This window comes from Lutra lutra, chromosome 8 (assembly GCF_902655055.1).
Source record: "Lutra lutra chromosome 8, mLutLut1.2, whole genome shotgun sequence".
Classification (NCBI taxonomy): domain Eukaryota; kingdom Metazoa; phylum Chordata; class Mammalia; order Carnivora; family Mustelidae; genus Lutra; species Lutra lutra.
Window position 1 is genome coordinate 53380045 of NC_062285.1, and position 72089 is coordinate 53452133.

At 35.6% G+C, this 72089-nt stretch overlaps 5 protein-coding genes and 2 pseudogenes across 5 annotated transcripts; 1 reads left to right on the plus strand and 6 right to left on the minus strand.

Moving 5' to 3' along the window:
- Window positions 1-5502: 5502 nt before the first annotated feature.
- On the minus strand, window positions 5503-10231 carry LOC125106892 (olfactory receptor 6C3-like; annotated as a pseudogene).
- Window positions 10232-15552: 5321 nt separating this feature from the next.
- Window positions 15553-15924, plus strand: LOC125106759 (60S ribosomal protein L10a-like). Its single transcript, XM_047741269.1, has one exon. The coding sequence runs from the start codon at window positions 15553-15555 to the stop codon at window positions 15835-15837; it is 285 nt and encodes a 94-aa protein (XP_047597225.1). The 3' UTR covers window positions 15838-15924.
- Window positions 15925-18977: 3053 nt separating this feature from the next.
- LOC125107186 (olfactory receptor 6C3-like) lies at window positions 18978-19916 on the minus strand. Its single transcript, XM_047742001.1, has one exon. It carries the CDS (start codon window positions 19914-19916, stop codon window positions 18978-18980), a length of 939 nt encoding a protein of 312 aa, XP_047597957.1.
- A 6587-nt stretch (window positions 19917-26503) lies between these two features.
- On the minus strand, window positions 26504-27739 carry LOC125106833 (olfactory receptor 6C1-like). The gene has a single exon (XM_047741458.1). The coding sequence runs from the start codon at window positions 27440-27442 to the stop codon at window positions 26504-26506; it is 939 nt and encodes a 312-aa protein (XP_047597414.1). The 5' UTR covers window positions 27443-27739.
- A 10742-nt stretch (window positions 27740-38481) lies between these two features.
- Window positions 38482-43913, minus strand: LOC125106893 (olfactory receptor 6C1-like; annotated as a pseudogene).
- Window positions 43914-47235: 3322 nt separating this feature from the next.
- Window positions 47236-48174, minus strand: LOC125107063 (olfactory receptor 6C3-like). Its single transcript, XM_047741675.1, has one exon. The coding sequence runs from the start codon at window positions 48172-48174 to the stop codon at window positions 47236-47238; it is 939 nt and encodes a 312-aa protein (XP_047597631.1).
- A 15353-nt stretch (window positions 48175-63527) lies between these two features.
- On the minus strand, window positions 63528-64466 carry LOC125107098 (olfactory receptor 6C1). The gene has a single exon (XM_047741792.1). The coding sequence runs from the start codon at window positions 64464-64466 to the stop codon at window positions 63528-63530; it is 939 nt and encodes a 312-aa protein (XP_047597748.1).
- Between the last annotated feature and the right edge of the window lie 7623 nt (window positions 64467-72089).

Sequence of the window (72089 nt, forward strand, 5' to 3'; positions counted from 1 at the left end):
CACGTATATATATATATTTTTTAAGTAAAATACCTATGAGTGTAATTTCAATCTATCATTCAAATTTAGGACTACAATATTTCTGTGAAACTCCTTCTACCATATACATGGATATATATATATATATATATATATATATATATATATATATATATATTAATATGATAAAGATATATATATCTATATCTTTAATTTAAAGTGTTATTTATTTGAGAGAGAGAGCATAGGTGTGGCAGGAGGTAAGGGTGGAGGGAGAAGGAGAAGCAGACTCTCATGCTGAGCAGGAACCTTGGTGCAGGGCTCAATCCCAGGACTCTGGGATCATGACCTGAACTGAAGGCAGATGCATAACCAACTGAACAACCCAGGCACCCCTTTATATATTCTTTATCTCATAATTAGAACCCTGGCTATTGATGGAATTAGAGAAGATTCTAATATTGTATTAATCATCATTTGCTTCTTTTCCTCACGCTGCCCATAGAGCAGCATTAGAATAATAGTGACAGCACTATTCACCATATTATTCCTACCTAGGAACAACTTAAGATTTTTTTAAGCTATTGTTTTTGCTCTTAGATTGAATCCCACTTGGACATACAGTTCAAATATAGCACTTAAGATCTCTTGGAACAATTCCACACCATTTGGTTATCTCACTAACTAAATATATATTTAATATACTTATTCCAGTTCAGTGTAATGGCTTATGCCAGTAGGATACACATTTCTTTCCACTCCTTTAAACAATTTTGACTTGCTTTCTAAGGATTCCTGAGACAGATTCACAGAGCCATTGAAAAGTGAAACTAGAGGGGTGCCTGGGTGGCCCAGTCAGTTGAGCCTCTGACTATTTGCTTTGGTCCAGGTCATGATCTCAGAGTCATTAGATCCAGCCTTGCCTTAGGCTTAGTGCTCAGTGAGGAGTCTGCTTGGGATTCTCTCTATGCCCCCCATTGGCCCTCCCCTCCACTCTCTCTCTCTTTCCCTCTCACAAAAATAAATATATTTTTAAAAAATATTAAATAGAATTGAAATTGAAACATAATATTGAATATTGGCTAAATAAGAAGTCTAGGAAACATCTTCAGAGGTTTTGTTCTTAACACATTGATATCATGGGGTGCCTGGGTGGCTCAGTCGGTTGAATGACTGACCCACTCTTGGTTTTGGCTCAGATCATGATCTCAACATTGTGGGATGGAACCCTGAGTCAGTCTCCATGCCCATCATGGAGTTTGCTTCATATTTTTCCCCCCTCCCTCTCTGTCCCCTCTGTTCTGCCAGCTCACACCCACTCTCTCTCTCTGAAATAAATAAAATCTTCTAAGAAAAGTTGATATCGTACCCTTTTGAAATTTTTACCATCAAGTAAATATAAATGGGGATTAATTAATATCTCTGATAAACTAGTCAATGGCAATTTCTTTGATGTTCCAGGTAAGAAAATAACTCTATTTTTAAAAATACATGAGATTGAAGTCTCAAAGGATGTCCCTTTGACAGTCTGAGAGAGGACCTTTTGACTGGTTCCGCTTCATTTCAAGTATTTTAAAATAAAGAAAACTAAAATAATTCTTTCTGCTGTGCTGGATGGAAGTCTCCCTTAGTAATGCATTAACTTTGATAGTCTGTTTTTTTAATCTTATGTATTTATTCACTTATCCTTTGTTAAAGCCCTTTAAATGTCATTAGAAAAATATATTCAGAGAGTACTCCAAAGAAATTTGCTCTATTGATCATGTTACTGTGTATCTTTTTCCTTTATTAAATTGTTCAGAATGAGTTGTTCACATTCATCCTAATATATTAGAGGAAAGAAAAATAATTTAATTAATGTTATGGGCAATATCTAGCACAGCTTGATAGTAACACTGGAATACACTTCTGGTACTACTCATTCATTTTTGACAAATTAACTAGAGATCATGTGAAATCTCTCCCTGAATGAAACAAAATCTCCACAGTTGACTTCACTGAGTGACTGGAAGAATTATTTTATGGGAATGTCTTTCACTGTTCTTCATAATTATTTTAGATGATCATTTTCCTGGAGAAATCACAATTATTTACATTTATTCATTTCATCAAGGATGAGAAGATCAGTTTTTATAATTCATACAGTTGTGTATAGAAACAAATCAAGGAAAAAAGAAAGCACCAAATTACATTTAATAATATTTTCAGAAATGATAACTCTCATATCTTTAGGGGTTTTTGCTGAATATTAACACATAACCTTATACTTTTAGTTTATTAATTAGCCATCTATAATTTGAACAAGGAAGGAAACTAAATAAATTATTAATAAAATTATGACATTAAAACTTACCATTAACTCATATTTTTTACATTATAGGGTTAGTTTATTTATTACAGAACATATATTTTTTTGTCATTAGAAAGGGATGGATTGGGGTGCCTGGGTGGCTCAATGGGTTAAAGCCTCTGCCTTCCACTGGGATCATGATCCCAGGGGCCTGGGATGGAGCCCTGCATCAGGGCTTTCTGCTCAGCAGGGAGCCTGCTTCTCCCTGTCTCTCAGCCTGCCTCTCTGCCTACTTGTGATCTCTGTCTGTTAAGTAGATGAATAAAATCTTTTAAAAAAGAAAAAAAAGAAAGGCATGGATTAAAAACGAAAAAAGAGCCACTAAGTGGATTTGTGACTTTGGATGTTACTAAAATTTCTTCAGCTTCATTTTTCTTCATTTGACATGGAGTTAAAATGTAAGGAGTGTTTTGAGAATTAGTTCAACTAATATAAGTGAACACTCTATAATTTATGTGACACTAGGATATATAAATAGCTGCCTTATTTATTTTTGTTTTAGTTGGCATTAATTTCAAACTTTGGGAAGGATGCTCATGGTAGCTGTGATTTTCAAAGACAATTTATTTCAGTGGTAATTAGGAGTTTTATTATTTATCTCACTTAGTCCTTAAACACAGTTATGAAAGTTTTCTCTTATTCTGTATTCCCATTGAAGAACTGAGGCTCGTAGAGATGATATACCTTACACAAATTCACATAGCTAGCAAGTGTCAAATATAATCTTGGGCTTCCTGAAATTAAAAAGTCTGTCCTCTTGAACACAATATCCACGGCCTATCTCCAAATTGCAACATACATAGCCATAGTAACTTCCTGTTCTTAACTGAAAATGAATTAATTGATATAGTAAAACAAAATATACTGTCCTGTTTTTATACTTTTTAATATATCCGGTTGCAAATCCTAATTCCAATATACTCCATTTAATTTCATTCAAAGTTGAACTAATGAGTCAATAATAAGGCTTGAGAGACGTTCACTGCCTTCTGTATACCAGGCTTAACTCTGCTTTTCATACAGGTTCACAAACTCAGATTGCCTGTAATAGTAAAATATTGGCAAATCTCATCATTGTCATCTAGGGGAGCAAGCATTTCTGATAGCCTTCCTTTGCCATTGTACAATGATGTTTTCTATCATCAATATTTTTGTCTTGTTCTTCCCACTTTGTCCCAGGAGGAATATACATATTTAACTATAGAGAGTAAAAAAGAGCCAAATACATAAAGGACAAAAAAGAAAAATCAGTAGGTGTGTTAAAACTTTTTGACATGGCTTTTACACAGATTTAACTTGTACAGAGTAGTTAATATTTTATGTGTTCCCTGGCTCAAGGGAAATAATTCAGTGAACCAAAATTGCCAGAAAAGGGGGCACCTGGGTGTCTCAGTGGGTTAATCCTCTGCCTTTGGCTCAGGTCATGATCTCAGGGTCCTGGGATCAAGCCCCGCATCAGGATCTCTACTCAGTAGGGAGCCTGCTTCTCTCCCCTCTCTCCCTGCCTCTCTACCTACTTGTGATGTCTGTCTGTTAAATAAATAAAATCTTTTAAAAATTGCTGGAACTGGAATGTGTACAAACGCTAAAGAATATAAAACATAGTACACATTAGTATTAAAGTTGAAACAGGAACCTTGAAGAGACAGTGTCCAATGAGATAGGAGAAATAAAACCCAACAGCAAGCAACAACAACAAGCACTAAGTGTGAAGTTTGCTTCATTTGACATTACTTTTCAGACAGATTAGCAACCAAATATCTTAATTCCTAATGCAGATCTCTACTGAAGACATCTTTATTCAATGGCATGTTTTTTAAACTGGTGATCTACCACCTTGTACTAAGTCTATTCATTCACTCCAGTATTTTTTTTTTTTTTAGTATTTCATTGTGGTTTTAATTTGCGATTTTTTAAAAATTTTTATTTTTTATAAACATATAATATATTTTTATCCCCAGGGGTATAGGTCTGTGAATCGCCAGGTTTACACACTTCACAGCACTCACCTTAGCACATACCCTCTCTCCATCATTTTTAATCTGACTTCTCATAAGAAGTTTTGGTATCATAATACCACTAATATTTTAGATTTTTTTCTCACTCACACTATTGCTCACCACCAACAACAGTTGAAGAATTTCTTATATTAGTTAATGTTCTAATTTATATGCCAAGTAGAGTAATAGGAGTTAGTGCCATCTCTGACTAGATTATAATAATATAGTCATGTCTAAATGAGATAGTATGAGTGAAAAGCACCAAGAAAATTGTGCAGGTCCTTAGTGAAAGCTATGCAAAATATGAAGGTCTTTAGTGAGTTTCAACTGTGTATTTAATAAAGCAAATAATTTTTTGTCAGTTTGTTTTGTTTTTCAAATCAGGTTATGATACTGGCTGGTATAGCTGAAGACCTCAGGCCAATAGTGCAACTTTTTTGAACATCTATTAACACACTTGTAAAGAAGAGATAATTAGTCTAATTTGCCATATACCTGTGAAGATTAAATATGATGTGGTTTAGGACATATCTAGTTCAGCATAAGGCACAATAATGTTTTCTATAGAACAGATTTTTATGGAATTCCCATCAATTGTCCTTGTGGCATGAGTGTAATGAACTGCCTAACTATTCACCTACTATATATTTAAAAATAATGCAGATAAAGAAGGAGAGTATGTAAAAAATGGCATGTCACATGCCTTAAGCATAACTAGAAAACAGAAGACATATGACCTCAAATCATTTGTATTAATAGAAACACTCAAGCCAACTTGCTGAATTAGAGAATTGGACAGACACTGAAGATAGTGTGCAAAAAATATGGTTGTTACAGATAATTTCATATTTTTTATAACTTTAGGAAAGAAACTGTGATATTAGTATCAAAAAAACTAAGAGTTGATTAAGACAGTGTTTACTCATTCACCATTACAGTATACAACACAATACAATATTTTTATTATTCAGAACAATCAGCAAAATAAGTTATACTTTATAATCATAGGATTTCTATTTGGAACTGTAAATCAGTGAGAAAGTGGAACCTACAGACAGTTTGAAGGAAAGACACAACATGATTATTTTCAGTTTAAAGAAAGCTTCAACAAAGTGCTCAGCCTTGCAAGCATCTCTGAGATGGATATGGGAGGATATTGTAGAAGTTGAAATTTTATTTTTTCTTTGTTGAATCTTCACGATGACATCCATTCATGTTAATATATATTTTCATTTCTTTCTCAACAACACTGTTAAATAAGATTTTGTAAACTTGTTTTACTTGCTGGCTCACCAGGACATAAATAAAAGGCTTCAACGTGGTGGGGGGCAATTGAGGTGTTGAGAATAGCTACTCCTTCAGTCAATGATGCTCTTTTTCTTGCTGAAGGCTTGACATACATGAATATACAGCTCCCATAAGAGACGGAAATGACAATCAAGTAAGAGGAACACGTGGAGAAAGCCTTTTTCCTCTGACTAGCAGATGGGATTCTCAGGATCGTGCTAAGGATGCACAGGTAGGAGAGAATCACTAATGGCAAAGTGGAGAGCAGAGTGACAAAAGCAAAGAAAAAACCAATCATCTCCAAAGCCATGTGTCTGAGCACGAGAGTTGTAAGATGGGTAAATAGTCACAAGAGAAATGATCAATTATATCAGAAGCACAGAAATCTAGCTGGAGGATGAATGTGAGTGGTGGGGAAATGGTAAGAAATCCTCCTAACCAGGACCCAAAGACAAGCAAGGTGCAGATTTTTTTTTTTGCTCTTGATGATGGTGTACTGAAGAAATTTGCAGATGGCAACATAATGATCAAAAGACATGGCAGTGAGAAGGAAAAAATTCAGAAACACCCATGAAGATGAAGAAAAATCGTTGAGCTAAATAATCGTTATAGGAAATGGTCTTGATATTTGTAATGATTGCCCCCCAAAATCTTGAGATAGAGACACTGGTGAATGTAATTTCTAAGAAGGAGAAATTCTGAAGGAAGTAATATATAGAAGTCTTGAGATGACAGTCTATCAAAGTGAGGATGATGATGGTTAGGTTTCCAGTGACACTTAATACATAAACCACAAATAAAAAGATATAGTTGTGGGTCATCTGACATGCCTAAGGGAATGAACTCTGTAATCATTGTATTATTTCTGATGCTGCTTTTTATTTCTTTAAGCAAAATCTACTGTTGAGAAATAAAACAGAAGGAAAGAGTAGAATAGTAAAGGAATTGAATAGTAGAGGAATAGAACAGTAAAGTAATTAAAGATTTAAATATTCATATTTGCTTCTTTTTTTAAAGTTTTTATTTAAATTCCAGTTGGTGGGACGCCTGGGTGGCTCAGTGGGTTAAGCCACTTCCTTTGGCTCAGGTCACGATCTCAGGGTCCTGGGATTGAGTCCTGCATCAGTCTCTCTGCTCAGCGGGGACCCTGCTTCCCCTCTCTCTCTGCCCATCTCTCTGCCTACTTGTGATCTCTCTCTCTTTGTCAAATAATAATAATTTGCTCCAATATACCTTCTGTCCCTCTCTTTCTTTCTTCTTCTTCTGGGATCCCAATTATTCTAATATTGTTTCATCTGATGATATTACTTATCTCTTGATCCCCTCATGATCCAGTAGTTGTTTATCTCTTTTTTTCTCCGCTTCTTTATTCTCCATTATTTGGTCTTGTATACCACTCATTCTCTCTTCTGCCTCATTTATCATAGCAGTTAGAGCCTCCATTTATGATTGCTCCTCATTAGTAGCCTTTTTGATTTTGACTTGGTTAGATTTTAGTTCTTCTATTTCTCCAGAAAGGGATTCTCCAGTATTTTCTATGCTTTCTTCAAGCTCAGCTAGTATCTCTACATCACTTCTGACATCTTACTAATGCCCATAATAATTAGGTCCCTGGCAGTCAGTACTCCCCCTTGTCCTTTTTTTTTTTTTTTTGAGGTGAATTTTTCCGTGATGTCATTTTATCCAAAGAAGAATAGATGAATGAGAACAAGAGAACCAATTGCTAAAAGAGTAACAACAACTCCAGAAAAATATACACTAAACAAACCAGAAGACAGAGGAAACCAGGGGAAAAAGAAAGGGGGAAAAATAGAGTATGATCAAGCTTGAAAATAGAACAGAGACACACAATTAGATTTTGGGTGTATTTTGGTCTGTTAGAAGAAATTGCCTCCCAAAATTTTAAAGAAAGAAAAAAATATATATATATATATATGGGTAAATATGATGAAGGGATGTAATATGACTGTAAAGATGAAAATTGAAAAACATTTTTAAGAAAGAATTGATAAGAAGTTGATTGAGAAAAGAAAGAAAAAAAATTTTTTTAAAAAGGGAGAGAATATGATCAGGCACAACACTAGAATAAAGCCATATACTAGATTTATGGTATATTTTCGTCTGTTAGAGAAATTGTATCCTAAAATTTTAAAGAAAGAAAAACATATACATATATACAAAAAATAAGGCTAAATACAGTGAAGGGATAGACTGTGATGGTAAAAATGAAAATTAAAAAGACTTTAAAAAAGGAATTGATAAGATAAAATGTTGGTTGAAAAAGGAATGAAGAAAAACTCAAAAGAAAAAGAAAAAGAAAAAATGATAATTAAAGAAATTAACTTTTGAAAGACTAAAAACGAGAAAAATTTTAGGTGTACAGTTTATGACATTAAGTACGTTCACATTGTTGTGCAATGATCACCACTATCCATCTCTAGAACTTTTTCATCATCTAAAACTAAAACTCTGTACCCATTAAACAATAACTCTGCATTCTCCCCTGCCTCCCAGCAGAGTTTGGTACCACTGTTCTACTTTCTGTCTGTATGAATTTGGCTATTCTAGATTCTTCTATAAGTAGAATCGTATAATATTTGTTTAAAAAAAAAAGGAATCATGGGACAAAGGCCATGAATTTTATGTGCTGTATTCCTCTAGCACTGGAGTTTTGGAGTTCTCATTGATTGGTAACTTGGTCTTGGCTGGATATTCGTGTTGATCTTCTCTGGGAGGGTCCTGTTGCAGTGATTCACAAATGTGTTTGCCTCAGGCAGAATTGTACCTCCCTTGCCAGTGGCCAGGTTTAGTCATCTGCTCTGGTTTGCTCTTTGTAGCTTTTGTTCCCTGAGAGCTTTCAACATATCTTTGGAGGATGAGAATGAAAATGGCGACCTCCCAATCTCTGGCCCCAGTGGAGCTAAGAACTCAAGGCCCCACTCTTCAGTGAGCCCTCAGAGAAAAGCGGTCAGTCATTCCTGTCTCCCTGGTCTCTGGCCACACTCCTTGCTTACCCGGCCTGTGACCAAGCTTTAGTATCTCTGGCACATGGCCCTGTTTGGAGTTTCCAAACCCAGCAGATTCCTATCATGAGTTCCCATGCCATTCCTCCCTGGGGAGGAAGGGGAGTCTCCTTGAATCTGTTGTTTTCTGGGTCCCCACTTGAAGAATAGTGGCCCTACTGTGCTACAGATCATGGTTTAGGGTAACCCAGAGCTTACAGCCCACTTCTCGGCTCTGTCTTTGCAGCCAGCTTCCCCACTATGATACTTGGGAGCTTTGTCACACTCAGGCACCCCTGGTCTTTCTGTGACCCTGAGGGTCTTGAGACCACACTGTCCCAGTGAGGGTTCCATACACCCCCCTTGCCACCACCCCCACACCCCGACCGCTTAGCCACTGGAGTGATGTCCCTCAGCAGAGTAGGATTCTATAAGTTCTGACTTTGTGCTCTGTTGGCTTGGTGTTTGCAAATTGCCTCACATTCACTTCTCTGCATATCCTACCTTCCAGGAGGTGACTGCTTTTCTCTTCATAGGAATGCTGCTATTCTTTTCCTTGATCTCCTGTTGAGTTTGTAGATGTTCAGAGTGGTTTGATAGCTATATAGATGAATTACTAGGACCAGAAGAAATTTAGGTCTCCTACTCCTCTGCCACCTTGCTCCCAATCAGTTTTATTAATTTTTTTCTTCAAAGAAGGAGCTCCTGGCTTCATTGATATGTTCTATTGATTCTTTTTTTGGGGGGGTTCTTTGTCATTTTTTGGTTCTATGTGATTTTTTGGTTCTATGTCATTTTTTTTCTGCTCTAGAATTTATCATTTCCTTTCTTCTACTGGCATTAGGGCTCATTTGTTCTTTTTCTAGCTTTTTAAAGTATGAATTTAGATTGTTTATTTGAGTTTTTTCTTCCATCATATAGTAGGGCTGTATTGGTGTATACTTTCCTCCTAGAACCACTTTTTCTTTTTCCCAAGGGTTTTGGGCTAATGTGTTATCATTTTCATTTGTTTCCATATATATATGTATAGGAATGTGTATATATATATATACACATTCATATTTCTTCTCTAATTTTCTGGTTGTCCCATTCATTCTTTAGTAGGATGTTCTTTAGCCTCCATTTATTTGCAGTCTTTCCAAATTTGTTTTTGTGGGTGACTACAAGTTTCATAGTGCTCTGGTTGGGCAATATGTGAGGTATTATCTCAGTATTTTTGTGCTTGTTGACGCCCAGTTGTGACCCAGTATGTGATCTATTCTGGAGAATGTTCTCCAGGACATTCTATCCAGGATGGAATATTCTGAATCTATCTGTTAAGTCCATCTGGTCCAGTGTGTCATTCAAAGCCATTGTTTCCCTGTTGATTTCTTGCTGAGACCATCTGGGGTATTAAAGTCCCCTACTATTATTGTATTATTATCAAGGAATTCCTTTATGTTTGTGATTATTTTTTTTATATACTTGGGTGCTCCCAAGTTCAGGGCATAAGTATTTATAATTGTTTGATCTTCTTGGATCGACACCTTTATTATGATATAAGGCCCTTCTTTGTATCTTGTTACAGTCTTTGATTTATCTGATATAAGTATGGCTAGTTTATCTGCTATCATTATGGTTACTCTGGCTTTCTTTTGACATCTGTTTCCATGATAAATGTTTCTCCATCAGCTCACTTTCAATCTGCAGGTGTCTTTAGGTCTCAAATGAATCTCTTGTAGGAAGTTTATAGAGGGGTATTTTTTTTTAATCCATTCAGACACCCTAAGTCTTTTGATTGGAGCATTTAGTCCATTTACATTCAGAGTAATTATTGATATATATGCATTCAGTGCCATTATATTACCTGTAAATTCTTTGTTTCTGGATGTTTTCTCCATTCCTTTCTAGTTTTTGTCACTTTTGGTCTTTCTTTTCCAGTCAAAGAGTCCCCCTTAATATTTCTTTCACAGCTGGTTTTGTCGCCATGACCTCCTTTAATTTATGTTTGTCTGGGAAACACTTTAACTCTCCTTCTATTCTGAATGATAGCCTTGCTGGATTGAATATGCTTGGCTGCAAATTTTCTGCATCGGGTACTTTGAATATACATGCCACTTTCATCTTGCCTGCCAAGTTTCTGTGGAGAGATCTGCTGCTAACCTTATTGGTCTTTGTAGGTTAGGGACTTCTTTTGTTTTACTACTTTCAGGATTTTTTCTTTATCTCTATATTTTGCAAATTTGACTACAGTGTGTCTTGGTGTTGGCCTTCTTTGTTTATTTTAATGACAAATCTCTGCGCCTCCTGAATTTGGAAGTTTGTTTCTTCTCCCAGATTAGGGAAATTTTCAGCTATAATTTCCTCAAATAAACCTTCTGCCCCCTTTTGCCTCTTTTCTTCTGCGACTCCTATGATACAAATGTTATTACCTTTGATGGTATCAGTGAGTTTTCGATTTCATAACCTAAATTTTTCTTTTCCCTCTTGTGCAGCTTCATTATTTTCCATAACTATATATCAGTTTTTCATTTCTCTGCTTCTTCCATCCTTGCAGTCATTACATCCAATGGGTTTCACATCTTAGTTTTTTTTTCATTTTTCATTCAGGGCTGACTAATTTTTAGCTTTTCTATCTCTGTGGTAGGGGCCTCCCGGAGTCTTGTATGCTTTTCTCAAGCACAAGTAATATCTTTATGATTATTCTTTAAATTCTGGATCAGGCATCTTACTTATATCTGTTTCTGTTTGATCCCTGGCCATGACCTTTTCTTGTTCTTTCTTTTGAGATGAATTCCTCCATCTTGGCTTTTTGTCTATGTCTCTGTCTTCTTCTGGGTGTTATGAAAGTTTCTAATGCTTCCTGCTCCTGATATTAACAGATTTATGAAGAAGAGTTCATATAATGCCCATGTCCAGTGCTCCAGGATGTGTCTCTGGTTGTGTGCTGTGTGGACTCTGCTCCTATGTTAAGGCAGCTCTTTTCCTCAGGTCAGTCCTCTGCAGTGTTTCTCCTTGCCTCCAGTGGGAGTGTCTGGACCTTTGCCAGAGTGTGGTTGAGTTTTAACCAAGTGTCTTCTGGTCTGCTTGCCAAAAGTGACCTGAGGCTATTTCCACTAGAGCTGAAGCTTTGCAGAACTCTAGTCAGTAGATGTGCTGTGTGCAGGGGTTTTTGCTGGTCTGGGGGCCCACCAAGCTGGTCCTAAGGACCTGCACTGGTTCTTTGGGAAAGGGTCTTTCCAGTCTGGGACTGATACTCTCATCTAAGATCATTTTAAGAAATGCTTAATGTCCAGACGCCTCTCCAAGTCTGTAATGTCTCATTTGTTCACTAGATCCTTCTGCAGTTTCAGAGTTTTCAAAAGGAATAATATTTACTCCTAATTACCAATTAATTTAATATGTTAATGAGATTACTAAAATTCTTTACTGACAAAATTTCTGGAATTATTGGAATGGAATTATCCCACTTCCTATCATCTGTCCTTTCTGTGGTCATAAGATATCGATATTTTTTTTTTTGGCTTCTGCCTTTATATGCTGGATGCTAACTTTCACTCTAAAAAATTCACATTGGGCAAAACTGAAGCATAAAGTAGATCTCCTCAATGTTAAGACACATGAAATAAATTGCTTTAAATTTTGTACAGGAATGTTTATGTGGTGTGCTGATATTGACCATATTAAAATAATCATTAAAAGATATTTAGATAAGAACACAACACCATCATGTGGTCCTATCAGTCACCAATTATTTATGTTATAATGAACAAAAATGTATGAAACTCTTACTAACTTGTAGCAGTTTTACAAATGTCTTCATTTATGTATTTCATATAAATTGTGTGGTTTAATTTTATTCATATATACCATTGAGCATAATTGAGATTACTTATATAAAGCATAACTGTACCCTATTAAAGCAAAAATATATTCCTGAAAGAAAGTATTAAAGACGTATTTTATGGTAACTATGACTGGTTTAGACAATGTCACTCTTAATGGCTTCTTTAATTTGTTTAAACATAAGTGCTTTGAGATTTTTCAAGTGTCTTTGCAATCGGTTTCTCCTCTGCCATCTTGTATTTATAAACAAATACTTGAAATATTGAAAATAAAGAATAATTCCAGGAGCTTCTCTATAATTTCACACAAAGGGCATAGATAAACTCATTTCTACACCTTAACCCAACTTTCACTAAGGATCTAAGGTCCCAAGTTACCCTATGATTTGTCACTTAAAGCAGTATTATTTTAACACTTAAAATGAAGCAAGTTATAGTTAAAATAGGGGTTAATACAATGTCTTTCCAAGCTTGGTTGGCAAGATGATATGATCTTAGTAATGTTAATGATTCAGGCTAGCCATAATTTTATCTGCTTTCTTAACAATGGATGCAGGGTGATTAGCTGAATGGAAAAACAAAAGGTACCATGGAGTTTTGTGTTCTCAAGACACCAGCATTAACCTATAGTCCAAATTAGGACATAATTTAGATACAATATTTCAGCGATAATGGCCTGAAATCAGAGCAGAAAAATAATAGAAGAGTTTAAATTTTTATAATAGTCCATAAGTGCACAAGGACAAGAAACTTAACAGTTGGGTAACACAGAATAACAATTTCTCAATAGCAACAGATTAATTTGTGGACAAGTGAATTTTTTCTCTAATCTTAGGGAAAATATTAAAAATTCATTGTGTTGATTTAGACTGGGGCTGAGTTCTCTATCCTTTTACACCATAAGAGATGTCAGGCTTGCCTTTATGTTTTGTATCTTCCCACTGAATGGTGACATAGAACACCTGACCATGATTAGAGTCATTACCATTTATTCATTCAATGATAGCTTCTTAGATGTTTAGTATGTGTTGGGCTAAGCTTAGTTTTGGAGAATACAAAGATGCTAGTGATAGCTGTATGTGTAATTTTCTTCTTACAGCAAAGGTGAGAATTCTACATTATTTTAGAAATCTCAGATTCTTTTTCTCGTATCTGATACAAGCAACATACCCTCCACCCCACTCGTCTTCTTGTTCACTGCAATGATCTGAGAAGACACCTCTAATATTTAAATTATATTCATTATTTAAGACATATTTATTTTCTACTGTAATCAGGATGCAGAGGAGTAAGTGCCCCTCACTCTGGTGTTCCAAAGAGACTAGGTTTGGCCACTCACTGCTGACAAAATACAAAGGCAAAGAAATACATGGTGGGAAGACAAGAAAGGAATTTATTTCAGTGACACTAACACCAGGAAGACAGTGGACTAGCATCTCAAAGATTCTGTCCAAATTGCCAAAGTCCTCCCAGACTTATACAAGGGAGATGTGGGAAATGTGAGCTGGTAGGGGCAGGCAGGCAGTAATTGAAATTGATCATTGTCTTGGAGATACTCTTGTGGAGTCTTGCTGATTGGACAGTTCTTATGGCTTGAGAGGTTAATTTCAGTTCCCATCCTAGAAAACCCAGTCATAGAAAATTATTCAAACAAGGTATCAGAGGAGAACAATAATAATTTCAATAAATTCAACAATTTAGATAGGAATAGCATTTTTGAGATCTCCATCCTTTTGTTGATTAATTTAACAAATATTTTGGTGAGTGACGGCACTATGGTAAGCCCTTTGGTAGGCAATAATGAACAAAGTATCCCATTTTCTAGCAAAATGTTCATAGTCTGTGAAGACCTAGCATCAAGAAAGATGACATTCCAGTATATGGTGAAACTTCTAATCATATGGATAAGCATACTGTACCATGATGCTCATGTTCTATTTGACTATAAATTTCAGCAATACAAAACCAATTTTATAGATGGAGCAAAGACGGCAAAGTGAATTTGAGGACTTTAGCGTTGGAGATCTACCATCAGACAGAGTGGTATGGGGCATGATGAACACCAAAGAGATCTGATTATTTAAGTATACAAAGACTAACTATGACTCAAATCAGACTGATGGAGAATGACAGTATTATCTATCAGTGAGAGAATCAGTTGTTAATCCCATATTATATGGTTATGGCTGCAGTTGTTGTTGTGGATATCTCAGTGCTCAATCCAAAAATGACAGAAACTCGTGCCAACAAGAAATGATATTATCATACCATCATATGATACATCTGAGATTACCAGTGGAAGAGTTTGTCTAAGCTTCTTTAGTGAAAGCAATTTTCTGCATGTAAGTTTAGGCATTTAAGTTTAATCCAAGAGAGCAGTTGTCTTCCGAATTTTTAATTTCCTAAGATACGTTATTTGGGAGAGAAATCCCCAAAAGCCAAACCTGGCATTTTAGATGAGCTTATTTAGTACTCTTGTGAAGGAAGCACTTTTGTGGAAAAAATAGCATCCTATTCTGACATTCTAAGATTTTTTGGTATATGTTCATGTTGCAAGATTTCTCACCTCCCCCAGCAATTGGTACAATGGCTTCTTTGGGGGGCACAGCTTTGATCTGAATCACTGTTCAGATGCATATTGGCCATATATACATTATATGTTTTCTATGAATATCTGTCTCATTCTTTAAAAGGAGAAGAAAGCATATTCATTTAAAGGAATTGTTAATATCTTGTGGGGGGTAAGCAAAATGTTAAACAGAGTTTAAAACATACAATGTTGCTCTTTTCATCTGGTTATTGTGTCATGAGGCACCATGAGCAGCAAAGTCTCCACGTGACACCCTGTACTGGTGGTGTGGGAAGTCTTGGATGCAAATCAGTGCCAGTGTCAGAAGTTTCTAGAGATGGTGGAGCTGCAGATCAGCTTGAAGAACTACAACCCACAGAAGGACAAATGCTTCTCAGACACATTCAGGCTCAAGTCCACTCTCTGCCCCAAGTTTTGGGGGACCAGCAGCACTGTGATGAGTTCAAGATTGTGGATATTCCCCACATGGACACTGAGACACTGAAGAAACTCAATAAGAATAAAAATATTAGTCAAGAAGATGACCAAGAAGTGTGACGCCTTATTGGCTTCAGAATCTCTGATCAAGCAGATTCCACAAGTTTTGGGTCCAGGCCTGAATAAAGCTGGCAATTTCCCTTCCATGCTGACCCACAATGAGAACATGGGGCCCAAAGTAAATGAAGTAAAGTCCACAGTCCAATTCCAGATGAAGTTGCTATGTCTGGCAGTGACTTTTGGTCACATAAAGATGGCAGATGATGAGCTTGTGTGCAACATCCACTTAGCTGTCAACTTCCAGGTGTTGTTGCTTAAGAAGAATTGACAGGAGGTCTGGGCTTTATACATCAAAAGCATCATGGGCAAGCCCCAGCACCTGTACTAAGGGACACCTCGATAAACCCTAGTGCTAACATTAAAAAGAAAGAAAGAAAGAAAGAAAGAAAGAAAGAAAGAAAGAAAGAAAGAAAGAAAGAAATGTAATATCCAAATGAGAAACACTAGTATTGGTTTTATAGCATAATTTTTTTCTGTGAATAATAAATTGAGTCAATAAAATCAGCTTCTGATGGAAAGCATAAAAGATAAGTAATGACTCCTTTCAGTTCTCTCTTTCTATCCACATTATTCCCATTCAGTTCGCTCACTTTAATACCTGTCATTTGCAATCATTATTCTCTTTGCCCAGGATATCCATTTAATTATATTTTTTACTTTTACTTGGAATTCTTACTGCATTATTGCAAATGCTGTGAGCAGTCCTATATTTTATATTCATATGGCCCTGGGTATACATTTTTATAAAAGATTAATAATTCCATATCTAAATGTCTACCTTTTTATCTGTTGCTCAAAATCTTATAAGGTGGTGATGGTCTATTCTAATAATACAAATGGCTAGTGCAAGCCTGCAATGTAGTTGCTTTCAAAGTCTTTTCAGAAATAACATCTAAATGATTTTCACTACAAGAATTAGGAGGAAATTATAAGAGACCCTTAATCTCAGGAAACAAACTGAGGTTTGCTGGGGAGTGGGGAGGGAGGCGTAGGGTGGCTGGGTGGTGGACATTGGGGAGGGTATGTGCTATGGTGAGTGCTGTGAATTGTGTTAGACTGATGATTCACAGACCTGTACCCCTGAAGCAAATAATGCATTATATATATATATAAAAAAAATGCAACAGCAAAGGCAAAGAAGACACAGAATGTGGAGAGTTGAAAAAAAAATTTTGATCATTTGTTCCTATAAAGCATTAAAAAGTACAATAGGTAAGAAAAAAAGAAGGAAGAAGAAATTATATTTGTGAGTTTCCTAATCTATAATTATAATATATTATATATAATTATATATAATTATAATAAGCTGTTAATATCCACATAATAGGTATTAAATATTGTTATTGGTTTTTCTTTTAGTTTACCTAGTTTGTGCATGAACTTAATTTGTCAAATATATCTCAGTGTTTCCTAATGTAATTGATAAATGCCTCAAAAAGTCTAGGAAATCTTGTATGTGGTCATTGATATAAATTCCTTCAAAATAGATCTGAGATAGTAGTCAATATGGTGTGGTAGCAGGTTAAACAGAGTGTAAGATGAATGTATGATCCACAATGCAGTTTGAGGGTAAAGGGAGCCTTGCTGAAGTCTTGGAGACTATCATAGTCCGATTCTCAAAAATCTTACAGGGGCACGTGGTTGGCTCAGTAGTTAAGTGTCTGCTTTCCACTCAGATCATATTTCCAGGGTCCTGGGATTGAGCCCCACATCAGGCTCCCTGCTTGGAGGGAAAACTGCTTCTCCCCCTTCCACTCCCCCTGCTTGTGTTCCCTCTTTCACTGTGTCTGACTCTGTCAAATAAATAAATAAATATATTTTTTAAAAATCTTACTGAGGAGATAGTGTGACTTTTTTATTAAACAGATGTGATAATGACCAAGAAATAAAATAAAGATGAAAATTAAGATAATACCCAAAACAGACAAGATTTGTCTTATGCATGTGACTTTAGGGTTAAAAAGAATCAACGTTTAGCAATTATTGTGAAACTGACACTAATTGTGCTAAGGCAGGAAAACTGACATTTTCTTTGACAATGATAACATTACCTGGCCGATAGGTTTCTCATGCTTAAGTTGCTGCATTGATCAAATTAAATTTTAATTTCATGTAGTTTTTCTCCCCCAGTAGAATCTGAGATAAGTCAGAGCAAGAATCCTCCTTCTCATCACTGATCCCCAAAGCTTGCCATAAGTAAGAAAAGCCTGAATGAGTTCATTAAACATTACAAAGTCCTTTAATGTAACAATCCTAACATTGAACATGAGCTTTTATTCATAATTTATTACAAGTGAAAGTCAGGGTGAAGATGAAAGTAACCCAACTAGTCTGGGTTTTGAGATGAAAGGAAAGTGACTGAAATGCCAGTTCTGAAAGCTGCAATCTCTGTACTTTGAAATTTCAACCTCAATTTCATCATGTTCATTCACCTATAAATCAGAAGCAATAATGTTCGCTTTCTAAGAAGTGTTGTAAAATAAATACTGCATGTGATTTGCTTAATACAGAGTAGAGCGTGTAGAATATTATCAGTAGATGTTATTTCTCTTCCGTACTTCCCAAAACCCTAAAGTCAGTTCTAGATGCCACAAATAAAGCTAGGTTTTCCAGAAAGGTGAAATTCCAGTGGTTTATCATAGTTTCATCCATTTTATATGTTTGGTGTATTTTTACATTGTCTGTTCTTTGCCTATTTTTTAATTTTAGGAGGCATTTGATCTGCCTAAGGAAAAATACTTCTGACTAAGAGAGATTAGTCATTAATAGCACCCCAAAAAGTTGTTGGCAGGATTAAATGAGTCAATACAAAGAAAACAATAGCTCTAGAAGGTAGGAATTGCTGAAATTTTTTATGTTATCTTCTACCCCCTTCTACCTCCTTTCTCTTCCTCCTCATTAGCATCTTAATTATTATAAATGGTATAAATATTTTTAGTATGTATGAGTCTCTAATCTTTTAATATTTTGAAGTACATATTTGTCTTTTATTCCCAGTCCTCTGATGGTTGTATTTACTTGATTTCATGGAAATGACAAAGAGAATCAAGAGTTTTCTAATAACATTCATTTCTATTACTGGGTAAGAATGAAAAGTTCAGAAATCCACAATATCCTGACACTCTTTCCATCAAACTAAATGTCAAGTGTCTCTTTAAAGGCAAACCATTACCATTCAAAATCACAATCATTAACCCAGATGTTTTACTGCATTGAACCCAGAATTTACAGAAAATTCTGAAACAATATTCAGTTCATCAAATGTATTGAGGTCAAGGATTGGGAAACTTTAATATGGGAGTGGAAAAACGGGGAAAATACATAACTCTAGTAAAGGAAAGGGAATTTTGAGAAAGTGCGAATAATAGTATTTACAAGAACGTCATCCTTTTAATGCTCCTTATACTTTCATTTACTGGAGAAAAACATAACCTTTTGGATAGTGTCTTTAAAGGCTTGCTTTACTTGCTGGTTCCTGAGGGTATATATAAATGGATTCATCATAGGAGCGACAGAACTATTCAGAATAGCCACTCCTTTGATCAATGATGCCTTTTCTTTTGCAGAAGGGTTGGCATACATGAATATGCAGCTTCCATAAGAGATGGAAATGACAATCATGTGTGAGGAACATGTAGAAAATGCCTTTTTTCTCAGACCTGCAGAGGGCAGGTTCAGAATGGTTCTAATGATGAACATGTAGGACAAAATTATTAATGCCAAAGTGGAAAGCAGAATCACTATGGCAGAGTAAAAACCGATCACTTCTAAGAGCCATGTGTCTGAGCAAGATAATTGCAAGAGGGGAAAATAATCACAAGCAAAGTGATCAATGACATTGGAACCACAGTAATCTAACTGGAGAAAAAGAATAACTAGTGGGAAGATATTTAAGAATGCTGCCAGCCAAGCACAAAAGACAAGTAAAATGCAGACTCTTTTGTTCATGATGGTTGTATAATGCAAGGGTTTACAGATGGCAACAAAGCGGTCATAGGACATGGCAGTTAGAAGGTAAAACTCAGTTATTCCCATGAAGATTAAGAAAAATAACTGAGTTGTACAATTATTGTATGAGATCGTCTTGTCTCTGGTGATAATTGTGCCCAGAAATCTAGGAATACAGACAGTTGTAAAGGATATTTCTAATACAGAGAAGTTCCTGAGGAAGAAATACATGGGGGTCTGTAGATGGGAGTCAACCAAGGTGAGAGTGATGATGGTCAAATTACCAGTGACACTTAACACATATGTGATAATTAAGAAGAGAAAAATCATAATCTGAAGCTGTGGGTCATCTGATAGTCCTAGAAGAATGAAATTTGTGGGTACTGTGCGGTTTTTCATTGCTGATCCTTTCTTCCTCCCTTTAGAGCAGAAACTGTGTTCCCCTGTAGGACATAAAAAGTTAAAACAGGATTGAGGTTAGAGTACAGAATCTTAAAAATATATCCACAATGATGAATAATCTATGAAACCCAAAAGCAAATGTTTTCCTTCAACAACTCTCCGATTTCTACTGGACCTCACATTCAAGTAATACATATTATTTGAAGTTAATTACTGATTTGCTTTTGTTGAAAATGCACTGTCATGGGCCATGAATAAAAAAAATTTTGTGCTAACATTTAAGCAGAAGCTACTTATTTTAATGGTTTTTAAAAAATAATATTCTAATTATTTTAAAAAAATATTTAGTTCCTTTTAATAAACATGAAAATACTCTAACTGACATTTTTCTTTTCCTCAATATTATAAAAACTAGTCTGGATTATGGATAATCTAAATACAGGGTTTCAAATCTCACAGGGGTTATTTAGGCCTACCTCCACATTTTATATTTGGAGACCTATATTGTTTAGGAAACTTTCACAAGTTTACACAATTAGTCACCATAGTAATCATCTCACTGTAGAATGTGCATGTTTATCCATGGGAATGTTTTGTTGACATTCTTTCATAAAATTACTTTCTTAAGGGTTTGGTTGATGCTATCACACTCATCATTTTTTTCTTTTGCTTTATTGATAAAAAGATCAGAAGGACCTTTTAGTAAATTAAATAGTTGCTAGAGTAGTTGAAATCATTCAATGCATAATCCTTTTCTTTTCCTTTTTTTTTTTTTTTTGTTTACACTACCGCTATGGAAAATGAACAAGTGGATGGTCAAAATAACATCAATTTGGAAGCAGATATTCTTTCCAATTTTAAAAATAATCTCGTTTTTGTGACAGAGTACATGTTTAAATTAGAAAAAAAATGAACAATCCAATATTTATTTCTGTGTTTCAGCTTTAGGATTTTATTAATAGTCTCTTAGTAGTAAGCAATTATTTAAATTTTTTTAAGATTTTATTTATTTATTTGACAGACAGAGATCACAAGTAGGCAGAGAGGCAGGCAGAGAGAGGGGGAAGCAGGCTCCCCACCGAGCAGAGAACCCGATGCGTGGCTCCATACCCGGACCCTGGGAATATGGCATGAGCCAAAGACAGAGGCTTTAACTCACTGAGCCACCCAGGCGACCTAGCAATTATTTAATTTTTAATATTATAATGGTTGTAAATCCACAAACATATATGAAAACATGATCTTTAAAACATTTAAGTAAAATGAAGATTCCATATATTATATTGAAGAATAAAAAATTTACTTACTTCCTGATTCTTCTTGATGACCTAGTCTCAAATTTTATCATTTGATTTGCTTAAACATATACACAATATCAGAGCTGGTAAATCGAGTCAGCAAAATATTTGCTTTCTACTGTGCTCTCAAAACAAGTGTGTTGATTTTACTTTTTCATGGTTCTTAGGGATTATAATTCTCTTTGATTCATGGTATCCTTCATTCCTGATACTATAAAATGCTGACATTTTATTATAATTCAACTCATTCTTGCTTTTCATCTCTCTCTCAAACTCCACAAGGAAATTCAGTTACAAAAAGGTTGCGTAGTACTTTCCCATTTGCCTCTGTTCATATAATACAAAGCACTATTTATTCAATCATTTTTCTTTCTATTCATGCAAACATTTAAAATCAATATTTTGTAATTCTATGATTATACGCCTATAAAACCTAAGTAATATTTTCCTTAAGTTCATGGACTGATATATTTTCCTGCTCTATTTTCCTGCAAACACTGTTTTGAGAAACAGAAAATATGGAATGTTCTTCTCTATGTCTGACATACAAATGGAACTGGGCTTATTTTATCTGTGTATTTTTGTTGGCCCAGGGGAATTCATTAAATAAATAGAGTGCTGAGGAGAAGAATCATTAAAGACAGAGATGAATCATTTTTATAAATATTGATTAAGAAGTACAAACAGCAAAATGACTCAGGTAAATGGGTAAATATACAAACGACAAGATCCTAAGTATGTGAAAGCTTGATTTAGAATTTCACTCTTCTAATGCTTCTCGGCCTTTTGGCTAAGATCAAGTGTAGAATTTCACTCTTCTGTGATTGCATAAGGAACCCACATTTTTCTTCCAGAAACTGGGCTTGTCTTCAGTAGAATTAGTGTGCTGATATCTTTTGAATTTTGGCTATCTAGAGAAGAATTCTTTATCAGGATGAAATGGTGGAAAACACTGCTGTGGATTTCTAGTATGACTGATTGTCTTCTGAAATGGACAACCTCTTAAAGACCGATGAGGAGGTTTATACCTACATCGACCCTTTGAATTTAGGGAAGCCATTCCCAAGCCCCTCCCTAATGTGGCTTTTGTTGCCTTTTGACTACTTTCTTCACTGTGTTATTTACTTCCATTAAATAGTTATTTATATTTGTGCATATGACATCTTCTCATATTGAGAATATTTGTGAATCAATAAAATAAATATCTGGAAAGCTGGCATTGTATATTTTGACTTGTTTATTTCCAGAATTCCTTCAATGAAAGATGTCATTTTTATTACCTGAAGGGTAATATAGTATAGAGATATAGGAGCACCTCAATGGCTCAGTGGCTTGGGCCTCTGCCTTCGGCTTAGGTCATTGTCTAAGGGTCCTCGGATTGAGCCCCATATCAGGCTCTCTGCTCAGCAGAGACAATACACAGATGCTGAGATGTGTAGAATTTATAACTGCTACACATTAAAATAGGCATTGAAAATATTTATTCATGATATTTCAGTGGAGATAGTGAAACTGATTCTCTACTTGTGAAAATTCTATTCCTTTGCCTTTAGTTTTGTATGCAAATAGCAATTCTTTCTATATTTTATTCAGAACTTTTATTGATTACCAGGCACTGACCATAAAATTATCTCATTTTTTCAAACAGGCAGACAATACAAAACCATCTGAGGTCAGTGCTGTTATTATTCAGGTAAAGAAAGATTCTGAGGCAGAAAGAATTTAAATTGTCTGATGTCCACCATTTGAGTGTTTGGAGCAACACAATCTTTAGTGACTCACAGGGAAAGGGAATGAATTTCTATCTCACAAAGCACTGCACTTCATGAAATATCCTATTAGACATGTTTCTTCTCCATATCTTTTCTCAAACTCCTAGATACGGGATTGTCTCTCTCGTTCCTCCTTGATCACCCTCTCACTCTCTAACTTTCTACCCTTACTGCTTTATTCCTAGTTCCTAATAGCTGTCTAGCTTTTCTCTAGGCCTTGGAATAATTTACTTTTAATGAAGACTGATCACACCTGTTACCCTCCTATCCACAAGCTAGTAAGCATCTGCTTTTTAGTAATGTGTCAATTGCCTCCTTGTATTCTGAGGTTGATGAGTGACTATGTTTTAGGTCAATGAAACATCATTCAAGCTACCAGGTTTCACTCTCCTCAGAGAATGGAAGATGGATTTTAATTACAAATAGTGGTTTGCTGTAACATGTTCTAAATCAAAAGATAAAATCTATTAAATCAAATTGTTAAGGGATCCAAATCTTTTAAGACTTTCTCTGAAACCTAAACTGGCATCGTATTACTGAATATTTTCAGTATGTATTACTAATCATTTTCAGTGATAAACTGTCATGCTTTATAGGGAAGCCTCTCCACAAGATGTCTGGATGACCTCCTACTTACTGACTACCATCATTTAATTGAGATATTATTTTATAAATTGAATTTTTAATCTCAGAAGTGTATCGATTGACAGATGTTGTTGGACTTGATAAGTTACTAGGTGTAACCCATATAGTTAAGAGAATCTTTTTTGTGTGTGAAAAAAAATAAGGGTTTGCATCATGGAAGTTCCTACCATTAGAAAGTTCCAATGCAAACCTTAAAAAGAATTGTTCTCAATAACTTCAATACGCATCAAATAAATTGATTTTTGCATAGTTGTCAAAAGTCCTAATGTAAAGTAAAAGAGGAAAATGAACACCAAATGCCTTAGAAAATATTCAATTAATTATTCCTTTGTCATACAAAATACTGAGTTTTGATAAAATGCACATTTTATTCGATCACTGTTTTAAAAGCTAACTCAGTGTTATGTACATTATTACATGTGTTTATGTTGGGTAAAATATTTAGTCAGAGCACTAGGGTGTTGGAACCATTCTAAATTATTCAAACGTATTTATATATTCAAAAAATGTTTTTCAAAAACCCACTAAATGGCAGATGCCCGTTCTAAGGGAGGAGTATTAATGACTTCTGGTAAAAGTCTAACAACTGCTTCTCAGGGGGTGGAGTGAAGGGCTGATCTGTAGAGATGATTCTAAGATGTGAAGTCTCTCACATGGCAGGTTTCAACAAACTGATGTGGGCTTTCTGAGTGCAGAATTGAGAAGACACAGCACAACCGGCTTTTGGGAAGTGTCTAGGCAGGCCCTGCACCCTGCTGTGGGGACCACAGCATTTTGTCTACAGAGGGGACAGAGATCTCTGCTCTCCTAGAGTGAGGGAATGTGAGAGAAAGCAGACAATAAGCAGTGAACATGATTGATTCTCAAATTATAGGGTCTTTTATAAATTAGTAAATATTTTGTAAAGGAAGAGAAAACTGAAAAACCTTGGAACTGGGGGGCTACTATAATTTTATGTAGAGAAATTGGGGGAGGCCTTATTGAGGTGACATGCAGCTATCTGGGAGAGGAGTGTGTCTGGTTTAAGAACCATCTAGTGTAAATGCACTAAGGCCTTAAGAGGAAACATTATGTGATTTGCTAAGAAAGATTTATTTTTTTTTCTTCCTTTCCAATATTAGTAAATGTTTTGGTACTTGTCCTGCTAGTCTCCTGGATAGAATATCCAGTATAGTACTGAATAAACACAGTGATAGTGAGCTTGTAACTGAATTTTGTTAAAATGATTTTTCTATGAACAAAGTATACCATGAAACAAATAAGGTTTTGCATCATTTGCACTTCAGTGAGTTGTATGTGTAAGCTATTATATCAAAGAGCCAGAAAAGGTATGAGAAACTTATAATCTTAGGTGTTGATTATCAAGAAGAGTAGTTTAAAGTCAAGTATTTAAATATACTACTAAGGGGTGCTGGGTGGCTCAGTGGGTTAAGCCTCTGCCTTCAGCTGAGGTCTGGATTTCAGGGTCCTGGGATGGAGCCCCGCATCGGGCTCTAGCAGGGAGCCTGTTTCCCGACCCCCTCTCTCTGCCTGCCTCTCTGCCTACTTGTTACTTCTCTCTCTGTCAAATAAATAAGTAAAATCTGTTTTAAAAAATAAATACACTATTAAGAAACAGTAAATGTGAGGCGCCTAGGTGGCTCAGTGGGTTAAAGTCTCTGCCTTTGGCTCAGGTCATGATCCCAGGGTCCTGGGATCGAGCCCCACATTGGGCTCTCTGCTCAGCAGGAAGCCTGCTTCCTTCTCTGCCTGCTTCTCTGCCTACTTGTGATCTCTGTCTGCCAAATAAATAAATAAAATCTTAAAAAAACATATTAAAAAAAAGAAACAGTAAATGTACTCATATTTGGTACCTAGGAATATTTATGTCTTCAGGCTTTTTTAAAGAACTGATATGATTTATGTGTTAATTAAGGAGTTGCTAGAAATAAGGGCTACTTCATGTTTTCAATAAATAAGTGTGACTTTATAATTGCATTTTAAATTGGTAAATTATATGACACAGAAAATTTTAAACTGGGTACTTGAAAAAGTACTTTGAGACTCTCAAAAAAACTAAATATATCACTTTCTTAGTGATAGTTTTATACATAGTTACTAAGTATGCTATCATATGAAGTGGATGGTACATGTAATATTCCAGTAAGACTAAGTTATATTTATAGTTTTCGTATAGTAAAATAATAATAACGTTAAACATGACAATATTTTCTGAATTCCTTCAAACAATGTTTCCTGGTGAAATCATAAAACAATTTTAAGGGGCGCCTGGGTGGCTCAGTGGGTTAAGCCGCTGCCTTCGGCTCGGGTCGTGATCTCAGGGTCCTGGGATCGAGTCCCACGTCGGGCTCTCTGCTCGGCAGGGAGCCTGCTTCCCTCTCTCTCTCTCTCTGCCTGCCTCTCTGTCTACTTGTGATCTCTCTCTGTCAAATAAATAGATAAAATCTTTAAAAAAAACAATTTTAACTCATTTATCTTACAGTGTCTTTTTGTCTTTCTTTGATTTTCTGTTTTATTGTGAAAAAATTGGTATTTAAAAATATTTAGAAGGAAATGAGGTCAGTCTCATAGAGAGTGAAAAGACTATCTCAAAGGAAAGGAAATGCATGAGAAAGTGATTGGAATTTAAGTGGAAATATATATATATTCAAATATATGTATATATTTGATATTTGGATATATATCTACAGATGTATATATGTATTTCACAGTATTTCTCAAATATCCTCAGTATACTGCTGGCAATAGAAATATAAGCAATGAAACAGAACTCTAGTGAGACTATGTGGATATTCATAGACTTTTGTGGGTCCCTGTTTCCTATTTACTTGTTCTTGACTATGTCTCTAATTTATGACAACATTTTTTTTTATTTGCTTGAGAAAAATACAATCTTTCTTGCCCTGTCCATGAAGGCTAGCTTGACTTGCTGGTTCCTTAAGCTGTAAATAAAGGGGTTCAGCATGGGGGCTACTGAGGTGTTTAGCACAGCAACACCCTTGCTCAGAGACACTCTGTCTTTTGCTGCTGGATTAATGTACATGAAAATGCAGCTGCCATAAGAGATGGAGATGACAATCATGTGGGATGAACAGGTAGAAAAGGCCTTTGTCCTCTGACTAGCAGAAGGAATCCTCAAAATTGTTCTGATGATATATATGTAGGACAGAATTATTAATGCCAAAGTGAACAGTAGAGTAAAAACAGCACAGGAAAAACCCACTGTCTCTAGGAATTTTGTGTCTGAACAAGAAAGGTGTAGTAAGGGGAAATAATTACAGGTAAAATGGTCTATAACATTGGACTTACAGTAATCAAGCTGTATGAACAGCATGAGTGATGGGAATATGATTAAGAATGAAGCCAACCAAGAGGCAAAGACAAGGAGTATGCAGACTCTGGGATTCATGATGGTCATGTAATGCAGAGGTTTGCAGATGGCAACATAACGGTCATAGGACATGGCAGCCAGAAGGTAAAATTCAGTGACTCCCAACAGAATGAAAAAAAACAACTGAGCCATGCAATCATTAAAGGAAATGGTTTTATCTCCTCTAATCAGGGTGCCCAGGAACTTGGGTATGCTGACAGTTGTGAATGAAACCTCTAGCAAGGAGAAATTTCTGAGGAAGAAATACATGGGAGTCTGGAGGTGGGAGTCCAGCAGGGTAAGGGTGATAATGGTCAGGTTCCCAGTGATGCTGAGCATGTAGGTGATGAGCAGAAAGACAAAGATCACTCCCTGAAGCTGCGGATCATCTGACAATCCCAGGAGAATGAACTCTGTTATTTCTGTGTGGTTTTTCATTTCGTTTCTTCTTTTGTGTAGACGAGAGGAGAAAACACAAACAGAAGGATTAGAGAAAGGGAATTACATATAGGAAGCCGCTGGAGTTGGTCTCTGGAAGTAAACTAATTTAATTTAGTTTAATTTAATTTAATTAATTTAATGTAAGAGAACTTTAAGACAACATAATAAAAGTAGGTGACATTTAAAGTAAATTTTTACCATGTGCCACACTCTGTGTTTTACATAGAATGTTTCTTCATAAAACCTTTATTTCACTGATTGGCAACTGATTCTAAAAAGATTTTTAAAAATCTTATCTGCAATACATGACCTACATGAGAAGAACAGGAATTTTAACCCAAGTTTTTCTGAATATTTGATAACTGGAATAAAAATGCTTCCTGTTGACTGTTCAGAGTAATTCCCTGAAGGATTCCCTTCCCATTGAGAAAATCTTTGTCCTCTTCCAACCACAAATTGCCTCATTTCCTCATTTCTGTCAGCTGAATTAGGTGTATTATTACTTAGTATTATTAGTATTAGTATTAGCATTATTACTTAGAAGTATAACATAAAAAAGACAGTATGTTTGGAGGGAGGTCACTCATATGGGAATGTGACCAAAATTTGAAAGTCAGTGAAGTTCAATTTTTAACACTGTGACAAAATTCCCAAGTTTTTACTCCGGTTCACATTCTTCTTTTCCAACCTCCTATGCCTTATCTGAAGCCACAGTTAATGAATTCTTTGACATGATATCCTCGGACTATAGAGAGCAGAGTGGACATAAGGCACGGTAGAAATTTAGCAGGTCGATTTACACATTCTTGGGCTAAAGAAACAATGTATTTATATCTAAAATTATTTTATAGAACATTTTTTCCTTCAGAGTTTCTTCTATCTAAATGTTGTTGTATTATTCTTTATATATGAATTCTGCTTTCTATCCCATATTATAATTTTATATTTTTCCTTTTATCTACATGAGTATCCAGTTATAGAAGCTTTATTATGTCAACACCTTGGAGTATAGGATAAGTCAGCACATTAAATCCCTTTATATTCTTTTCCTGAATAATAATAACTTTAATAATACAATGCATTTAAAGTGAAGTTAAATTTTTCTCAGTAAATCATACCAGTCCATTATCATATCCCTCATTCTGTGCATTCTCACTAAATAGTAGAGTGTTCAATTCAGAGTCATTAAGGAAGTTTTTGTAATAGGATATTTAGTTTAAGATGTAGAATTTTTGATTACTGGTATATAATACATCATAATACTGTGAAGCTTCTTGATCTTTTTTTCCCCTTACATGTCTGAGTTCTCTTTTCACTCACTTCACACTGTTTAGCAAAAAAATGTTGCTGTTGATTATTTAAGGCAAATTCCAATGCTACTGGGAAAGCTTGTGAAAGTCACAGGAAATGAACATTTCTTTTGCTATTTCTCAGGACTGGAGGAAGCAGGCTGAGGGCTTTTAAACAGACATCACAGTCACATATTTTGTAAACAAACATATGGCAATTCAAGTGTATGATCGATATTTCAATCATAACAGTCATTGTTCTCAATGAACAATCCTCTATCATTAACACTGTGCGTACACTCTTTGATTTGTAAGTTATTTCTGTGATGTTTTTGGTAGAGTGATGAAAAATATATCCAAGACTCTAAAACATCATTTCAAGCTTTCCTTCCTAACTACTTATCCACGTTTCTTTTACCCAGTCACATGTAACTTATGTTCCCAAGATTTGTAGTCCCATTTGCTCCTTTCTTTTCAATGAATTCTACTCTGTCATGGATATCTAATTGTTGAATGAAGTGTGTCATTCATTGAAAGTGAAAATTAACATATTGTATAAACAAGCTACTTGCTATTTTGTTAAATAAAATAACTGGAAATGATTTTTAGGACACTTCTGACATTCCATATACATTTTGAAAAAAGAATAATAGCATTCCCCAGATTGTCCAATTTAAAGAAACAACAAATTTTTAAGCCCTACTAAAGATGAAGAGATTGTTTTCTTTATTTTTGTAATAATTAGAAGTAGTAAAAAACACCATGATTCCACAATATAATTGGAAACTAACTTTACCATCCTGCACTCTCTTCTTAATTTAAAGAGAGAGAATGCTTTAATTCTGTATGCTAAATTCTCTCTTTGTAAGTTAAAACTCCTTAAAGAAAGATGTGAACACATATATTCAAGGAAATTTTCACCCACAAATTAATACACAATTTTCCAATTCTCTTTCTCTCTCATGTGACACTCCTTTTTTTGGTGTTAGATTTAGATGTGAGGCTAATTTGTCAGAGAAGAGAACAAAATATTGGTTTAATGTGGTATCTCAAGTAATAATTTGGTTTTATAACAATGACTAACTTTTTTTTCTGGAATGATTCACTCCATTCCTGACCATGTTTGCTGACAGCTAATGTCATGCAAGAACTTTATGGTGACTGAATATAAAAAAACCTCATGAAGGACCAATTTAGTTTCTTTTTTTTTTTTTTTCAGATTATTACTTTAGTAATGTCTCAGAATTTCCTCAAATTGGATCAGAATCTTGTTTCCCTCAAGTCCCCTGGAAAAAAATTACCTGTTTTTTCCTAATAGAATGGGAGAATTTGGATCCCAAATCAGATCAAAACAGTATGAATAAGATAACAGATCAACCAGTATGAATAAGAATAATAAAGGAAAAGCAGTAATCATATAAATTACTCTCAAAATCTGTAGGTTTTCATAGAGATATTCTACAAATATCCTGATTATGTCAATTTGTTAAGTAGGTATCTATATTTGGGGATAATTTTTGATATAAAGAAGGAAAGGAATTCTTAAAAAACATAAACATCAGAACTTAATATTTATTTATAAGGAATGATATTGGGGCACTTGTGGCTTTGCCTTCAAAGAGAAATGGATTAAAAATGCAACTCACAGTATTGTGACTTTGGATAAGCTACTTAATCTCTCTGAATTTTACTTTTTCCTTCATTTAAAAAATAGGAATAATAATTCATGGAATATTCACGGGGACTAATTTAAGAAAAAGTATAATTAAATCATACAAAATTTGTATAAAATGTAGTCCCAAACAGTGGTTAATATTATCTTTATTCTCCCAAAAATAAAGTCAATAAACATATTTGAGGAATATAGCCCACTTTAAACACCAAAACCATTTTTGAGACAGTGAAAACTGTACACACTTATCTCATTTACTCAGTATGAGTTATCCATGTTAATCTGAAGAAACTGACAATGAAAGAGATTAAGTATAATAAGTAAGATCAGACATCAGATGTTAGTTGATAGTAGAATTGGAATTCCTAAGTCTTTCTGCCTGAAACTAGAGCATTTACTACTTATTAAACATGTATTCAATGAGGAAGATCAAATTGAGAGACAATAATTTTATGAAAATTAATGGAGGAATGAATTATTATGACAAACAGGAAATGTAACATACTCATTTTTCATAATCCTTGATAAATACAGCTGACATAAGAAACCCAAATTATTCTATGTATTCCAATATAAAGTTAAGATAAACATTAATGAATCAGTGCTAAGAAAAAGAAATTTTCCATTGCCTACAAATTTACAATCTTACCTCTATTTGTCACACAAATAACATCATCAGCTGGTTGAAATGGTTAAAAAAAAAAGCAAATTGACTACTATTTCAGTTTTAGGTTAAGAGATTCAGTATTTTAAAAATCAATCTTTCTCAATACATTGGAGTTACTTTATTTCTGTAGCTAATATTCTTTTACACACTTTTCCCTATAGCTATGGAAGCAAAAATAGTGAAGAGAAGTTAGATTTGGAGTTACTTTGGACTTTTGGAAGAAGATTCTATGTGGATTTTCTCCTGCCTAAAGCACATGTTTTATTTACCATATATACCCATGTCTCAGAACAAATACTCCAGTGAATCAAATGTGCCAACAAGGGCCTAGAGGAAAATACACTAATGATTGTACAAATGTTATCAACAGTTGCAACAATATTGGAACCAGAAACTTTTGGGATAATGCCCAAAGAGATAGAAAGGGCATAAGAAGAAGCACATGGAATATTTGGCATATAATCTAAATGAGAAAATAACTAAATGTGCACAGCTTTTTTGGGAAAATTCCTGAATTTCCTAAATCAGGATTTCTCTCAAAAATAGAATTTCCCATTTCTTCTTTTGCTGAGTAAAATACTGGGACAACTTAATATTATATGAAAACATTAGATTTTTATCATATATTAAAACATCTCCATAAAAGTGGGACTCCAAACTAGTAGGTATCAAATAAAGTATTCAAAAACACTGAATATAGAATGATGACAAGAATGCAGGGAATGATCCCACTCTTTTGGTACTGGTTGAGACCTGATTTGTGACCCAAGATGTGATCTCTTCTGGGGAATGTTCACTAGAGAAGAATGCATATTCTGTTGTTTTGGGATGGAATGTTCTGAATATATCTACAATGTCCATCCAGTGCATCATTTAAGGCCTTTATTTCCTTGTTGATATTTTGCTTGGATGATCTGTCCATTTCAGTGAAGGGGGTTTTAAGTGCCCTTCTATTATTGTATTATTATTGATGTGTTTCTTTGATTTTTGTTAGTCATTGGTTTGTTTAGTTGGCTGCTCCCATGTTAGGGGCATAGATATTTAAAATTGTTAGATCCTTTTGTTGGACAGACCCTTTGAGTATGATATAGTGTCCTTCCTCATCTCTTATTGTTTTCTTTAGCTTAAAATCTAATTTATCTGATAAACGGATTGCCACCTCAGCTTTCTTTTGATGTCCATTAGCATGGTAAATTCTTTTCCACCCCCTCACTTTAAATCTGGAGGTGCCTTTGGGTCTAAAATGAGTTTCTTGTAGACAGCACACTGATGGGTTTTGTGTTTTTATCCATTCTGATACCCTGTGTCTTTTGATTGGGGCATTTAGGCCATTTACATTCAGGGTAACGATTGAAAGATATGAATTTAGACATGCTATGCCATTGTATTGCCTGTAAGGTGACTGTTACTGTATATTGTCTCTGTTCCTTTCTGGTCTATTACTTTTAGGCTCTCTCTTTGCTTAGAGGACCGCTTTCACTATTTCCTGTGGACTGGTTTGGTGTTAGCAAATTTGTTTCGGTTTTGTTTTTCCCTGGAAACATTTTATCTCTCTTTCTATTTTCAATGAGAGCCTAGCTGGATATAATATTCTTGGCTGCCTATTTTTCTTGATTAGTGCCAGTTTACTGACAGTCCTTTGTGGCCTGCCAGGTCTCTGTGGATAAGTCTCCTGCCAATCTAATATTTCTACCATTGTATGTTACAGATCTCTTGTCTGGACCTGATTTCAGGATTTTCTCTTTGTCACTGAAACCTGTAAGTTTTATTATTAGATGACAGAGTGTGGATCTATTTTCATTGATTTTGAGGGCCATTCTCTGTGCCTCCTGGATTTTGGTGTTTGTTCCCTTCATCAAATTAGGGAAATTCTCTGCTATAATTTGCTCCAATATACCTTCTGCTCCTTTCTCTCTTTCTTCTTCTTCTGGGATCCCAATTATTCTAATATTGTTCCATCTTATGCTATCATTTAACTCTCAAATTCTCCCCTTGTGGTCCAGTAGTTGTTTGTCTCTCTTTTGTTCAGCTTCATTATTCTCCATCACTTGGTCTTCTATGTCACTAATTCTCTCTTCTGCCTCATTTATCTTATCATTAAGAGCCTCTTTTTGATTACACCTCATTAATAGCTTTTTTGATTTCAACTTCATTAGATTTTAGTTGGTTTATTTCTCCAGAAAGGGATTCTCTAATATCTTCCATGCTTTTTTCAAGCCCAGCTAGCACCTTGAAAATCCTCAATTTGCACTCTAGTTCTGACATATTACTAATGTCCGTTTGATTAGGTTCCTAGCATTAGATACTGCCTCTTTTTCTTTCTTTCTTTCTTTTTTTTTTTTTTTTGTGGTGCATTTTCATGCTTTGTCATTTTATCCAGATAAGAATAGTTGAATGAGAGAACAAAATACTTAAAGTATAGCAACGACTCCAGAAAAATATACACTAACCGAATCAGAAGAGACCTAAAACTCGGGAGGAGAAGAATGGGGGGAAAGCAGAAAATGTGTGTGTGTGTATATATATATATATATATATATATATATATAAAATACTGAATAGAACAGAGCTACACATTTGATTTTGGTGTATTTTCTTCTGTTAGAAGAAACTACCTCCCAAATTTTAAAAAAAAGAAAAGAATATATAAACACACACACACACACACACACACACACACATATATATATTTGATATATATATTTAAAATATTTTATTTATTTATTTGACAGACAGAGATCACAAGTAGGCAGAGAGGCAGGCAGAGCGAGAGGGGGAAGCAGGCTCCCCACTGAACAGAGAGCTTGATGCGGGGCTTGATCCCAGGACCTTGAGATCATGACCTGAGCCAAAGGGAGAGACTTTAACCCACTGAGCCACCCAGGCACCCCAAATTTTTAATAGCACAGGTAAACCCTTCAGACAAGTTCAGGTTAAAAAGTCACATGTGAATTCTATATAACACAGTCATAATATATAATAGCTTACCGTATTTTGAAAAGAAATTTATATGTACTAATGTTTAAGGTCTAAGATAGACTGTTAGCTGAAAAATGCAAACTATACATTTATATTTACATAAAGAAAAATGAACCCGTATAGTTTCTAATGTTCAAATATATACATATATAAATATCTTGATAAAGGCCTAGAAGGTACAGACCTATTTATAACAATGATAACAATGATTATCATTGAGGAGGGGAGGGGAACTGGCTTAGGGCAAGTAGGGACTTCAGCTTTACTGGTATTGTTTGAAATGTTTTAATAGCAGGAATGTGAGAAAACAGACAAAAGCCTATTACCAATTCATAGAATCCCTTGAGCCTTACTTGAATATTGACCATGGAAGGAGTAGCGATCTATTTAGTCTTACACAGATAAGGGTGTATGTGTTGGTCCTTGCAAGGAGGGAGCAATGTGTATATATATACACATATATATGTGTGTGTGTATACACACACACACACACACACACACACATACAATAAGGGTATGCATGATGAAGGGATGGAATATGACTATAAAGATGAAAATTTAAAAAGATTCTAGGGGAGGAGTCAAGATGGCAGAGGAGAAGCAGGATTTTCAGGTTGCAGGAATTCAGTTAGATAGTTATCAAACCATCCAAATACCTACAAATCCAACAGGAGATCAAAGAGAAGAAGAGAAGAAATTCTAGAAACAGAAAATTGACCCCTTTTTGGAAGGTAGGACCTGTGGAAAAGTGAATCCAAAATGATGGGAAGATAAACCACAAGGGGAGGGTCCAGCTCCTGCCAAGCAGCAGAGCAACAGAGCACAAAATCAGAACTTTTAAGTCTACTCCATTGAGCGACATCACTCCAGAGACTAAGTGGAAGTGGAGCCCTTGCAGGGACAGCATGGTCTCAGGTCCCACGGGGTCACAGAAATATCGGGGATCTCTGAATGTAACAGAGCTTGCAGGTATTAGAGCAGGAAACCAACTACAGAGACAGAGACAAGGAGTGAGCTCTTAGCTTGGGGTTACCTTAAACTGTAATCTGTGGCACAGTTAGGCCACTGTTCTTTGAGCAGGGACTCCACATGTGGCAGATCCAGGAAGACACCCCCTGTAAGAGCAGAGTGGCAGGAATCTGCTGGGTTTGGAGACTCCAAGTGGGGTTGTGTGCACATTGTTGCTAGTGGCAAGTTCGTATGCTTTTTTTTTTTTTTTTTTAGTTTTTTTTTTCAGCATAACAGTATTCATTATTTTTGCACCACACCCAGTGCTCCATGCAATCTGTGCCCTCTACAATACCCACCACCTGGTGCCCCCAACCTCCCACCCCCCACCCCTTCAAAATTCTCAGATCATTTTTCAGAGTCCATAGTCTCTCATGGTTCACCTCCCCTTCCAATTTCCCTCAACTCCCTTCTCCTCTCCATCTCCCCTTGTCCTCCATGCTATTTGTTATGCTCCACAAATAAGTGAAACCATATGATAATTGACTCTCTCTGCTTGACATATTTCACTCAGCATAATCTCTTCCAGTCCCGTCCATGTTGCTACAAAACTTGGGTATTCATCCTTTCTTTTTTCTTTTTTTTTTTTTTTTTACAGCTTTATAAACATATATTTTTATCCCCAGGGGTACAGGTCTGCGAATCGCCAGGTTTACACACTTCACAGCACTCACCATAGCACATACCCTCCCCAATATCCATAACCCCACCCCCCTCTCCCAACCCCCTCCCCCCATCAACCCTCAGTTTGTTTTGTGAGATTAAGAGTCACTTATGGTTTGTCTCCCTCCCAATCCCATCTTGTTTCATTTACTCTTCTCCTACCCCCTCAATCCCCCATGTTGCATCTCCTCTCCCTCATATCAGGGAGATCATATGATAGTTGTCTTTCTCCGATTGACTTATTTCGCTAAGCATGATACCCCCTAGTTCCATCCACGTCGTCGCAAATGGCAAGATTTCATTTCTTTTGATGGCTGCATAGTATTCCATTGTGTATATATACCACATCTTCTTTATCCATTCGTCTGTAGATGGACATCTAGGTTCTTTCCATAGTTTGGCTATTGTAGACATTGCTGCTATAAACATTCGGGTGCACGTGCCCCTTCGGATCACTACGTTTGTATCTTTAGGGTAAATACCCAGCAGTGCAATTGCAGGGTCATAGGGTAGTTCTATTTTCAACATTTTGAGGAACCTCCATGCTGTTTTCCAGAGTGGTTGCACCAGCTTGCATTCCCACCAACAGTGTAGGAGGGTTCCCCTTTCTCCGCATCCTCGCCAGCATCTGTCATTTCATGACTTGTTAATTTTAGCCATTCTGACTGGTGTGAGGTGATATCTCATGGTGGTTTTGATTTGTATTTCCCTGATGCCGAGTGATATGGAGCACTTTTTCATGTGTCTGTTGGCCATCTGGATGTCTTCTTTGCAGAAATGTCTGTTCATGTCCTCTGCCCATTTCTTGATTGGATTATTTGTTCTTTGGGTGTTGAGTTTGCTAAGTTCTTTATAGATTTTGGACACTAGCCCTTCTGCTAAGGTCAGGAACACGGCAGGGATGTCCGTTATCACCACTGCTATTCAACATAGTACTAGAAGTCCTAGCCTCAGCAATCAGACAACAAAAAGAAATTAAAGGCATCCAAATCCCCAAAGAAGAAGTCAAACTATCACTCTTCGCAGATGATATGATACTCTATGTGGAAAACCCAAAAGACTCCACTCCAAAACTGCTAGAACTTCTACAGGAATTCAGTAAAGTGTCAGGATATAAAATCAATGCACAGAAATCAGTTGCATTTCTCTACACCAACAACAAGACAGAAGAAAGAGAAATGAAGGAGTCCATCCCATTTACAATTGCACCCAAAACTATAAGATACCTAGGAATAAACCTAACCAAAGAGACTAAGAATCTATACTCAGAAAACTATAAAGTACTCATGAAAGAAATTGAGGAAGACACAAAGAAATGGAAAAATGTTCCATGCTCCTGGATTGGAAGAATAAATATTGTGAAAATGTCTATGCTACCTAAAGCAATCTACACATTTAATGCAATTCCTATCAAAGTACCATCCATTTTTTTCAAAGAAATGGAACAAATAATCCTAAAATTTATATGGAACCAGAAAAGACCTCGAATAGCCAAAGGAATATTGAAAAAGAAAGCCAAATTTGGTGGCATCACAATTCCGGACTTCAAGCTCTATTACAAAGCTGTCATCATCAAGACAGCATGGTACTGGCACAAAAACAGACACATAGATCAATGGAACAGAATAGAGAGCCCAGAAATAGACCCTCAACTCTATGGTCAACTCATCTTCGACAAAGCAGGAAAGAATGTCCAATGGAACAAAGACAGCCTCTTCAATAAATGGTGTTGGGAAAATTGGACAGCCACATGCAGAAAAATGAAATTGGATCATTTCCTTACACCACACACAAAAATAGACTCAAAATGGATGAAGGATCTCAATGTGAGAAAGGAATCCATCCAAATCCTCGAGGAGAACACAGGCAGCAACCTCTTCGACCTCAGCTGCAGCAACATCTTCTTAGGAACATCACCAAAGGCAAGGGAAGCAAGGGCAAAAATGAACTTTTGGGATTTTATCAAGTCAAAAGCTTTTGCACAGCAAAGGAAACAGTTAACAAAACCAAAAGACAACTGACAGAATGGGAGAAGATATTTGCAAATGACATATCAGATAAAGGGCTAGTGTCCAAAATCGTATGCTTTTTTCATGGCTGAGTAATATTCTGTTATATATGTTGCAACATCTTTATCCTTTCCTCTGTCAATATACACTTGGATTGCTTCTGTATCTTGACTATTGTGAATAATGTGGCACAAAATATAGGGTGTAGGCAGCCAAGGACTGGGCTAGAGTTAAGAGACCAAACCAGGCCCCAACTCACGCCTCCTTGAAACCCAGGGGCTAATAGCCCCGTGGGTGGAAAAGTTGAGCAGCGCTTGAGAAAGGGCCTGAGCTATGGATCCTAAGACTCGCTGACGTGGTTGCCTGCATGTGCTTATCTGGAATGGGCAAAACAGGCCTGCTCATTAAATCATTGTGGGATTGTGCTGTCCTTGCACGGGACATAAACTACACCATTGTAAGATTGTGCTGTGCTTGCATAAACTATGACTTGAGCCACTTTGAAGATAGTGCACCTGGTTAAAGAATTATCTGAAGACAGAGACCACTGGCATCAGAGGGTCTGCTATTCGTCCTTGGGAAATAGATAATGGGAAAGCTTGAAGGGTTTTCTGTGCATGTTGCAAATTCTTTAGTAATCAGCTAAAAATAGATACTTTCTTATAATTGTTTCTGTTAGCTATATAATGCCTCACAGCCTTGAATAAAATTGGCACTGCTTGGACATCATCCACTTTGCCCTCCTGTCCTCATCTCTTTGTGTCTCGTCTTTGTCTCACCATCCTCTTGCCCTCTCGACCCTGGTCGTGTTGTCGCGCTGGCTGCGACAACAGGGGCTTTATATTTTTTGGAATTAGTGTTTTGATAGAACATTTTGATTAATCAAAATAGTTGGCAAATGATTTACGTTCCATAACTACTGGTTTTATATTCATAATCATAAATCCCTGACATGGAACATACAGATAGTTTTAAAGGAAGACACAATTCATGTTATCATGTAAACACAATTCATGTGTTAATAATTATTAACACACTATGTTATCAAGAGTGTTTAGCAAATGAGCTCAGCATTTTCTGTAGCTGTGACATGAATATAGGAAAATGATACAAATTAGTTTAAATTTCATTTTCTTTTATTGAATCTTCATGATAACATTCATTCATACACCCAAAACTTTGATTTGTTTGTATGAAATGGTACTTCAAGGACCAAATCTTTGAAGGTCTGTGTACTTTTTGGTCCCTTAGGGTGTAAATAAAAGTGTTCAACATGAGGACAACAGAATTATTGAGAATAGTTACTTCTTTTGTCACTAATGCCTTTTTTTTGCATAATAATTAGCATATATGGAAATAGAAATGGCAATCATGTGAGTCGAACAAGTAGAGAAAAACATTGTTTTTCTCTGACTAGGAGATGTGATGTATATGTAAGACAAAATCACCAACACCAAAGTAAATAGCAAAGTACCCCAACCAAGCAAAAGCCAGTTACTACAAAGAGCCATGTATCTGAATGAGACAGTTGCAAAAAGGAAAGATAGCCACATGCAAAGTGTTCAATGACATTGGGAACACAGTAATCCAGCTGAGTAATCCAGTATAAGTGGTGGGAAAATGGTCAGAAACTTGCCCAGCAATGCACATAGCATAAACAGGTTACAGAGTTTCCTGTTCTCGATGGTTGTATAATGAAGGGGCTTGCAAATGGCAATGATAGTGATCAAAGGACATGGCAATTAGAATTTTAAACTCAGTTACTCCCATGAAAATAAAGAATAGTTGGGCAACATAACTGTTATTGGAAATATTATCCCTGGTGATTATTACCCCCCAGAAATCGAGGAATACATGTAATTGTAAATGAGATTTCTAAGAAAGAGAAGTTCTAGCTAAGAAATGCAGAGGCCTCTGTAGATGAGACCTCACCAAATTAGGGTGATGATAGTCAGGTTTCCATTGACACTTAACATGCTTGTGATAAATAGGCAGAGTAAAATCAGAATCAGAATCAGGATCATCAGAAAGGCTCAGCAGGACAAACTCTGATCATCGTGTGGTGGTTTATTTCTTTCTCTTCCATTTTTATTTCTTTTAAAGATATGAGACAACACTGATGAATCTGGAGGACATTACCCTAAGTGAAACAAGTGGAAGGACAAAAAAATGCATGATTCCACTTATATGAGGTGTTAAAATCAGTCTATCTCATGGAAATGGAGTAGAATGGTGACTGTCTTAGGATGGAGCAGGGTTGGCAATGGGGAGTTGCTATTAGCTGGTATAAAGTTCAGTTTTGTAAGAAGGATAGGTTTTCAAGATGTTGAAGATGAATACTGTTGAAGAACATTGTTTGCTGTACACATTTTGCCTACAGTTAACAATACTATATTGTGCCTTTAAAAATACAAGTGGGTAAGTCTCGAGTTAAGTGTTCTCACCACTTTATAAATATAATTTGTGCTTATTCACAACCATAGCAGTTAACTATACAGACCAATGTTAATAATAATAGCTACTATTTATTGATAGCTAATTATGCTATGTGCTTGAAAGGTTCATTCCCATCCCTATGGTACATTTTATATGCCAGATTTATCTGACACCTGATTTACCACTGGAAAAATATATGTTGAGAGGTCATAGAAACCCTAACTTTGTCAACTATTTGCCTTCTTTCACATACAAAATATACTTCAGATAAAATGAAATTGAGAAACCATTCATGAGTTTTCTATTACATTTTGAATACCCTTCAATTTTCTATTACTTATTTTAATTTTTTCTCTCCAACTCCTATGCTGCATTTCTCAGTTGAATATTTTACACAGAAATCATTAGGAATCAGAAATCATGGAATGAGTTAGGATTATAGTATATTTTCTATTACTAAATAGTCATTTATATTATTTAGAATACTTTATTGTATCCATAATTTTCTTTCATTTTCTCTCTCACACACATAGAGAAACACACATACATCTTTCCAATATACTTTAGGCACTTAATACCTTAAGTAGAGTGAGTGGAGGAGTATTTTAACGGGTGAAATTCTAACTTTATATGAAATGGAAAATTTTGATCTGTTATGAAGATTTTATTTTATATAAAACTTAAACGATTTCACTTTTTAGGCATCAAATAATTTAGACACATGCCCAGTTTCAATGTACTAAACTAAACTTCAAAACTAGTTTTAGTTCAAAAACTAAAAAGGAGCTATGCATATATATTTCAGCATTATCAGAAAGCAAAGCTTATACCATGGAATTAGAGAAATTGAACTTATTCTACATATCTAAGACAGTATTTCTTCACTATTTTCTACAGTATGTGTGTATGTGTGTATGTATGTATGCATGTATGTATGTCTGCATCTACTTGTATATCTACCTATATCTAGTGAGTCATAATGGATTTTGGAAATAAGGAGATGTATTTAGCAGCGTATCTACAAAAGTATATATGTTAAGTATCTATTCTTTTTTTAACAATAGATAAATTATATGAACACACCCTATTTAGTGAGCTATGTTTCATGGTTTTTAAATGAAATCTTTCATATTTTTCAAAAAATCATATGGCATTTGAAGAATTTTTTTTTTCCTAGAGAAACTGCAAGATGGTGAAAGGATTTCTGACAAAGATCACTGAAAATCACAAAATTGTGTTTTCTGTAGAGAGTAAGGAAAATATCACATCAAAAATTACAGTGCCTCCTCCATTCTGTGTGATAATCATTTTCCTAAACAAAATGCAAAGTAAATTACATTGACAAATTAAAACAATTAATAATCAAGACGTTGCAACTAATCAAAGTTTCAGAAGAATGGGAACAAGAAAAACAAAGTTATTTCATCTGAATGGGAAATATATTAAATGTGCTTATAAACTCTTAGAAAGAAAGAATGAATAAGGATAGCAGGAAGACCACTGTCATTTAAAGGTGGCTCAAATTTCATGTTTGTATATTTTAAATTGACCTGCAATGTGTCCAATTTGTAAAACCATAACATTTCATTTACTTGAGAAAATACAATCTTCCTTGCCCTGTCATGAAGGCTCGCTTGACTTGCTGGTTCCTTATGCTGTAAATAAAGGGGTTCGGCATGGGGGCTACTGAGGTGTTTAGCACAGCAACACCCTTGCTCAGAGACTCTCTGTCTTTTGCTGCTGGATTAATGTACATGAAAATGCAGCTGCCATAGGAGATGGAGATGACAATCATGTGGGATGAACAGGTGGAAAAGGCCTTTGTCCTCTGACTAGCAGAAGGAAGCCTCAAAATTGTTCTGATGATATATATGTAGGACAGAATTATTATTACCAAGGTGAACATTAAAGTAAACAGAGACCAGGAAAACCCCATTATCTCTAGGAATTTTGTGTCTGAACAAGAAAGTTGCAGCAGGGGGTAAAAATCACAGGTAAAATGGTCAATAATATTAGAACTACAGTAATTAAGGTTTAAGAGCAACATGAGTGCAGGGAATACAATTAAGAATGAAATCAGCCATGAGGAGAAGGCAAGGAGTATGCAGACTCTGGGATTCATGATGATCATGTAATGCAGAGGTTTGCAGATGGCAATATAACGGTCATAGGACATGGCAGCCAGGAGGTACAATTCAGTGACTCCCAAAAGAATGAAAAAAAAAGAACTGAGCAATGCAATCATTAAAGGAAATGGTTTTATCTCCTCAAATCAGAGTGCTTAGGAACTTGGGTATGCTAACAGTGGTGGATGAAACCTCTAATAAGGAGAAGTTTCTGAGGAAGAAATACATGGGTGTCTGGAGGTGAGCATCCAGCAGGGTAAGGGTGATAATGGTCAGGTTCCCAGTGATGCTGAGCATGTAGGTGATGAACAGAAAGACGAAGATCACTCCCTGAAGCTGCGGGTCATCTGACAATCCCAGGAGGATGAACTCTGTTAGTTCTGTGTGGTTCTCATTCTCCAGTTGCTTATTTGTAGTTCTCCTGCCAGACCTCTAGGAGAAAACACAAGGAAGAAACTTGAAGAGAGGATTAGCAGAGGTCCAAGTTTGGAGACAGAATTTGGCAAAAAAAAACCTATGTGCTTTCATCTACAGGGGAGATTTTATGAATCTTTGACTGATTCTTCCCAACCCACAAACATCTGTGCTGAAATCTCCTGTGAACTCCTCCACTATGCTGTGCACGTCTGAAAGTTAAGAAGAGTCTGACCTTCAAAGCCTTTGCAACACAGTCAAATTCCTGGAAGTCACAGGGGCTTAAAATAAACACTTGTCTACTTAATTCACTCATTCATTCTGAGTTTGTTTTTGCATCACAGATACCCATCAAATAAGTTCTCTATTGTATGCCCAATTCCTGGCTGCATATTACATAGGTTGTGTCTTTGTTTTACAGGATGTTTTTCCCCATCTGGAGTAATTTATAAAAAGGACATGTAGAAGAAGCCCCAATTTTTTGACATATAATTTAAAAAAAACTTCATTAAACATTTATTCAAAATAGTCTTCATTAAATTTCTTTAGAATGCTTTCTTTTAATTAACTTTACTCCTTCTCAGTAACAATACTATTCCTTCATCAGGATTTGCTTTTTCTAGGAAGCACTAGTTTCTCATAACACCTGGGAGCCTCAATATGCATTCTCATCAAATAGGCAATATTTGGTTTCATTTGAATTGAATTTCAATTCAATCCCCAAATTGAAATTTCTGCACTAAATTTACTGGCTTTGGAGATACTGTTTTAAAAAGGCATATTATTACTCTTCCATAGGTAATAATGTGTCAATGCACTGCATTTTTAACCTTATTTCAAGTTTTTTTGCATATTCTTTATTTTCTTCACTTTCCTACAATTTTAACACTTTCTGAAAAAGAATAACTTGACTGAATTACACATTTTGGCTACTGATGAAACATACGAGGGAATGTATGAAGAGCTGTGAAAGAAGGTATTAATATATATAGAAACGTTTATGTGAGCATTACTGAAAAGGAGTACTTAAAGGCCAATTTTCTAGCATCCATGAATATAGGCTTAAAACAACTCTACCAAGAGATGATCTAATATCACAGACCTGGGGGAAGCATACTATACTATTTATGTAAAAATATTAATGAAAATCAAAGGACTATATTCATTTACCAACATCACCTAATGTTTACCAGCATTGCCAACATGGATGTTATTCATTCATTCATTTATTCATTCATTAATTCAGCAGGCTTTGGGGAGAAAAAAACCTCAATGTTTAACAAGGTGCATATGATTCCTCAAGCCTGAAGCCACCCCAAGGATGTACTCATTCAGAGTATGAAGGATATCTCTAAGCATTTAGCCCATCTTTTTATTTCTGAACACAGATCCATATTTCCCCTAGAAGAAGATGGTTTAGGTTCAAATAAATTATTTTCCACCCATTTGGTTAAAAATCAAGAACCCCTTCTAACAACCCCTAAGGCATATACTTTGAGCTATTCAAAATGAAATTTAGCAATAATACTTTGTATTTGTTAAATAAGATGGCCACAAAGTACTTTCAAGTTTCATTCCAAAAATATCACTGTTCCATTCTTTATTTAGTCATCAGTAATCAAATAAAAAAAGGAAAAATACATAAACTCCTAACAAGATCATGGTATAAAAATCCTATTAATTTCTTACTTGGGACAATCTAAGGTAAATAGCTGTTACAGAAAGTTTATGGGATCTGCAGTTAGAGGAACATGGGCTAAAAATTCAAATGGGCTGTTTAATGGATTTGTGACTTTAGATGGTACTTAATTTCCCTAAGCATCTGTTTTCTCGGTTTACCGTGGATGTAAAATTTCAAGGGCATTTTGGGAATTAATTGAAATAATATAAATGAAAGTGCTGTATGAACCATGTGGCACTAAATATGCTTTAAGAAGAGCTGGTTTATTTGTCTTCTTTTAGTGGAATTTTTTCCAACTTTGAGCAGAATATTCATAGTAACTGTGATTGTACAAGGGCATTATTTATTCAAATGAAATATTAAGGACTTTTATATTCTATCTCACTAACTTTTATGACACCCTGATAGAACTTCATCTTTGTTCCCAAATGAAGCACTAGGATACTGTGGTTTTGTACCTTAGATATATTTGTGTAGCAACAAGTGTTCAATATATTAGAGACTACCTAAAATTAAAGTCTGTTCTCTTAAAGAAAGTACTACATAACTTATATTCTATTAGAAACACAGCCACAGAGATGATAATTTCTTTCTTTTATTTGAGAATGAATAAATTATATAATAAAGCAAAATATACTAACATCCCTTTACATTTTTAAAAATAAATCCAGTTGAAAAATGAAATTCCAACATATCCTATTTAATGTGACTAAATGTTGAGCTGATAAGTAATGAAGCAATGACACAGTTTGGGAGACTCCATTGCCTTCTATATGTCCGACTTACCTCTGATTTTCATACAGGTTCACTAACATTCAGAATGGCCAGAACATAAAAAATACTAGCAGATGGCATTGTTGCAATCCAGGGAAACCAGCATTCCTGAACACATGTCCTCTTAGTGTACCTCTTTGCTTTCTATTGTTAATGTTTTTGTCCTAAGTTTCCTCTTATTTCTTGAGTATAGAGAGTGAGAGAGGAGCAGCTGTATGAAAGAGAAAAAAACATCAGAAAGTATTTCAAAACTGTCTGATGTGGTTTCTACACAGATCTTATGTAACATGCGTTACGTAATGTTTTATCTGTTCTCTCTGCCGATGGCTTACAGGGAATAATTCAGTGAATCAAAATTGCCAGAACAGGACTTCACACAAAACACTAAGGAATATAAAACATAATGCACTTTAGAATTGAGATTTGACAAAAAAGCTTGGGGACAGTATCCAATGAGACAGAAAAAATAACAATGAACAAATAACCATTCTAAATGTGATTTGTTTCTCTTGAGAAACAAACATACTGACAGAAATTATTTTTCAGACAGAGATTACCAAAAAAGTAACTCAATTCATACTTCAGAACTCTACCAAAAGTGCCTTCACACCATGACATTTTTAAAAACTGGTAATCTACCACATTATACTAAGTCTTTCATTGCCTCTATTGACTTATTTTTTAAAATATTTTATTTATTTGACAGACAGAGATCACAAGTAGGCAGAGAGGCCGGCAGAGAGAGAGAGAGAGAGAGGAGGAAGCAGGCTCCCTGCCAAACAGAGAACCTGATGCGGGGCTCGATCCCAGGACCCTTGGATCATGACCTGAGCCAAAGGCAGAGCCTTAACCCACTGAGCCACCCAGGTACCCCACCTCTATTAACTTTAATCTGCCTTCCAAGAAGAATTTTTGCTACTCTAATACTGCTAGTGCTTTATACTTTTTTTCCTTCTCACTCTGTTGTTCACCAGCAATGTCAGTTGAGGAGGTTCTTGTTTTGATTGATTAATGTTCCAGTGTATATTGGCTCTTTCCTTGACCAGACCATGATAATATAATCATCCCCAAATGATATGATGTGAGTGTAAAACACCAATAAAATTGTGCCTGTCTTTAGTAAAAACTAAGCAATATATGCAGGTCCATAAGTGTTTGGAAAATGTAAAGTAGAATAAGCATAACTTTTTAGTCATTTTATTTTGTTTCGTTTTCAAATCAGGTTATTATATTGGCTGTTATAGCCCAAGACCTCAGGAGAAAAACTCAACCACTCAATTTAAATATTTGTGAAAAAAAGATAATCACCCTAATTTGCCATATAGCTTTGAAAACTAAATACAGTATGATTGAGGACATACCTAGTTGAGTATATGGCATAGAATAAATACACTCTACGAAAGAGATATTATTATTTGTGAAATTCCTATTAGACTTCCAGGCAGCACGAGTGTAACAGTGAATGCCTAAATACTCATTTATCTCATATTTTTAAATATAATACAGATAAACAAGGAGAGTATGTAAAATAAGACATAACATATACCTTAAGCATAACTACAAAATAGAAGATATATGACTTTCAAATAATTTATAAGCAGTAAAGTAAACATTCAAGCTTATACCTGAAGGGAGGAATTGGACAAACACTGCAGATATTATGTAAAAAAATATAGTTGTTGCAGATAATATATTTCATTTTTTATAACCTTAAGATAAACTGCAATATCAGTAACAAAATAATATTTTAGAGTAAGTTGATTAAAATGTTTACTCCTTTAGCTATTACCATATACAATATTTGTATTATTCTTAACAATCAGCAAAATTAGGTATGTTTTATAGTGACTGCCTTTCTGTATAGAATTGTAACTCAATAAGGAAACAGAACCTATAGAGGGTTTGAAAGAAAGACATAATGTAGCTACTTTTGGTTTATTAAAAGAAAAATTAAAGTGCTTTGCCTTACAAGTATCTGTGAGATGGATATTGGAGGATACTATAGAAGTTGAAATTTTATTTATCCTTTATTGGGTCTTCACAATGACATCTATTCATGTTAATACATATTTTCATTTGTGTCTAGAAAGCAGTACTTTATGAAGCAAGTTTCTGAAAGCTTGTTTTACTTGCTGATTCCTCAGGGTATAAATAAAAGGGTTCAACATGGGGACAATTGAGGTGTTGAGAATAGCTACTCCTTTGGTCAATGATGCTCTTTCTCTTGCTGAAGGCTTGACATACATGAATATACAGCTCCCATAAGAGATGGAAATGATAATCAAGTGAGAGGAGCACATGGAGAAAGCCTTTTTCCTCTGACTAGAAGATGGGATTCTCAGGATGGTGTTAAGGATGCACAGGTAGGAGACAATCACTAATGCCAAAGTGAACAGCAGAGTGACAAAAGCAAAGTAAAAGCCAGTCATCTCCAAAAGCCATGTATCTGAGCACGAGAGTTGTAAGATGGGGAAATAGTCACAAGAGAAATGATCAATTACATTGGAAGCACAGAAATCTAGCTGGAGGATGACCATGAGTGGTGGGAAAATGGTAAGAAATCCTCCTAGCCAGGACCCAAAGACAAGCAGGGTACAAAATTTTTTGCTCATGATGGTGGTGTAATGAAGAGGCTTGCAGATGGCAACGTAATGATCAAAAGACATGGCAGTGAGAAGAAAAAATTCAGAAACACCCATGAAGATGAAGAAAAATAGTTGAGCTAAACAATTGTTATAGGAAATGGTCTTGATATTCGTAATGATTGCCCCCCAAAATCTGGGGATAGAGACACTGGTGAATGTGATTTCTAAGAAGTAGAAATTCTGCAGGAAGTGATACATAGGAGTCTTGAGATGACAGTCTATCAAGGTAAGGATGATGATGGTTAGGTTTCCAGTGACACTTAATATATAAGCCATAAATAAAAAGATAAAGATTACAACCTGAAGTTGTGGGTCATCTGAGATACCCAAGAGAATGAACTCTGTAATCATTGTATGGTTTCTCATGCTGCCTTTTATTTTCTTTAAACAAAATCTACTGTTGGGAAACAAGACAAAAAGAAAGAGTATGTGAATAGTAAAGGAATTGAAGGTTTAAAATTTCATATTAGTAGCTCCAATGAAATGAAGCAATGGAACTTTTTTCCTTTCGTATTAGTAATGTTCATATTAGTTATGTTCATATTAGTAGCTCCAATGAAATGAAGCAAGGGAACCTTTTTCCTGTGTGCAGTTTTGCAATATCCACTCAGTCTGTTAAAGCACATATATTTTACACATCCTCTCTTGAAAAGGAAAACCATATTCATAGGTCTATATTAAAAGTCCCCTCATGAGTGAATTTACATAACACCTGTACCTGTAAGCAAATTGTCTATATATGCAACATATTTCTTAATTTTTATTTCTTAATTTTTATTTTATTTTAATTCGTGTTGGTAACACATACTGATAATTCAATTCACTTGTACAATATAGTGATTCAACAATTGCATACATCACCCAGTGCTCATCAGGACCCTTGTACTCCTTCCTTAATCCCCATCCCCTATTTCTCTGTTTCCCCCACCCATCTCCCCTCTGGTAATCATCAGTTTGTTCTCTACAGTTAAGAGTGTCTTCATTCCATAAAGGAGGAAAGAACATCCAATGGGAAGAAAGAGAGTCTCTCCAACAAATTGTGGTGTAAACTGGCCAGCTACATGCAGAAGAATGAAAATATACCACTCTCTTACACCATCCGCAATACTAAACTCAAAATGGATTAAAGATCTAAATGTGAGACCTGAAAGCATAAAAATCCTAGCAGAGGGCACAGGCAGTAATCTCTCTGAAATTGGCCACAGTAACATTTTTCTAGATATGTCTCCAGAGGCAAAGGAAATTAATTCCTGCAATACTAGTTATCACATCTGTAATTTAGCTATTGAAGCATTGTTTTCCAGTTTCCTAGATTGTGTGTTCTTAGGACTGAAATACCTAATTCTGAGTTTTAACTTTGATGCCACTTAGAAACTTCATCTTCTGATTTTGGTGGAAGCTGATGTCTCTGTTATAATTCCTGAGCTTAATAAGAACACGATTATTGTTATTCTTAACATATATACTTTTTAAATGTGACCAGAAGAAATAAATGTATTTCCTGTCTTAGAAATATGAGACTAGAATTGCCTTGGTTGTAAATGAGAGTAAAATTCTTCATTTGTGAGAAAGAAAACAGAAGCCAGAAATATCATTTAATACATAGAAGAAGTCATATAAATAACATAGTTTTTACAACATAGTGATCCATTCATATCATCTTCATGTTCTTTATTTAAATTAATAATTGACTTCTTTTTTTTTTCATTTTAAACTATGTTCACTTTGTTTTGTTACTCTCCATATTTGAGGACAAGAGGAGTTCATAAGGGAATTTTTTATCACAAAATATCTCATTGTCTTCTTTCCAGAAGAGTAAATAAGTAGAATTAATAAAATTCTCTGTAAAATTTACTTTATAGAAACTATAGATTATTAAACTGTAATCAATATAGGGCACATGGGTGGCTCAGTCAGTTATACATCTGCCTTTGGCTCAAGCCATGCTCCCAGGGTCCTAAGAACTAGTCTGGCATCAGGCTCCCTGCTCAGTTAGGAACCTACTTCTCCCTATGCCTCCAGCTCCCTCTGCTTGTGCTCTCTCTCTCTCTGTCAAATAAATAAATAAAATCCTTTAAAAAATGTAATCTATATGTTGGCTAACTGAACATAATAAGAAAATTTTTAAAAAATTATTTAAAAAATGAAGCTCATTTTGTTTCAATTAAAAAAAAAAACCAGTTAACCAAAATAAATAAGTTTCTTTTTTAGTAAATTCAGTGAATTTGGTTTTGGAGAAATGTTCAATGCAGAAAACTGTAAAGTCTTTTTATGATTAAAAACATGTAATCTTATATGACTTTTATCCATCATGTTCTGTCTTTATTCTTAGAAACCAATATTTTATCTATGCTATAAGTTCTCAATAATATTTGCAGTATTATATTCTTCCTGTAGGGGATAAGTGTCAAGCTTACATTGTGCCTCTTTTTTTCTTTTAATTTTTTCCTGACAATCAACTTTTCTTCCTTTAGGAATAAACACACTTTTGTTATAAAACACCAGCAAAACTGTCAGATCAAAAGACAGAGATTACTACCATATTTTGAAAAATGACTGAAGTATTATATCATAAAATTAGTAATTATAAATATACTAATGTGATAACTTGGGGATCCCTGCAATTTATTTCAACAAAATAACCTCTGGAATGGGAGGTAAGCACATTCACTGACAAGTATCGAACATACTTACTTTTTATTATGTCTAATGATTCAAGTCATAAATATAACCCCAGATTTTCTTACTTTATTTAAAATGTGATAGGCAGTGCACTCATAATCTACTTCAGGAGGTTTTTGTCATGAGTTTACCCTTGCCTCTGTCATGTAAAAGCCTCTCACACTGAGAAAATGCAGGCTTGATTGCACACAAGCTTTCTATAGCCTCTACTCCAACCAAAGGAATTTCTTTTTATCACTTTTATCTTTCCATATTACCATAAACATTGTTCTGAACTGAACTCCAAGAAGTACTATTGTAAGCCTGTGAATTCTTTAAGAGATTTCCAGGGGGTAAAACCCTATGACTGGAAGGTAAAATATTTCATAGCTCCCTGGATAAGATGAAGATTGACTGAATACTATCCAAAGACAAAACAATTTTAACTTATCTGGTCATTGTATAAATCCCTGAACGACCAGAGTGAAGAAAGGAAAAGTTGCAAAAAGAGATAAACTCAAGAAGTATAGTGATGCCGTGACATGCATCTTCCTAGAAAGCTAGCAATGCAGTGACATTAAAGCAAAAGTGTACTTGCCAGCAACATAATCAGACTAGTTTCCCTTTGTGTGTACTTATTTTTCCTGATATGCCCATGGAGCTCAGTCTACACTCAGGAGATAGTTTATTCTCAGTTCCTTTGGGACTGGTTAAATACAGGGCTGAGCTACACAGTAGTGGACCTTTCACCAAAAGTAGCAGCCAGACTTTATTAAATGATACACCTCCACCTGTAAAAAGTAGAATGAATAAGCAAATTATTTTATTTATTTATTTTTGTTGTGTATTTTTGTTACTAACTTTAAAGTGAAAATAGGGCTTTGAAATGAAAATGCCTCAATTATCAAGTTCATTGTTAAAAAAACAAACCCAAGAAACATTTTCAGACTTTAGTGTTAGGCTATTGCCCACCTTCTTCCAAAAACCATTCAGAATTAAATCCTCTGCCAGATCTAAAAGCCTCCTTTATCTTGTCAACTCTCAGCCCCAACCTGCTTACTATATTCACAATCCATGGAACCAGTTCTGGATCTCATTATTCCCTTGAAAATGTCTGCTCTGTGCTCAATAAACTTACCTATTCTTTCTTTTTTGTTATTAATTAAAAAAAAAACATGAGTATAGTTGACTTACACTGTTAAGTTAGATTCAGGTACACACTTAGTGATTTGACAAGTTTATACATTATGCTATGTTCATCACAAGTCTAGCTACCAACTGTCCCCTTACACTGGTATTACAATATCACTGATTGTATTCCTTCTGTTGTGTGTTTTACTCCCATGACTTACTTATTCCATAACCGAAAGCCTGTATCTCCCTCTCCCCTTCACCCATTTTACCCAACCCCCAACCCACCTCTCCTCTGACAACCATCAGTTTGTTCTCCCTATTACATGTTTGGTTCTGCTTTTTGTTGTTTGTTTATTTGTTTATTTAAAATATTTTATTTATTTATTTGAAAGAGAGATAGTGAGAGAGAACATGAGCAGGGGCAGGGGAGAGGGAGAAGCAAACTCTCCTACTAAACAGGGAGTCCCATGTGGGCCTCCATCCCAGGTTCTTCAGATTATGACCTGAGCTGAAGGCAGACACTTAACTGACTAAGTCATCCAGGTGCCCTGTTTATTCATTTTTTTAAAAAGTAGCCACTATGAGAAGAATCAAATGGTATTTGTCTTTCTCAGTCTGAGCTATTTCAAATATGATAATACCGTCTACATCCACTCATGTTATTTCAAATGCAGGATCTCACCCTTTTTTATGGCTGTGTATTATTCCATTTTGTGTATATATATATATATATATATACACACATACACTTATGTATGTATACACATATATATATACAGAATATATACATAATATATGTATATCACCTTATTTTATATATATGTACATACATACACAAAACTGTATATATTATATATAATTTTATATATATATATATATATATATATATATAAAATCACCTCTTTCCTATCTATCTCTTGTGTCTATTGACAGATACTTAAGTTGTCTCATATCTTGGCTATTGTAAATAATGTTACAATAAACATAGAGGTGCATATATTATTGAAATTAGTAGTTTTGGGGGGGCTGGTAAATACCCAATAATAAAATCATTAGGTCAAAAAGTACTTTTGACCTAAATTCTTTAAATTCTTAATTTTCTGAGGAAACTTCATAATGTTTCCCACAGTAGGTATAACAATTTACATTGTCGCCAACAATGCATGTGGGGTCCCTTTTCTCTGCATCTTATCAGCACGTTTTTTGTTGTTGTTGTTGTTTTTGTCATTTTGACTTCAGTCATTCTAACTGGTATAAGGTAACATCATCTCAGTGTGGTTTTGATTTGTATTTCCCTATTGATTCATGATGTTGAGCATCTTTTCATGTGTCTGTTGGCTACCTATATGTTTTGGGGGAAATGTCTGTTCAGGTCTTCTGCCCATTTTTTAAACAGATTGTTTGCTTTTTTGGTGTAGAGTTCATAAGTTCTTTATGTATTTTGGAATTAAACCCTTATCAGATATATCGTTTGCAAATATTTTCTGTCATTCAGTAGGTAAACTTATTGTTTTGTTGATGGTTTCATTTTTTTGTGTGTGTAACAACTTTTTATTTACCTGCAGTCCCAATAGTTTTTGTTTTTGTTTCCCTTATCTTAGGGGATAGATCTAGAAAATTGTTGTTACAGTCGATGTCAGAGAAATTACTGCCTGTGATTTCTTCTAGGATTACTTATGGTTCCAGGTCTCACATTTAGGTTTTCAATCCATTTTGAGTTTAGTTTTTTTAGAATTTTTTTTAAGTTTGAGTACATGGTATTGAAAGTGGCCAATTTCATTCATTTACATGTTACTGTCCAGCACTGTTTATTGAAAATACTATTCTTTCTCCACTGTATTTTCCTATCTCATTTTCATAGATTAATTGACCCTATGATCATAGGTTTATTTCTTGGATCTATAGTCTGTTGTATTGATCTAATGACCTATGTGTCTATTTTTGTACCATACTCTTTTGATTACTATACCTTTGTAATATATCTTGAAATCTGGGATGGGGATACCTCCAGCTTTGTTCTTTCTCAGGATTGCTTTGGCTATTGGGGTCTTCTGTGGTTCCATACACATTCAATGATTATCTGTTCTTGTGAAAAATGCTATTGGTATTTTGATAGGGATTGCTCACTAAGGTCTCAGGCCACTGGATGCAGATTCTAGTCCAGTCTGGGCTTTTAAGGTAGATGAGAGACAGCAACACTGCAGCTCTTTGGTGTTTTTAAATTATATCTTTTTTTTTTTCTTGCCCAAGGACAGTGGAATCTATTCCAAGTCCCTCAGATTTATCCCTCACACTTATGTTCTCAGTAAGGGGGTGGGGGCTCCCTTTGTTCTGTGTCTCCTGTTTATTTTGTGCTTTTGCCTTTGTCTTTGTCATTGGTTGCTCAGAAGCTGTTCAGTCAGCCCTAGTTCTTTTGGAGGAATCGTACTACTAATAGGCATAATTTGGTGTGGTCGGTGGAGGAGGCATGTTCAGGGTCTTCCCACCACACCATCTTCTCCTATCAAAGATGCATTTTAAAATCTTGAAAACTCAGAAGAGTATTTGAAACTTTAACTTTTCGTTTTTAATTATAAGAGTAAATTGCAGAGAATACCAGAGGAGACTTGTATATAACTTAGCAGTTTCATTGTTGGTTAAGTTTTAGGAAATCAGTTGCTACCAACATCACATCATTAGCTGCAGTGCTAAATTCATTTGCATGCATTCCTTTGCATATGTACAAGTACTGGTAGAATATATATGTGAGAACTAAATTTTGATAGATATTTCAAAATTTCCCTCCCACAGACAAGAATAAACACCATTGCAAGCCAAGCATCATAGATATTAGAAATCACTTACATATTTTACAAATGGAAAGATGAAACGAAGCCATAATACACATACTACTAAAGACAATCATGTAAAGACCAGATCACAGAGCCCAGATATTAAGGGTAAAGAGACACAATATCTTTGTAAACTTGGAAAAATTAATTAACCTTTCTGAGCATTATTTACTCTACTCCTAAAATGAGAAGACTAATAGTCTTAACTCCTAGGATATCCTAAAGATTAAATGAAATAATGAATGGAAGTGCTTACAGACTAGTTAGGATACAGGAAGTTCTTAACAGAAAAATGTTTACTCATTTAATTTTATATTCCCCAACTATTAGAGGGGTTGAACATTCTTTTAAGTAGATATTATTTATTTATTTGAGAGAAAGAGACAGAGAGGGGTGCCTGGGTGGCTCAGTCATTAAGCGTCTGCCTTCGGCTCAGGTCATGAACCTAGGGTCCTGGGATCAAGTCCCACATTGGGCTCCCTGCTGAGCAAGGAGCCTGCTTCTCCCTCTCCCACTTCCCCTGCTTGTGTTCCCTTTCTATTTGTGTCTCTATCAAATAAATAAATAAAAATAAAATCTTAAGGAAGAAAAAAAAAAAAAAAAGGAAGAGACCAAGATAGCAGTAGAGAGCACCAGCAGGTTGTAGAGGGAGAAACAGAGTCCAAGGTGGGGATCTATCCCAGGACCCTGAGATTATGATCTCAGCCAAACTCAGACACTTAACTGACTGAGCCCCCCAGGCTCACCCAAGGTTGAACATTTTTTGTACCTAATGTAGCTTTAGTGAGTTAAGCATAGGGGTAATCCACGTGTTCCTACAGATATGTTTACAAATACATATATTTTAGTGAAAGAAGATTTTACTTGAACAATTGATCAAACATAGAGCCATTTCAATGAGTTAAGCATAAGGCAATCTCCACACGCTTCCACACTTAAGTTTACAGACACTTATATCTTAATGAAAGACATGCTACTTGAAAGAATGATTATACGGTGTATAATAAGCACAGGGCTATTCCCATATGTGTCTACACATAAGTTTACAGACGCTTATAGCATAATAAAAGAAGATGCTGCTTGAGAGAAAGATTATAAACAGTGTTATTTAAATTCCAGTTAGTTAACATACAGTGTAGTTTTAGTTTCAGGTGTACACTATAGTAACTCAAAACTTGCCTACAACACCTGGTGCTCATTCCAAGGAGTGTTCCCCTTAATCTGCATTAACTATTTCACCCATTCCCCTACCCACCTCTCCTTTAGTAAATATCAGTTTTTTCTCTAAAGTTTAAGACTTTCTTTCTTGGTTTGTCTCTCTCTATTTTGTTTACTTTTGCACATTTGTTTTGTTTCTTAAATTCCACTTAGGAGTTGAAATCATATGGTATTTGTCTTTCTCTGACACACTTATTTCAGTTCATATACATTAGAGAGATTGAACATTTTTAAAAATTCTATTTCTCATCCATGAATTGTCTATTCCTTTCTCATATTCACTTTTGGGGGATTATGTCTTATTTAATAGTAGGAGATATTTATGTACTTAGATATAAACCCATGGTGAATTTTTGTTGAATCAAGTTTTCAGAACCTCTCCTTAACTTATTTATGAGGTGCTTCTACTCAAAAAAAAAAAAAAAAAAAAAAAAAAGTATCATGAATTCTTGGTGACCTATTCTTCTTAGAACACCTTTCCACACATTCATGTGCTCACTGTTTCTATGGTTCTGCTATTCCCATTTGCTTCCTAATCCATCCAGAATTTATTCATATGTGAGATATGAATCCTTTTTTTTTTTTTTTTTTTTTTTGCTTTTAACTAAATGGTCAACTTCTCTAATATCATTAGGCTAGGGACAACATGAGAGGTTGGACAGCGTCACTTAAAGCACCAAAGCCATGGTATCCCCTACAAGTAATGTTTCTAGCTCAGAGAACATATTGTTAGGGTCCCTGATCAAAGGAACAAGACCGACACAAAGCGAAAATTAAGCAAAGCTTTATTTCGCGCCAAGCATCGAAAATCAAACCGAACAGTCAGGGCCATCTCTTACAAAGAGGCGACGACACCAGGACACCAATTCGGATGATTCCCCTACCCCACGGCTCCCCTGGCAGAGGCGGCTCCCCTGGCAGAGGCCGCTCCCCGCAACCACGATGCTCCCAACAACTACTCTTCCTGACGGCGCTGCTCCTGACAACTACCCGCCCTGCCGCACAGACTAACCTTTATAGAGGTGGTTGAGCCCGGCCCACACACAGGTAGCCAATGAGACTGCAACACACAGGGAAAACTGCACAGTCACGCTTGGTCAGCAATACGGTGGCCAATTGAATTCCAATTCACCGTAGCAAATATATGTGCGCCCCACTGATTGGATGTCTCCATCCGGCTGGCCCGCCCCTATATCCGGGGTTTGCAAGTTAGTTCCTCTCAGAGGGGCAGGGTCAATCCAAACTTACAAGGAAAGGGCTCCCTCTGGCCAAGCAGACCCCTACAATATGTCTGAGAAATTCATACTAGTCATTTTTCAGGAAAAGAAGAAAGATTTCTTAGTATCCTCAATATAAGTGTCTAATTTTAGCAAGGCCAAAGCACAGTAGTATTTGACCCTTTTCTGCAATTTCACTTCACCCCATCCACCCTCACCTTTTCCATTCCAGAATACCTGTGGTTTTCTTTCCTTATTGTTTTAATAATCTTACTTTTACTTCTCTTTTAGGATGTTCACAGTCACATAAGGTGTTTCCCCTTTGGCACCTCAGTTCACTTCTACTCATTCATCAATGATGCTTTATTTGTTTGTTTTTATTGAGTATTGCTGACACACAATGTTACAGTATCTTCAGGTTTATGACGTTGTAATTCAGCAAGTCTATACATTGTGCTATGCTCACCGTAAGAGCAGTTATCACCTGTCACCATACAACAGGATTACAATAGCATTGACTACATTCCCTCTGCAGTACATTTTATTCCTGTGACTTATTTATTCCATAACTAGAAGCCTGTACCTCCCACTCTTCTTCACCCATTGTGCCCATGGCTCCAACATCTTTCATCTGGCATTTGTGATTTTGTCATCATATGTGTTCTCTGTATTGTTCTCTGTATTGATGGGTCTGTTTCTGCTTTGTTTTCTGGTTTACTTGTTTTTTTTCTTTTTGGATTCTACATATAAGTGAAAGCATATGGTGTTCGTCTTTCTCTATCTGGCATATTTCACTTGGCATAGTATACTCTGTGTTGCTTGATGCTGTAAATGGCAAGATCTCATTCTTTTTTTTTTTATAGCTGAGTAATATCCCATTGTATGTATATGTATATGTATATGTACATTTTTCTTTCTCTATTCATCTATAAACATACACTTAGGCTGCTTACATATTTTGAGCATTTTGAATACTGTAAAAATGTGGGGGTGCATATATCTTTTGGAACTAATGTTTTTGATATAATATTTATATTATTTATAATAGTGAGCAAAATGATTGATGTTTCATAACCACTGACTTTATATTCATAATTATAAATTACTTAACACAGAACCTACGGATACTTTAAAGGAAGACACAACTCAGCCATGATGTAAAGAATGTTTAACAAATAATCTCAGCATTTCCTGTAGCTGTGACATTGATATAAGAAGATAGCAGATTAGAAATTTTAAATTTCATTTTTCTCTAGTTAAATCTTCATAATGACATTACTTCATATTAATCAAAACTTTGATTTCTTTGTATGAGACAGTACTATAAGGGTCAAATCTTTGAAGGTTTGTATCTTTCTAGCTCCTTAGGGAGTAAATGAAGGAGGTCAGCATGGGGTCTTATTGAGAATAGCTACTTCTTTGGCCAATGAAGCCCCTTTTCTCCCTGCTGAGTAATTAGCATATATGGAAATGGCAATGACAATCAGGTGAGAAATATAAGTGGAATAAAACTTTTTTCTCTCACTGGCATGTGTGATGTATATTAGGACAAAATCACAGTGCTAAAGTAAATAGCAAAGTGACCAAAACAAGGGAAAAACAGATTACTTCTAGGAATCATGTATCTGACAAGATAGTTATACAAGCAAAAGATACGCATAGGCAGTTATCCATGATATTGGATGCTCACTTCTCCAGCTGGAGCAGAAAAATAACACCTGGAGAAATGGTCAGGAACCTGCCCAGCCATGCATAGAGCACAAACAGGATGTACAGTTTCCTGCTAATGATGGTGGTGTAATGAAGGGGTTTATAAAAAGCAACAGAGGGGTCAAGGGACGTGGCAATTAGAATGGGAAATTCATTCACCTCCATGAAGATAAAGAAAAATTATTGGATGGTACAACTCTTATGAGAAAGGATTTTATGCTTGGTGATGATTGTCCCCAGAAATCTACAAATACATACAATGGTAAATGAGATTTCTAAGATAGAGTAGTTTCAGCTAAGAAACACATAGGGGGCTGTAGGTAGAAGTCTACCAAATAATGATAGCCAGGTTGCCAGTGACACATAATAGGTATGTGATAAATAAGAAAGGTAAAACCTCAACCAGAATATCAGGATCATCAGAATGGCTCAGCAGGACAAGCTCTGACCATTTTATCATTGTTCATTTCCCTCGTTCTCTTTTTTCTTTTGTAAGGATATGCGACAACATTGATGAGTACAAACACATTGATAATAATACAACAATCATAGGGAAGTTTTTTTTTTTTTTTAATCATAGGGAACTTTAACACCCCACTGATTGCAATGGATAGATCATCTAGTAAGTAACAAAGGTTTTGAGTGACATATGGGGCCAGATGGACTTCACAAATATATTCAGAGCATTCCATCCTAAAACATCAGAATACACACTCTTCTTGAGTGCTCATGGAACATTCTCAGAACAGATCATATACTGGTTGACAAATCAGGTCTCAGCTGGTACCAAATGATTGGGATCATTCCCTATATATTTTCAGAGCACAATACTTTGAAACGTGAACTCAAAAACAAGAGTAAATTTGGAAAGAACTCACATACATAGACACTAAAGAGCATCCTACTAAAGAATGAATGGGTCAACCAAGAAATTAAAGAAGAATTAAAAAAAATGTGGAAACTAATGAAAGTGAAAACACAACTGTTCAAAACCTTTGAGATGCAGCAAAGGTGGTCCCAAGAGGGGAGTATATAGCAGTACAAGCCTTTCTCAAGAAACAAGAAAGGTCTCAAATACACAACCTAACCTTACACCTAAAGAAGCTGGGGGAAAGAATAGCAATAAAGCCCAAAGCCAGGAGGAGAAGAAAATAAATAAAGTTTAGAACAGAAGTCAATGAAATAGAAACCAAAAGAATAGTAGGGCAAAACAATGAAACTAGAAGCTGGTTCTTTGAAAGAATTAATAAGATGATAAACCCCTGACCAGTCTTATCAAAACACAAAGAACCCAAGTAAATAAAATCACGAATGAAAGAGGAGAGAGCACAACCAACACTGAAGAAATACAAACAATTATAAGAACATATTATCAGCAACTATATGCCAACAAATTTGGCAATCTGGAAGAAATGAATGCTTTCCTAGAAATGTATACACTATCAAAAGTGAACAGGAAGAAATAGGAAACCTGAACAGACCCATAACTAGCAAGGAAATTGAAGCAGTCAAACAAGAGTCCAGGACCACGTGGCTTTCCAGGGGAATTCTACTAAAACGTTTAAAGAAGAAATAATGCCTATTCTACTGAAGCTGTTTCAAAAAATCAAGATGGAAGGAGAGCTTCCAAACTTTTTCAATGAGGCCAGCATTACCTTGATCCTAAAAGCAGACAAAGACCAAAAAGTAGAATTACAGACCAATATCCATGATGAACATGGATGCAATAATTCTCACCAAGATCCAACAGTACATTAAGATCTAACCAAAAGGATCTGCCAAAAGGATCCAAAAGTATACATTAAAAGGATAAATCACCACAATCAAGTGGGATTTATTCTTGGGCTGCAAGAGTGGTTCAACATCCACCTATTAATCAACGTGATACACTACATTAATAAAAGAAAGGACAAGAGCCATATGATCTTCTCAATAGATGCAGAAAAAGCAGTTGACAAAGTACAGCATTCTTTCTTGATTAAAACTCTTCACAGTGTAGGGATAGAGGGAATATACCTCAATATCATAAAAGCCATATATGAAAAGCCCAGGCAAAAATCATTTTCAATGGGGAAAAACTGAGAGATTTTCCCCTAAGGTCATGAACATGGCAGGGATGTCCACTTTTACCACTGTTGTTAAACATACACTTAAAAGTACTAGCATCAGCAATCAGACAATGAAATGAAATAAAAGATATTCATATTGAAAAGGAGTAAGTCAAACTCTCTCTCTTCACAGATGACATGATACTTTACGTGGAAAAGACAAAAGACTCTACCCTCAAATTACTAGAACTCAAACAGGAATTCAGCAAAGTGGCAGGATATAAAATCAATGCACATAAATCAGTGTATTTCTATACACTGACAATGAGACAAGAAAGATAAATTAAGGAATTGATCCTATTTACAATTGCACCAAAAATAATAAGATATCTAGGAATAAACCTAACCAAAGAGGCAAAGTGTCTATACTCACAGAATTATAGAACACTCATGAAGGAAATTGGAGGAAGACACAAAGAAATGGAAAACCGCTCTGTTCATGGAATGAAAGAATAACTACTGTTAAAATGTCTAAACTACCTAGAGCAATCTATATATACGTTCAACACAATCCATGTCAGAATACCATCAACTTTTTTCACAGAGCTGGAACAAATATCCTAAATTTTGTATGGAACAGAAACGTCCTTGACGAGCCAAAGGAATGTTGAATAAGAGAACCAAAGCTGGTGACATCACAATTCCAGACTTCAAGTTTTATTACAAATCTGAGCTCATCAACACAGTATGGTACTGCCACAAAAACAGACACATAGATCAAGGAACAGAATAGAGAACCCAGAACCCAGAATAGAGATCCTCAACTCTATGGTGAACTAATCTTTGACAAAGCAGGAAAAAATATGCAGTGGCAAAAACACAGTCTTTTCAACAAATGGTGTTGAGGAAATTGGACAGACATATGCAGAAGATTGAAACTTGACCATTTCCTTACATCACACACAAAAATAGACTGAAAATGGATGAAAGACCTCAATGTGAGTCAGGATCCATCAAAATCCCAGGGGAGAACACAGGCAGCAACCTCTGTGACCTCGGCCACAGCAACTTCTTGTCTTCAAAGGCAAGGGAAACAAAGGCAAAAATGAACTATTGGGACTTCATCAAGATAAAAAGCTTTTGCACAACAAAGGAAACATTCAACAAAACCAAAAGACAAGCAACATAATTGAAGAAGATATTTGTAAATGACATATCAGATAAAGGGCTAGTATCCAAAATCTATAAAGAACTTATCAAACTCAGCACCCAAAGAACAAATAATCCAATTAAGAAATGGGCAGAAAACATGAACAGAAGCTTCTCCAAAGAAGACATACAAATGCACAAAAGGCACATGAAAAAATGCTCAACATCCCTTGGCATCAGGGAAATACAAATGAAAACCATAATGTAATACCACTTACACTGGTCAGAATGGCTAAAATTAACCACTCAGGAAATGACAGTTGTTGGCGAGGTGGCAGAGAAAGGGAAACCCTCTTACCCTCGTAGGGGAATGCAAGGTGGTGTAGTCACTCTGGAAAACAGTATGGAGGTTCCTCAAAAAGTTAAAAATTGCACTACTGATGACCCAGCAATTGCACTATTAGGCACTTAGCCAAAGATACAAAGGTAGTGATCCAAAGGGGCACTTAGACTCCAATGTCCACAATAGTGAAACTATGGAAAGAGCCTGGTTCAATCAGTCCTGTGCTGTATTTCTCAGTTGAATATATTGCATAAAGATCATTAGGAATGGTGCAGCACTAATTAGGATTATAGTATACTTTATATTACTAAATAATAGTTTATTTAGAATAGTTCATTCTATCCATAATCTTCTTTCACTTTCTCACACACACACACCCCCACACACACATGCATACACACACATCATCCAAAATACCTTAGGCACCTAATACTTTAAGCTGAATGAGTGGACGAGTATTTCAACTGCTGAAATTCTAAGTTTTGCTCTGTTATGAAGTATTTATTTTCTACAAAACTTAAATGATTTTATGGTTTAAGCATTAAAAATTTAGATACATGCCCAGTTTCAAACTAGCCCAAAACTAAAAAAAGCTATACATATATATTCCATTGTATACGAACTCAGAGCTGACATTCTATGGAAATAGAGAAAGTGAACTTATCCTACACATCTAAAACAGCTATTTCTTCACTAATTTCTACAGTATTTGTGTATCTGTGGATGTATGCATGCATGTATCTGCCCTGTATATCTGTCTATATCTACTGAGTCATTATGGGATTTGGAAATATGGAGGTCTATTTATGTTCTTAAAGATCTATGCTTTTTTAAATTTTAGCAATAGGTTGATTATATGGACATACTCTATTAGGTAAGCAATATTTTGGTTTTTAAATGAAAACATTCACAATTTTCAAAAAATCATATGGCATTTGAAAAATTTTTCCTAGAGGAACTGCAAGATGGAGAAGGGATTTCTGACAAAGATCAATGAGAATGAAAGATTATATTGTCTGTATAGAATAAGGAAAATATCATATCAATAATTATACAACATCCTTTCCATTCTGGGTGATAGTTGTTTTCCCAAATAAATCTCAAAGTACACCTTTCTGAATTAAAATAATTAGTGTTCGAGAAGTTTCAACTAACAATGGGTTCAGAAGAACGAAAACCAGGCAGGCATATGAAGTTATACCAATTGAATGGGAAATATATTAAATGTACTTGTAAACTGTTAGAAAGAAGTAATGAATAGGATGACAGGAAGGTCATTGTAAATTAAAGAAGTTGCTCAGACTTAATTTTTGCATATTTTATATATGTGCTGCCACAACGAACACATCATTTTTGTATATCTTAAACTGCTTGCAATGGGTGTGTCTAATTCATGTACCATAGTATTTCATTTGCTTGAGAAAAATACAATCTTCCTTGCCCTGTCCATGAAGGCTCGTTTGACTTGCTCATTCCTTAGACTGTAGATAAAAGGGTTTAACATGGGGGCTACTGAGGTGTTTAGCACAGCAACACCCTTGCTCAGAGACACTCTGTCTTTTGCTGCTGGATTAATGTACATGAAAATGCAGCTGCCATAGGAGATGGAGATGACAATCATGTGGGATGAACAGGTGGAAAAGGCCTTTGTCCTCTGACTATTAGAAGGAATTCTTAAAATTGTTCTGATGATATATATGTAGGATAGAAATATTAATGCCAGAGTGAACATTAAAGTAAACACAGCACAGGAAAACCCCATTATCTCTAGGAATTTTGTGTCTGAACAAGAAAGTTGCAGCAGGGGAAAATAATCACAGGTAAAATGGTCAATAATATTAGACCTACAGTAATTAAGGTTTAAGAGCAACATGAGTGCAGGGAATATGATTAAGAATGAAATCAGCCATGAAGAGAAGACAAGGAGTATGCAGACTCTGGGATTCATGATGATCATGTAATGCAGAGGTTTGCAGATGGCAATATAACGGTCATAGGACATGGCAGCCAGGAGGTAAAATTCAGTGACTCCCAACAGAATGAAAAAAAATAACTGAGCAATGCAATCATTAAAGGAAATGGTTTTATCTCCTGTAATCAGGGTGCCCAGGAAACTGGGTATGCTAACAGTGGTGAATGAAACCTCTAATAAGGAGAAGTTTCTGAGGAAGAAATACATGGGTGTCTGGAGGTGAGCATCCAGCAGGGTAAGGGTGATAATGGTCAGGTTCCCAGTGATGCTGAGCATGTAGGTGATGAACAGAAAGACGAAGATCACTCCCTGAAGCTGTGGGTCATCTGACAATCCCAGGAGGATGAACTCTGTTAGTTCTGTGTGGTTTCTCATTCTCCAGTTGCGTATTTGTTGTTCTCCTGCCAGATCTCTAGGAGAAAACACAAGGAACAAATTTGAAGAGAGGATTAGCAAAGGTCTAAGTGTGGAGCCAGAATTTGGCTGAAATAGTACATGTTTCCATCTACAGATGAGAATTTACTTGAACTGATAACAAGGATCCATTAATTTCCTCTCTTTTACCAGTGAAATCTCCAGTTATAGCAAGTTTGAAAATATTCAATATTACAGAGCTAAAAGGGCTAGAGCAAGGAGTTTTCTCAGGCTTTTCTGACTCCAAATAACACGTGGTAGCTTTCAAAGATGTGCCCATGAGGTTTTTTCCCATCGAAGACCATCTTTGTGCTTTTGCTCTGATTGTTTACTAGTTTCCCATTCTCTGTAAGTTAAAGCTTAATTACATTGAGAATCCTCAGAAATGGGAAAGAGCCTGTATTTTTTAATGACTTGTGAGTGTTTTGTCCTTTTGCTAACACTCAGCTTTTCCAACTCCTCCTATCTCACCAGTCAGATATACTTGTCATTGCCACCAGCAACTTTAGAAGTTAGAGATAGAGGGGAGAAAGAGGCAGGAAATAATTTAAGCTGGAGAGTGTAGAACTGAGTTTAATCCCATCTGAATCCCTTGCTATAGTTTATAATGTTCCAGGCTATCTGTAATTATTATGACCTGTATGCGTATACAAATGCCTTCTTTTTCTATTGAAAATAATAATTATTACTATTATTATTGAAGTATGTCCCCCAGCTAAAGAGTTAGGTAAACATTCCCCAATAAAACTCAGGCAAATAGTTTCTTTACTTGTATGTGGTTTTAAGATAGTACACTTTAATTTCTTTCTTTTATATTAAATGATATTACCATAGTTATTTCCATTAGTAAGAGTGAGGCTATCTAGGCATAAGTCCAAGCTTATTACTAGCCTGAAACCATGTCTGCATTTCTTCTATAAATACAATTTATTCTTCTGCATGCAGGCCTTTCTTTCTTTCTTTCTTTTTTTTAATTAGTATATAATGTATTATTTTCCACAGGGGTACAGGTCTGTGAATCATCAGGTTTACACATTTCACAGCGCTCATCATAGCACATACCCTCCCCAAAGTCCATAAGCCAGCCACACTATCCATAGCTCCCCACCGCCCTAGCAACCTTCAGTTTGTTTCATTAGATTAAGAGTCTTTTATGGTTTGTCTCCCTCCCGATCCCATCTGGTTTCATTTTTTCCTTCCCTGTCCCCCACAACCTCCCTCCCTGCCTCTTAAATTCCTCATATCAAAGAGATCAAATGATAATTGTCTTTTTCTGATTGACTTATTTCATTCAGCATAATACCCTCTAGTTCCATCCATGTCTTTGCAAATGGCGAGCTTGCATTTCACTTGATGGCTGCATAGTATTCCATTGTATATAGTATTCCATTGTATATATATACCACTTCTTCTTTATCCACTCATCTGTTGATGGACATCTAGCCTCTTCCCATAGTTTGGCTATTGTGGACATTGCTGCTATAAACATTTGGGTGCACGTGCCCCTTAAGATCACTACCTTTGTATCTTTAGGGTAAATACCCAGTAGTGCAATTGCTGGGTCATAAGGTAGCTCTATTTTTCAACTTTTTGAGGTACCTCCATACTGTTTTCCAGAGTGACTGCACCAGCTTGCATTCCCACCAACAGTGTAGGAGGGTTCCCCTTTCTCCGCATCCTCGCCAGCATCTGTCATTTCCTGACTTGTTTTTTTTGTTTGTTTGTTTTTTTAAAGATTTTATTTATTTATTTATTTGACAGACAGAGATCACAAGTAGGCAGAGAGGCAGGCAGAGAGAGAGAGAGAGAGGAGGAAGCAGGCTCCCTGCGGAGCAGAGAGCCCGACGTGGGGCTCGATCCCAGGACCCTGGGATCATGACCTGAGCTGAAGGCAGAGGCTTTAACCCACTGAGCCACCCAGGTGCCCCAAAAGCTCCTGACTTGTTAATTTTAGCCATTCTGACTGGTGTGAGATGATATCTCATTGTGGTTTTGATTTGTATTTCTCTAATGCCAAGTGATGTTGAGAACTTTTCCATGCATCTGTTAGCCATCTAAATGTCTTCTTTGCAGAAATATCTGTTCATGTCTTCTATGCAGGCCTTTCTTATAAAGTTATTGTGAGTATTAAATGAGTTAATATGTGAAGCATTTGGAAAAGTGCTTTACATGAAAAAAAAGCTATATAAGGATTAGGGTGCCTGGGTGGCTCAGTCAGTTAAGCATCTGCCTTCAGCTCAGGCCATGACCAAGAGTCCTGGGATCAAGCCCCACATCAGGCTCCTTGCTCAATGGGGAGCCTGCCTCTCTCTCTCCCTTTGCCTCTCGCCCTGCTTGTGCTCTCTCTTTCCCTCCCTCTCTTTCTCTGTGTCGAATATATAAATAAAGAAATAAAAAAAAGCTACATAAGGATTGTTCAATGGAGAAATCCCTTGGTGAAAAGCTTCAGGATTAAGATGGAGTCCTGTATTAAAAGCTTTGTCTTAAGTAATAGTAATGAATAAAGTAACAGCAAGAAAATCACATAGGAGCAATGACAACAACAAAAAAGTGAGGTGGAATCATCTGGTTGTACAGTATCTGGGAGGCTCTGGGCAAGTGAATTTTAGCTTTACTTTTCCACTTTGTGAACATGGTGACCTCTCCCCACCATGGTTTATCTGTCTCCTGCACTCCATCATACCCTCAACAATTCACTGCTTTCATTCAGCTAAGATATGGTCACCACATTTGAGACATGTTGGATATTTGTAACACTTCATCATTGCTACCAAAGGCTACTGATATCCACTTTGTTTCTCTGCTGTTCCTCAGTAAGAGTAACCTTTCTGACAATGACTGAAACTTGTGTTAAATAGAATATGTGTATGTAAGTAGCCTTGTGGGTAGCAGATTTCAGGAACACTCCAAATCACCTTCTTCCTTATTCCCATAACAATAGGTTTATTACTCTTTGTGTGAGTCTCATAAAAATCTTCCAGAGATTCTTCCTAGTCCATGTCACATCTGTGCTGAAATATCCTGTGAATACCGCCACTATGTTGCGTATGTCTGAAAGTTAGGACAGAGTCTGACATTGAAAGCCTTTGCAACACAGTCCAGTGTCTGAAAGAGTCATATCATAGGAGGCTTAAAATAAACATTTGTCTTCTTCATTCATTCATTCATTTTGAGTTTGTTCTTGCATCACAGACACCCATCATGTGAAGTTCTCTATTATATGCCCAATTCTTGGCTGTGTAGTATGTAGGTTGAATCTTTGTTTTACAAGATCTGTTCATATATACAATGACATATTACTCAGTCATCAGAAGGGATGAATACCCAATTTTTACATCAACATGGATTGGACTGGAGGAGATTATGCTAAGTGAAATAAATCGTCAGAGAAATTAAATTAAATTATCATATAGTTTCACTTATTTGTGGGTCATAAGGAATAGCATGGAGGACATTAAGAGGAGGAAGGGAAAAATGAAGGGGGAGAAAATGGAGTGGGGAATGAACCATGAGAGACTATGGACTCCAGGAAACAAACTGAGGGTTTTAGAAGGGACAGGGGTAGGAGGATGGGTGAGCCTGGTGATGGGTATTAAGGAGGACACAGATTGCATGGAGCACTGGGTGTTATACAAAAGTAATGAATCATGGAACACTACAACAAAACCTAATGATGTACTGTATGATGACTAACAAAACACAATAAAAAAAAAAACAACCCATGATGTCTTTTCTGAGTTTACCTACTTTTCAAGATATATGTATTCACTGGGCCTAAAATCCCCATATCAAGTAAATTATGACAAAGGACATATAGAAGAAGCCATATTTTGATATGTAATTAAAAAAATTATAAGACATTATTTTTAAATTACTTTCATTAAATTTCTTTAGCATTCATTCCTTTAATTAACTGTATTTTGCTCACCAGCAGTTCTCTTCCTTCATCAGGGTTTATCATTGATAGCACTAGCTTTTCATAACACCTGGAAGTCTTAAAATACATTTTCAATAAATAAGCAATATTTGGTTTAAATCTCAAGATTGGAATTTCTGCACTATTTTATTGAAATTGGAGATCCAGTTTAAAAAAGTATATTATTACTCTTCCATAGGTAATAATGTGCCACTCCTCTGTATTTTTACCCTTATTTCATTTTTTTTGCATATTCTTTTTTCCTTTTAGATTTCCTATCAATTTTAAGACTATTCTGAAAAATAATACCATGACTGACTTACATATTTTGGCTACTGATTAAACCTTTGAGGGAATAAATGAAAAACCAAGAAAGAAGGTATTAATAGATAAGAAAAGGTTCCTGTGAACAACACTGAAAATCAGTACTAATAGTTCAATTTTGTAGGAGCAGAGAACATACTTAAAGAAACTGTCAATGAAAATGGTCCAATATCACAGAATTGGAGGAGGTATACTATACTACTTGTGTAAAAATGCTAATGAAAATTCAATGAACAGTATTCATTTACCAACATCAACTATGCCTGATGGATATTATTCATTCATTCATTCTTTCATTCAGCAGGCTTTGGGGAGAAAAAACCTCAATGTCTAACAAGGTGCATATGATTCCTCAAGCCTGAAGCTATCCCAAGGATGTACTCATGCAGAGTATAAAGGATATGTCTAAGAATTTAGCCCATCTTTTTATTTCTGAACAGAGATCCATATTTCCCTTGGAAGAACATGGTTTAGATTCAGCTTAAATTATCTTCCACCCATTTGGTCAAAATCAAGGACCGGCTTCTAAGAACCCCTGAGGCATACTCTTTGAGTTATTCAAAATGAAAGTTAGCAATAATACTTCGTATTTGTTAAATAAGATGGCCACGAAGTACCTTCAAGGTTTCATTCTGAAAACAACACTGTTCCATTCTCTACTCAGCAATAATCAAATAAAAAAGGAAAAATACATAAACTCATAATAAGATCATGGTATAAATATCCTATTAATTTCTTACTTATGACACTCTAAGGTAAATTGCTATTGCAGAAAGTATATGGGCTCTGCAGTTAGAAAAATGTGGGTTAAAAATATAAATGGGCCACTTAATAGATTTGTGATTTTGAATGGTACTTCATTTCCTTAGGTATCCATTTTCTCTCTTTACCTTGTACATGAAATTTCAAGCATATTTTGGGAATTAATTGAAATAATATAAATGAAAGTGCTGTATAAACCATGTGGTACTAAATATGCTTTAAGAAGAGCTGGTTTATTTATCTTCCTATAGTTAGAATTGATTTCCAACTTTGGGCAGAATATTCCTAGTAACTGTGTTTAAAGAAAGGCATTATGTATTCCAATGGCATACTAAAGATTTATATATTCTATCTCATTCAGTCTTCATCATGACACACTTATGCAACTTTATCTTTATTCCCAAATGAAGAACTGGGGTCAGTTTGGTTTTGTACCTTAGATATATTCATATAACTAACAACTGTTCAATGTAATCAGGGACTACCTAAAATTAAAGTCTATTCTCTTAAAGAAGGTACTACCTAGCCTGTTTAGAAAAACAGGCACAGAGATGGTAATTTCCTGCCTTTTATTTAATAGAGAATGAAAAAATTGATTAATAAAACAAAACATGGACTTCTATACCCACTTGCAAAATAGAACTCCGGTATACCCTATTTAATCTAGTTAAAGGTTGAGCTGATAAGTAATGATGTAATGATATAGTTTGGGAGACTCCATTGCTTTCTATATGTCTGACTTACCTCTGATTTTCATACAGGCTCACGAACATGCAGAATGGCTGGAACATAAAAAATATTAGCAGCTGTCATTGTTGTAATCCAGGGAAATCCAGCATTCCCGGACACACTTCCTCTCAGTGAACCACTTTGCTTTCTACTGCTAATGTTTTTGTCTTAAATTTTCCATTTTATCTAGAGGAAGCGTATTTCTTTGAGTACAGAGAATGAGAAAGGAGCAAATAGATGAGGAAGAAAAAATATCAAAAGGTGTTTTAAAACTGTCTGGCATGGTTTCTACATAGATTTTATGTAGCATAAACTACTTATTGTTTTATCTGTTCTCTCTGCTGCTGGCTCACTGGGAATAATTCGGTGAATCAAAATTGCCAGAATAGGACTATACACAAAACACTAAGGAATATAAAACATCATACACAATAATATTGAATTTGAAAATGAAGCTTCTGGGACAGTGTCCAGTGAGACAGGAAAAAAAAAAAAGCAAGCAAGCAACCACACTAGGTAAAGTTTGTTTCCCTTGATATTATTTTTCAGAGATTAATAGATAAAATCTAGTTCCTAATGCATATCTCTACTGAATGTGTATCTACCCCATGCCATTTTTTTAAGATTTCATTTATTTATTTGACAGAGAGATCACAAGTAGGCAGAGAGGCAGGCAGAGAGAGAGGGGGAAGCAGGCTTTCTGCTCAGCAGGGATGCTGAGGCAGATGTGGGGCTTGATCCCAGGACCCTGAGATCATGAACTGAGCCGAAAGCAGCGGCTTAATCCACTGAGCCACCCAGGCGCCCCAACCCCATGCCATTTTTTTAAAAACAGATAATCTCTTGCATAATACTAAGTCCATTCTTTACTCCATATTTTTCATCTGCCTTCCAATAAGAATGTTTAGTATTACTACTAACACTTAATATATTTTCTCCTTGCTCTGTTGCTCACCAGCAATAGATGTTGAAGAGTTTCTTGTTTTGATTGATTAAAATTCTAATGTAGGGGTGCCTGGGTGGATCAGTCGGTTAAGTGTCTGCCTTCAGCTCACGTTATGATCCCAGAGTCCCAGGATCAAACCCTGCATCTGGCTCTCCTGCTCAGTGTAGAGCCTAGTTTTCCCTCTGCGTGTCATCCACTCATTACTCTTTCTCTCAAGTAAATAAATAAAATCTTAAAATAAAATAAAACAAAATAAAATTCTAATTTATATGCCAAGTATAATACTAGGAATTAGTACCTTTCCTGTCACGACTATAATAATATAATCATGCTTAAATGATATAATGTGAGTGTAAAACACCAATAAAATTGTACAGATCCTAAGTAAAAGCTATAGATATTTTCAAGTTCCCACAATTTTAAATATGCATGAAAGAAACACAACTTTTTATCTCTGTTTTGTTTTACAAGCCAGTTATCACATTGGCTGTTATACTTCAAGACCTCTGGAAAATTACTCAACCTTTCCAAGCATCACTTTGCACACCTGTAACAGAGATAATAACTCTATGTTGCCATATATCTGTGAAGATTAAACATGATATTATTTAGGACATATATGGTTGAGCATATGGCACAGAACAATTGTTCTCTATAGAAGAGATATTATTATTTAAAAATTCCTATCAAACACTCGTGTGGCATAGGTGTAATGGTGACTGCCTATATCTTCATCTGTTGCATATTTAAACAAATTACACAGAAATGGGGTGTCTGGTGGCTCAGTTGGTTAAGCATCTGGCTTCAGTTCAGGTGATGATCTTAGGGTCCTAGAATTCAGCCCAACATCAGGTTCCCCACTCAGCAGAGAGTCTGCTTGTCCCTCTCCCTCTATCTCTCCTCTTCT

What these genes read in the sequence shown, in the direction of transcription:
- LOC125106759 (XM_047741269.1), top strand. Translation starts at nt 15,553, where the DNA reads ATGACCAAGAAGTGTGACGCCTTATTGGCTTCAGAATCTCTGATCAAG.
- LOC125107186 (XM_047742001.1), bottom strand. Translation starts at nt 19,916, where the DNA reads ATGAAAAACCGCACAGTACCCACAAATTTCATTCTTCTAGGACTATCA.
- LOC125107063 (XM_047741675.1), bottom strand. Translation starts at nt 48,174, where the DNA reads ATGAGAAACCATACAATGATTACAGAGTTCATTCTCTTGGGTATCTCA.
- LOC125106833 (XM_047741458.1), bottom strand. Translation starts at nt 27,442, where the DNA reads ATGAAAAACCACACAGAAATAACAGAGTTCATTCTCCTGGGATTGTCA.
- LOC125107098 (XM_047741792.1), bottom strand. Translation starts at nt 64,466, where the DNA reads ATGAGAAACCACACAGAACTAACAGAGTTCATCCTCCTGGGATTGTCA.